Raw genomic sequence first — 68,950 nt, forward strand, 5'->3', positions numbered from 1 at the left:
GGAGGCCCTGGCAGGGACCCTCTGCATCTAGCTTTGCCCTCACAGTCCTGATGTGCCTGTCATCGCAGGATCATTGTTAACACTCACTTTTACTCTTTGATCCTCAAATGTGTCCTCATTTGGATAGTAAATCATGTGGTCACCCTATGCAATGATCAAGAGCAGGGAGGCTCAGGGTGCAAGCCTTTTTTTTTTGGCCTGTCCTTTAATTGAAAAGAGAGAAGGGGTGGACCTACAATGGGAAGGATTGAGGGGTAGAGGAGACACAGAGAGGAGGGTTGCTAGCAGCTGTCTCGATCCCACCTAACTGATTAAGAGCATAGACTCTGCAACATGTCAACTAAAGAACATAGGGTACTGGGTTAACTGGTTGCTCCCCCAACCCCCAAAAGATATGCTCACCTTCTTACCCTAGGAACTTGTGAGTGTGACCTTATTTGGGAAAAGGGTTTTTGTAGACGTAATTCAGTTAAGGATCTTGAGAAGAGATCACCTGAATTATCTTGGTGGGCTCTAAATTAGATGACAAATGTCCTTGTAGGAGAAACACAGAGGAAAGACACACAGGGAGAAGGAAGAGAAGGCTGTGTGAAGATGGATGCAGGGATTGGAGCGATGCAGCCACAAGCCAAGGAATGCCTGGAGCCCCAGAAGCTGGGAGAGCCAGGAAAAATCCTTCCCTGGAGCTTTTGGAAGAAGCCCCTGTTGACGCCTTGATTTCAGACTTCTGACCTTCATAATTGAGAGAATAAATTCCTATGGTTTTTTTTTTTTTTTTTTTTTTGCGGTACGCGGGCCTCTCACTGTTGTGGCCTCTCCCATTGCGGAGCACAGGCTCCGGACGCGCAGGCTCAGCGGCCACGGCTCACGGGCCCAGCTGCTCCGCGGCATGTGGGATCTTCCCGGACCGGGGCACGAACCCGCGTTCCCTGCATCAGGAGGCGGACTTTCAACCACTGCACCACCAGGGAAGCCCAATTCCTATTGTTTTAAGCCACCAGGTTTACAGTAATTTGTTACAGCAACCCTAGGAAACTAGTACACATAGGGTGGGTTACCTAACCACGTGAACCTCAGTTGCCTCATCTGAAAATGGGGATAAGATTGGACCTACCTTATAGGGTTGCTTGGAGGAGTAAAAGAAATTATACGTGTTAATTGCATGCCACTAAGTAGTACCTTAACAGACGGTAACTGTTACCATGGCTGATGAGCGGCAGTACTGAAATGCTGCTTTCATCCAGCAGATGGCGGAAGATGGATTTGCAAACCAGAGGCCTTCATAAAGTTTAGTGCACCCAACATAAATTAGCCTTCCTAGCTCACAGACTGAAGAGGATTAACCCTCACCACCTCAAAGCAAGCTTTCAGCTATGTAGACATTCAACTGATTCTGTTATCCTCTGACCATTGTACACAGTAGAGGCAGGCATTGGTGAATACAAAGAGTGGGTGCAAAAGAACACACCAGGGTTCTAGGCCCAGCTCTGTGACTTCACTGGGACTGTTTCCCCCGCTATAAAATAACCATAAAATGAAATAGGAAGTGCAACACACATTAGAGCGCTGTTGTGAGGCCACAATGACCCAAAGTGTGAAAGTGCTGGGAAAGCAAGATGCTGTGAAGCACAGAGGGGCCCAGCGGAGATTAATTCTGCAGAATCAAGGTCATTCATGTATTCACTCGGCAAACACTGATTTGTGCCGGGCATGGTGCTGGGTTCTGGGAAGCTCACGTTCTAGTTTGGGAGGACGAACACGCGACAAAGGTGTGCAGAGGACATCCTTCCCCTCAGATGCTGGGGTAACGTTCCAAGTCTGGGTTTTGGCTTAAGAAACAGATTTGAATAAGCAGTCACCTTGGTAAAACGTTTATACTGCCTTCTAAATTTCTTTTAAAACTTCCATCCTTGTAAAAAAAAAACACAACCTACTGTTTATGGTTAAGTGAAGAAAGAGAATTGCAGGACCGTATGCACAGAAAGCTCTTACACCTGTCTTAACAGTGGCCAATTCTGGGAAGGGGTGGAGGTGATATTCAGAAGAGTTGGGCTTTTCCCCTTTACTTTCTATACTTCTATATCATTTACACTTAAAAAATAAGCACACATTGCTCTCTCCATTAAAAAATAACAATAATGATATTTTTAATAAGCCTGTCACCCCCCAAACTCTTCTGCCCTCGCTTGGCTAATTCAAACACAGTGATGTGCACTAATGATGGAGTTAGTTGTCTCCCGTTTTGAAAGAAAATTAAAAGGAAGAGAAAAGTCCACATTTGCTTTTCTTTGTACTCTTGTAAAGAGGTCATCTAACTGGAAGTGATCCAAGCAGTTTTAAAGCCCTTCTCTTCTTTAAAGTGGTTTGCAAACATTAGCTCAGCTACCCTCAGGGCCTCCTAGTGAGAGGGGTTCATGTAAGAGGTTGGTGAGTCACTTGGAAGTACCAGGCTGTGGGTGCCCTGTGTCAGCCGGTCACAATGCCCCTAACATGACTCTGCAGCTTTACAGCATTCAAAGGGCTTTCTCCTGCATTATCGAATGTGACCCTTCTATGACCCCTCAGAGGTCTGGTTGGTACTGTTCTTCCTACATGAGAGATGGGGGAATAAAGGTTTTGGAAGGAGAAATGACAAGCCCAAGATGAGGGAGCTAGACAGCATCAGGGTATAACATCACTTATAAGTCAATTACTGCTCAGCACAGAAAAGATGATCTCTTATGTCAAATTCTCATGATATGCCTCTTCATTGGGGGATGGAGAAGGGAGAAGAAGAAGAGAAGACCGTTTTTCTGTCTTATCTTACCCTCCCTTCTTTTCTTTTTTTTAAATAATTTTTTATAGATTTATTTATTTCTATTTATTTATTTTTGGCTGCATTGGGTCTTCGTTGTTGTGCGCGGGCTTTCTCTAGTTGCCGCGAGCGGGGGCTGCTCTTCGTTGCGATGCGTGGGCTTCTCATTGGGGTGGCTTCTCTTGCTGCGGAACATGGGCTCTAGGCATGGGGGCTTTAGTAGTTGTGGCTCACGGGCTTCATAGCTCCGCGGTATGTGGGATCTTCCTGATCCAGGGATCCCCTGCATTGGCAGGCGGATTCTTAACCACTGCGTCACCAGGGAAGTCCCCCTTCCTTCTCTTGCTCCCTTCCTTCCTTCCTTCCTTCCTTCCTTCCTCTCTCCCTCCTACTCAGCTGGGAAAAAAGAGGTAAGGAAGAGAACCCTGTATTGTAGATAATTACAATTCAGGAATCAGGCAATTTTAAATTATGCCACAGATTTGAAGGGGTGTGGTAGAACTATGTTAAGTCTCATTTATGTGCAAATATTGAAGAAATGAGAAGCTTCTGAACTTGTAAATCGGTTGAGTTGCTTAAGTTGAACGCAGGTGAACCTGGTCATTTGCAGATAACGTTCACACTTTTGCCACACGGGGGCGCCACCATTGCTTGGTAGGTGGACATACGTGCCATTCTGTCAGGATTGGTCCTGAATTATGGGAGCTTAGCATTTTACAAGGTTTTCAGGGATGACTCCTCCCTTCTCCACCCCACCCAAATATAATCACTCTATTCAGCATTATAAAGGCTCAGGAAGACATAGCTCAGAGGAAGGCACCTAACACAGCTTGGAAGAGAGAAGGATGAAGTGGCTCCTGGACGTATGAACTGGGTCATGATGGAAATGATGTCCATTCAGGCATATCTTTCTCTGCACTGTCTTCTTCCACCAGTCTGTGAATTTCTCAGGGGTAGGGTCTGAATTTATTCTTCTTTCAAACCCTCTCTCCTCAACCAGTGTCTGGCAAATAGAAACTCATCAATATGACTTTTTCTTTCAAAAATAGGTTTTAATATGGAAAATTTCAAATATCAATATACACAAAAGTACAGAGAATGGTATATGAGTTCCCTTGTACACACTATGCAGCTTTAACAACTATCAACTCATGGCCCATCATCTTTCCTCTATACTCTCCATTTCCCCACTTCCTCATCCTATTATTTTCAAGTAAATCTTAGAAGTAAACACACAGATGTGAATATTAGGGTGGGTATAAGACATTGTTGAAAAAAGACAAGAGAAGAAGAAAATTTAACTGCTAGGCTTCTTCCACTGCTTTGAATTGCGCAATGGGTGGGGTTGTGCAGGGAGGGTGAAGAGAAGATTTTTGTGGAGGTCTAAAGTTTTTATGGGACACTTTCCAATAATGAGAAAAACTGAGAAAGCAAAGAGGAAGGAGCAATGCTCACTGTGTGCCAAGCACTCTGCATTATTGTTTTACTTCATCCTTCCAGGAGATACAGGTATTATTATCCCATTTTAAAGACGAGGCTCAGAGAGGTTGAGTGCTGTCTCTAAGGCAAAGCTAGGATTGGAACCCAGCTCTGTGTGGCTTCAGGGTCTGTGCTGCTAACGCTCTGATAAGATGACCCCTGTGATGCAGGCCTAGCAAAATCCATCCCTGCCCTGAAGCTACTTATGAGACTTCCCTGGGATACGAGCTCTTGTCTTCCTCTCAACTGCATGTGAAATCCAGCTCTGTGGGCTACTCCAACCCAGGAGGTGAAAAAGGGAAATTAAGTTCCTTATTAAAAAGAAGGCCATTTCCTCCTGGTGCTTGTCCCCAGGAAGGGACAGCCAGGAGTCTGAAGAGCCTGTAAATACATTTGTGAAGGGTTAAATATTGAACTACACACCCGGAAGTGGAGATAAGCCATTTGTGGGAAAAATCCAAGAGATTGTGCTTAAATGTGTTCTTGGATAGATGAGGCTGGGCTTGACTGTGACCAGGAGGGAGTAAACAAAGCCCCAAGTCCTCTGGGGGTGGGAGGGCCACGCTGTCAGAGGCGGGCACGGGCCAGCCTTGGAAGCTGAACATGGCAAGTCTCAGGGGCACACGCTGGCGAGGTCCGTCCATTCAGCGTCCAGGCAAGAAGCAAGCTTGGCAGGCAGACCTGAGCAGTGAGTTTCACTGGGCACAGCAACCCCTCTAGCGGAGGAGAGCAACGCAAGCAATTCAGCGGCGAGACGTGGCTTAACCATCACCCCTGCCCCGATTCCTTGCTCACGAAGTCTCTGCTGTATGATTTGACTGCTTCTGGATTCATTTTTCAACACGCAAAGAACAAGGTGCTCCAGCCAGTGTGAACTTCCAGTACTCTTGAAAGTTGATTTTCTCTTTATAAGTGAATCAACTGGCTTTCTCATGACAACTTGGCTTTCCCGCTAATTTGCCTTCAGGGAGGGAATGGTCTGATCTCCCTACCAGAGTGTGCTCTCTGCCCGTCATCTTTATTTCCCTTTGGACCTTGACAAATGGGATCCTGTGGCTTATACCTCGGTCTCTTGTGTGTGCCTGGTGAATGCTAGGATACTTGGGGAAGAAGACCCCGGGTGGAGAGGACCCACAGAGTCAAGTCCTGGTCTGGCGAGAGAGCCAGCCCTGCAGGTGGAGAATTCATCCACCAGGCAGTGAAGGCTACCACCTAGGGTCTCTTAGGAGAGAGCAGATGAGCCTTCCCTAAGGATAGCCCCTGGACCACAGTGACACGAGGGCCTTAGCACAGGGAATCAAAATCCTTCCTGCTCGCAAGGAACCAAGTTTGGATCCCTTCACCCCTAGGCAAGCCTGATTTTCCAGTTCCGTGGAGGAGCCTTCCTGCCTTACTCCCACGGGCATGTGACAAAGTGGTTCTGGAAAGCCAGACATTGCCATGTTACTCCCTCACTCAAAACTACTACCTATGACGTAAAGTCCAAACTCCTGGGCAAAACCAGCCCTTGTGGCAAGAGGAATAAAAAGGTTCTTGCTACACTATCTCATCAAATCAAATCCCCTTACAACTGTAAGGTGTATTGTTATTTGAAACACTGAAAATAAAAATTGTCAAATAAACTATGATACCCCATTGATGATAAGATACATATGCTTTCAGATAGGTTAAAATGTGGAAAATATTTGCGTCTTAAAATCACTGAACTATGGTATTTAATACAAAAGCTTGGAGGTATAATAGTTTTCCCTGTAAGGGGAGAGACATGATTCATTTTGGAGGAAAAGGTTGCTGTCGTGTAGGAGCACATCATGACTGACCTCATTTATTTATTATTTTGAGAAGAGCTGGCCTAATGTGCCTAGGCCTGGGTAAGTGAGAGCAAATCAGACAGACAGAGGAATTGCTCTGCATAATAAGAATAAGGTAACAGGAACCAGAGCTTTTCTTAGCTGCCAGGACAATGAGGAAGGGGAGATATGAGCCAGGTCTGTACATAGAGTGGTCTTCCCAGTGCTGTCGTCACTCTAGAAGGACCTGGGAGCTTGGAGATATATCCCTGCCTGACCCCACTCGCATGGAGGCAGATTTAAGTGGTGTGAGATGGTCTTGGGCATTGGCCCTTTCAAAGCTTCTAAAAGATTCTAACTGGTGAGACAGAGAAGGTGGGGTGACAGGAGCCTAAGAAGATACAGCTGGCTTGTAAGAACTTTCCTCTAGTGGAGGTGGCCAAGGGAAGCTGGGGCCACCATGGCCAGTGTTTCACATAAGCTGTTTCCTATTCTGTGCTGTGTCCTTTTACTCTCCCCAGCCAGCAGCGTAAGCTTGCCATGCCCACAGTCGTGAGAGAAGAGTCTGGAAAGGACTGAGGGATGCAGAAACCGATGGCAGCAGCAGAGCCTGAGAGCAGTGCCGAGCCCCAGTCACAGGTGAGTGGCAGTGCCACGTGGCCCAGGAGAGTCTCGCCTCCACCAGAATCACACTGAATCCTCAGCGATATCAGGCTTCCTGCTGTTCACGGCATAGCTATTTCAGCTTTTTCCATTTGCATATTGAACAAAAGGATCATTCTAGAAAGCTGGAGGACTTGGGGGACATTCAGGACCAACCCTTTGGTTACACTGAGCCTTTTATCATCTGGTTCCTGCCCACCTTGTCCAACCCTCTCTGCACCCCACCTCCACCCCTCATGACTTGGAAAATACTCGTTCCTTCTTCAAGATTGAGTCTGAGGTTCGTGGGCTCTGAGAAGCCTTTTCTGCACCCTTTCCTCAGCCCCCATCCCCATCTCCATGGGAGTGGATTATTTCCTCCTGCTGCCACTCTGGGTCCTGTGCAGACCTCTCTCAGAGCGGCTCTGTCCTGGGCTGAATTGTGTTCCCCCAAAGTCGTGCTGGAGTTCTAATCCTCAGTACCTCACACTGTATTTGGAGACAGCCTCTTTATAGAGGTAATCAAGTTAAAATGAAGTCATTAGGCTGGGCTCTAATCCAATATGACTGGTGTCCTTATAAAAAGGGAAAAATTTGGACACAGACATGCACAGTAATAGCGCCATGCAAAGACTGGAGTCACGCTGCCACAAGCCAAGGAACTCCCAAAGCTAGTAGACAGGCCTGAGACAGAGCTTTCCCCAGTGCTTCTAGAAGGATCATGACTCTGCTGACACCTTGATCTTGGAGTTCTAGCCTCCAGGACTGTGAGACAATAGATTCCTAAGCCACTCAGTTTACGGAACTTTGTTATGATAACCCTAGAAAACTAATACAGCTTCCAAAATATCAGTGCCTTTATCTTGTTAGTTCCGTTACCCCCACTAAATGACAATTCCCTCAAAAGCAGAGACTGTTTTAGTCATCTTTGTACCTCATCTAATGACACCTAGATATTTGTTGAATGAATCAGCGACTGCAGTGCCTCCTCCAGTTTCCTGAATTTACTCTCAGAAACAGGACCAGGTGGCAAAAAAATGCCCTGGGGCTTAGCCTGGTTGCTGTGATCCACCCTGGCAACAGCTGTCCAGGAGCATCCTTAGTAACCACAGGAATGATGATTACTCTGTTTCCAGCTCGGATTCAGTGGTCATCAAATTGTATGCATTCTTTCAGTCAGTCAGTCACTTGATAACTTTGAATGACTCCCATGGGCCCAGTTCTGTGCTATGAACTGGGGATATAGAGGTAAATAAGACCAGCCAGGCCCAGGATTCATGGAATCGCTATACTCACAGGAGAGACAGATTAAGTAATTATGTAATTACAGTGATACTAAATGCTAAGAGAAGCAGCACAGGATACCAAGAGAATCATTAACAGAAGAATCTGGTAAATTCCAGAAAGCTTCTCAGAGAGAGTGATGTTTGAGGGGTTCAGAGAAATAAGCTTGACAAAAATGGTAGTGGAAGCGTGACCTCTGTCAGAGACACAGCCCATGCGAAGGCCATTGGTTCAACAACTATTTGTGGAGCCGTTACTATGGGCCAAGCAGGTGTTCTGGGTCCTGGGCCCACAGCTGAGATAACCGCCAATACAAATCCCAGCTATCGCGAAGCTTACATTCAAGAAGCCAGAAGGAAGGGAGCAGGAAGAATGGAAGAGGAAAAGACATGGCGGGGATCTTCAAGGACATGAAATGCCACCGGTCTGACCCACGGAATCTGCTTTGATCGCTGCTGGGCTTCCCACCCGTAGAACAGTGCCTGGTACACGGTAAGAGCTTGATACGTGATTTGCTGTGGTTGGATTAGATTCAGCGAGGAGGGTGGAGTTGAGGTGTGTGTGGTGACTGATACAGCCTGAGTTAACGAGCACGAACGCCGTCAGGCCCTTTCACTTTCACTGTCCTGTTTTTCAGTGCTACTCAGTGGTAGGATTGGTCTAATAATCCCCAAACCCTTCTGGCAATAAGGCTTTCTCAGCCTGTGAGTGGTATTGTGGCCTGTCCAGTTTGCAGCCCAGACTCACAGCTGTTGGCATTCTTCACCTAAACTAGCTTGTCTAGCTCTCAAGTGCCAGGATTGACTGGCCTAGGAACCTCGGAAGGAAAATACCGTGTCCTTTCCGTTCCAGTGGCTTCCTCCCTGGTTTAGGTCACCATGACCTCGACTTTGGGCCATTAAGTGAGGGGAGAGGCCCAATCCAGCTCCAAGGTAGATGATTCTATTGTTTAGGAAAATACTTTGACAGACGTTCTGGTTGATAGAGGCAGATTCCGTCTTGCTCCTCTCTCCTCCTGTTATTTTTTTTAACACAAAATGTTTATTGTAGGAAATAATATAAAATACACAAAATCAAATACAAAATAAAAGTGATCCAATATCCCACCAACAAGAAATAACCAGTGTTTGTGTATTTGGACTTTTCCTCTGCAGTTATAGCTTGTAGGTGTAGGTATATTTATATTTGCAAAAATGAGATTATGTATATAATACATATCAACTTGCAACTGACTTAACCTTAGGACTTTATTACAAGCATCTTTCCATGTTAAGAGATATTCATAATCTCGCTATTTTAAATTCAGGCCTGGAGTGCTGTTACAACCTCCCGAATTTGCCATTTCCAATTCTCACCAACCTGTGAGCAGATTAGTCTTCCTGAAGCATAATCCTGATCATGTCACTTTCCTGTTGAAACCCTTTGAAATGCTTCCCATGCCCCATGTCCTACAGATGAAGTCCAAATTATTTCACCCAAAATTTGAGACCCTCCACGATAGGACCCTCCGCCCAACCTGCTTGTTCATTTTTACCTTCATTGTTTTTCCAGATGTACCCAATGCTCTAGTGAAAGCCTAGGGTTTCTCAAGGTCCTGACTTTCCCATCTCTGTTCAGACTGTTCCCTCGCTCCTAGAACGCCATCCCCCCACCAACTCTCCAGCTACTAGAACCCCTGGCCACCTTCTAGGCCTGGCTCAGATGCCACCTTCTTCAGAAAGCCTTGTTCCACTCCAATAAATATACTAGGAACGGAACCAAGTGTTTTTTTCCTTGCGGGGGGGCAGGGCGGGGGGATGGGAAAGTCAGTTACCACCACTTTGTCATTGCTTAAAACATACTGTGCTTCTTTGGATGTGCATGTGTGTGCACACACCAACACACACATTATGGTAAATTGTGCAAAGGAGGGTTAGTTACCGGGCAGACTTAGGATCTAGGACTTCACTCCCACGAATGCTTTTCTCATTTCCGGAAAGTATTTGTATACATCTACACATCCACATGGGTGTATACACACATACAGATGTGTATGTGTCCATGTGTGCATGCATACGTATGCAGGTGTAGACAGGTACATGAGTGGGTGGGTGGGTATCAAGAATCTCACAACTGATTTTCTGGAAGCTGCCGGTTCTAAGGTACAAGCTAATCTTCGTACAGCATTTCATTAGGGAGCTTCCAGGGGGAAAGCACCTGAGTCATAGTCTTCATAAATTTGTCTGCCTCAGTGGAGAATCTGGCTTCTCCTTGGTTTTGTGCTATTAAATGGACAAATAGCTCTTAGTAAACCCGCCGAGCTTCCGTAATTCAGTTTGGGGACCGTGAGGCTTGACGGTGGGGTGATGTTCTGATTGTGGGCGAGTTCATGTTTAACCAACTCGATGGCGTAGGTTAGCTCCTGGGCGAGCCCTGATACTTGGGAGCCAGAGTCCCTTTCATGTCTGAGAAACTGGATTTCCTCAGCTGTGGGGATCAACCCTACAGGACTCCAGCATTTCAATGCTGCAAAAATGTCAAGGACGAGAACGGGAGGGAGGTGGACACAGAGACTTTTCCCCAAGAGACGCTTAGATTTCCAGTAGTGCCTCTGTGGGGAACTGCCTTATTTCAGGGTTATCAGTGTGTAAACATGCACTTCCCTCCCTCCCCTGAGGCTGCCTTGCCAAGGGCTTGCCTGACCTTCGTCCATTGTTGATCCTGTAAGCTCCGAGACCTACATGGAAGGATCCGTGCTGGGCACATGTGAGGATCTCCTGGTCCTCCCTGAGCCTTTGTTGTTGGTGGTGAGGTGTCGTGAAGATTTTATTCTAGACTCTGGCTCCTGTCGGTTTTTTCTCTTTCCCCTCTAGTCTCGCCTCCGTGATCTCACCCACTCCCATGGCTTTTAATGCCACCTGTAAATGTGGGAGTAGTTACCATATATCTCCATTTCAGTTCTGTCTTCTGAGCTCAGACCCCTGTCTCCAACCAATGACTTGTTGGTCACCACCATCTGGATGTCGGCCTGGCATCACAAACTCGACTCCTTTAAAGTGACTTTGTTAGTGGTCTCCTAGACTTGCTCCTCCTCTTTGGTTTCCTATCCAGAGGATGACCAGCGCCAAACACCTAGATAATCAAGGAGGCAATCTGGGAGGTGTCATCACTGACACTGCCTCTCCCTTTCACCTCCCCTGCACCCCAATCCACTGCATGATCGGACAGTCATCAAGTCCTGCATCCCAACAACCTCCCGAAGAATTCTCACTTCTGTCCATTGCTCTGCATTTCACTGCCGGCACCCTGTTCCCCAACACCAGACACCAGAGCCTCTTGCCTGGACTAAGCCTCACGTCCATTCTTGCAATCTCTAATCTATTTTCCATGTCACAGCCAGAAAGATTTTTTTAAAAACACAAATCTAATTATGTTACTCCCCTGCTTAAACATGATCAGTGATGTCCCATTTCTTGTATTAAAAAACGCCAATCTGTTGCTACGGCTCAGAGCGCCCTGCCTGACCTGGCTACGCCCTCCTCATCAATGTCCTCTGGTTTCCTTATGCCTTCCTTCTCTGACCTCTCAGGGCTCTTGCCTCACAGGCACACTCCTATCCCTTAGACTCTCCCTGCTGTCATGACACTTCTTTCCTCTTTGTCTGGTTAATTCTCATTCATCTTTTCACTTCCAGCTTGAATATTCCTTCCATAGGAAAATCTGCAACCCCTGGGACCAGACTAGCACTCAGTGATGCTAATTTGCACAGCATCGTGCTGCTTCTCTGTACTGCTGATCACAATGACTGCCATCTGGTCAACCATTTGTTTTATATATATATATTTTTTCACTAGTCTGTAAGCTACGTGAAGTTAGGAACTGTATCTTCTTTTTCAGTGATGTCTTTCCAGCACCTAGCACAATGCCTGACCTTTAGCAAGTGTTGCATAATAAGTATTTGTTAAATGCACAAAAGATGTTCTAAAGCTGGATCTTTCTGATATAGTGGAACACATTAGTAATTTCTGTCAGTGTCATTCTAGTTTTGAATGGCTCTGGCCTTCCTCATTTTGTGTGTATGTGTGTTGACTGGTTTTACATTTTTTGATGAATGCGTCATGAGCATTTGCTGTAGCTGGGTAATGCACTGGGTACCAGGAATCAAAGTCGAATTAAACTGTGATCCCGCCTTGAAGGAGTTTACCAATTAGCAGCTCAAGTTCATGTTTTCATGGAAGGACACAGACAATGGGAGTCTTGGGAATTTCCATAGAAGCAAGGTCACCTATACCTGTTACACTCCATGAGCTCATTCACTTAAGAGTAGGCGGGGCATCAGAGGAAAGGTTATGGGCCCTCGTGGCTGAGCCGCTGTGGCTGTGTTCAGGTTAACTGGAGTCAGAGTACAGCCCAAGGTCGGGAGGGCTGAGCTGACTCATCCTGCAAGGAGCGCAGTCAGGGGTCAGGCCAGGTAAGGTGAGCACGTTGGGGTTCACCCACAGGGGAAGCAGACAGAGAGGACCACGGTGGCTCAGACACAGTTGGTCAAATCCTTGGCTGGTGGCATCTCCCCAACAACCGCAAGGCCCACTTGCAGCTGCAGCTTCTGTGTCCATCTGTCTGATGGCTTTGCAGCGAGGGCTGAGCCAAGGTCTTCAGCAAAGGTTGAGCAAAAGCCCTCCATTCGGGCAGAGCTGGGTCTGCCTCTGGCACCCTTTGGGGCTACGTGAGTCTAAGCAAGTTCCATGAACTTTTTGAGACTCAGTTTTCCTTTTAATGAAACGTGACAATACTGTCTGTCGCTCACGGGGGAGATGAAAGTATGTAGGGTGAGAGCTGCTCTGAGGTTGGTGCCTATCATTTACGTGCTCCTTTCCTCAAATTGTGCCACAGGTGTAGGTGTTGCTTTGGTGACCCTTCTATTGCTTTTCATTACTTTTGAAAGTAATGAAAAGGGTAATGGGGCCCCTTATTCCCCCCACGTACTTTCTCCAGTCTTAGAGAAACCTCCACTGGAGGTGTGATGAGTAGGCTCTTTCTGTGCTATGGAGAACCTCGTAGGCACTCAGCAAATATTTGTGAGGTCAGTGGTCGGATGGATGGAGGGATGGATGGAGAAATGAATAAATCGTGCATTTAAAGGCTTCTGCTGCCACCACAGTAACCATGAGGAACAATGAAATCGTTATGGAACGCCTTTTAATTTTTAACTCAGCGCCATCATAGACGGCAGACATCCTTTAACAGTCAGCCCCTTCAGGGATGGCTTTGCACCAAGTCACCCTGCCCCAGCACTCCCCTTCCTGAAGTGACCACACCCCCAGCCCTGTTCAGTGACTGACGATGCCTGAGTATAAATGCCCATCATCTCCGCCCCACTCCTTAACTCTGGAGGCCATTCTAGCTCCGGGGCAATTCCTGGCTGCAGCTGAGGCTGTCCCTGGGCCTTCTTCTGCATCTTCTGCTCCCTCCCCTCCCTTGTTCCAGGGTTCACCCCCCAGGGCACTCCGTCACAAACAGCCTGCACCCTGAACTCCGTCTCAGAGTCCACTTTGCAGGAGTGAAGCTGCAACATATGTGGACAGTCTAGGGGCGATCAGGCACAGCTGGGCAGAAAGTCAAGCTAAATGTGATCCCTGTCCTGCAGGCCTTACAATCTAGTGGAGAAGAGAGACCTTAAATAGGGCAGATTCAATAGAGGAATCCTGGTGAGATGGGAGACACTAAGGAAAAGGGTGGGATGAGGGTTTACAATAGGGACTTTGTCTCAGGGTCCAGGGGGGCCTCCCCAAGCAGAGGACCTCCCCAAGCAGGGGACCTGGAAGGTGACTTTACAGAATGAATAGGAGGGAGCCAGGTGGGGGATAGCCCACCCAGCAGAGGGGTCCACACGCTGTAGGAAGGAACTTGTGTTGGAGCAACTGAAAGGCCAGGGTGGCAGCAAAATTTTGATGTAAAGAAAGAGCTTTGTTTTGTGGGCTCCTTTCTTTCTTTGCCTCAACCCATCACTTCAAAGCCTCCAACTGCATGTGGACTGTTGGATGCCCGGGGCTTCTCTCTTTTTCTCTCTCTCTCCTTCTCTCTCCTCCTGTCTTCTCAGACCTGCTTCTTTCCTCACATCCACCTTTTCTCCTTCAGAATTAATCTATTCTGATCCCCTTGCACTTTTCTAATGAATCCAAAAAATGAATGACAATGCGTGTTCCTTCTCAGACCATCTGGCTTCTAAGGGCCTTTCATGCAGTAACTCGCTTGCAGGTGTGTGGAAGGATTATGCAGATAGGAAACGGCAGAGGCAGAGCCTGGAGCCAAGCGGCAGGGGGAAAAAAAAAACCTTTGCTTAAATGCCATGCCAAAGGGGGTGAAGTATGGGAGCCAGGTCCTGGCAGGAGGGAGATGGACCCAGACCAGGAAACAGGTCAATCAGAGGCCCAGTTATCGGAGCGCCCGAAAGTGGAGAGTGAGGCCGAGTCAGCTGGAAGATGGTTGATTTGCGGTTGAGGTGCTTTTTATAGTCCTGCCCTGTCTCCACTTGGGAGCTGCAGTCTCAGGCCCTGCCTGTCTGCAGGTGTGAGTAATGCTGAGAGTGGCAGGCCCCGGGGAGGAAGGGAGCTTTCTGGAGCCAGGAACCATACCTGTCTACATTTTTCAAAGCTTTATCAACTTTGCAATTGAAGCAGTTTCATTTCCACTGAGATTAAAAGTAAGTGTGAGCAATTAGGTAAATGATGCCTGACTTACTACTCCCTAAGGAAGTGTGAGAGACTAATCTTAAACTTCATCCCACCCATCAAATATTTTGATCATAATTGACTTCTTTGGACCTTTCTTAAGAATTTTGAATTTTTGTTTATTTGGGTATACATATTTTTTTTCTACTTAATATTTTTTTCAAGATTTTGTTTTGTTTTTATCTTGCAAACTTTCAGTTCAATGACCTGTTCTCACCATGATGTTTTAGGGAGGAAACATCATCTTCCTTCTTCTTGTACTGTAGTGGTGAGAGGCCAGGGGTCTGTTTTCTCTCTGCAGAGCCTTCTGCCTGCAATTCTTCATGCTCATCCAGGCTTCTCTCACCCTCCAGCCTCTGCAACTCATATTCAGCCTTCAGCTTTCAGCTTAAACACCACTTTCTCTGTTTCTTAAATGCCTCCAATGTCCTGGGTCTCTGCTGGGTGTCCCCCTTGGGGCTTCCATACCGTAAGTGGTACCCGTAGGTGTAGCTTCCTCAGCCCCGCCTGTACCGCACTCTGATGGAATCGCCATCCACTTGTCTGAGTTGTGATTATTGATGGTCTATGAAATCAACGTAGTGGGGTCGTGACCAGCATTTTTGGGTTTTGTATTATTTATTTTGGGATAATCTTTCTATGCTGTATTTGAATAGTAATACAATTATGTTTGCTATTTAACTTTGTTATTTGTATCTTATGCATATGCAATAAGAGGGAGTTTTTTTGTTTTTTGAATTTTTTTCTCTATTAATTTTATTCATTTATTTTGGCTGCGTTGGGTCTTCGTTGCTGCATGAGGGCTTTCTCTAGTTGCAGCGAGCGGGGACTACTCTTCATTGCGGTGCGCGGGCTTCTCATTGCGGTGGCTTCTCTTGTTGTGGAGCACGGGCTCTACGTGCAAGGGCTTCAGTAGTTGTGGCACATGGGCTCAGTAGTTGTGGCTCACAGGCTCTAGAGCGCAGGCTCAGTAGTTGTGGCGTATGGGCTTAGTTGCTCCGCGGCATGTGGGATCTTCCTGGAGCAGGGCTCGAACTCGTGTCCCCTGCATTGGCAGGCAGATTCTTAACCACTGCACTACCAGGGAAGCCCAAGAAGAGGGAGTTTTGTTTCATGAAACTTTGTTTCAGTTTGTGTGTGTGTGCGCGCACGGGTATGTGCGTGTGTGTCTGTGTGTGTGTACAATGGTGAATAAGACAGGTATAGGCCTGGAACGAGTACTTTTCTTCAAAGTTTTAAACTGTGACCTACAGAAAGAAAACATTTTATACTGTAACGTTTCTTATACAGTAAGAAAAGCATTTAATAATATAAAACATTTTATACTATATACACACATACGTATAGTTTTCAAAGCATATATGATATTTGGTTTGATATGTATGACTTATATGAGGTAAAATTTAAACTCATTTTTAACTCATATCTATATGATGAAGTGGAGACCGGGTAATTAAGTGATCAGCAAAGGTCACACGGCTTCTAAGTGTTGGTGCTTAGAACCTGAATCCAGGATTCTGGTCCAATAATCTTTTTCACGTATATAATTTTATACGCCTACACCCAGAGAGTCAAAGTAGGATGAGCTCTGATATCCAATCAATATATGTAGAGAGAATTGTCATTCATGATATGCAATATTGTTCAAAAACCTAACTGCACAACTGTGGAATGAGAAGGTACGTGGCAGTACTGGAAGTTGGGAAGGCAACTCAGGGCTTTAGGCAAATAGCACCTAATTTATTGTTAGAAGTCAATTTTTATGTCCACCAAGAAAAGCTCATTCTTTTGACCCCGGACTTCATTAATAGAAGCAGAATGTCTCAAAGGAGAGAAGTGATTATCTGGTACACTTCTAAGAGCATTGTATTTCATTCTGGGCGGCACACTGTGAAACTAAAGACAAAAGAGGTTGTTTTTAGAAGAAAATGCTCTGAGAGGTAAGAGGGCTCAGAGCCAAGCCACGCAGGAGAAGATGGGAGATGGACACTGGAGGGACAGCCTGGAGGTGGGGGGAGAACGGGGCTCTTCAAATATGCGTCCTGTGGAAGAGGGCTAGGACTTTCGTGCCACGTGACCCTGTGAGTGGGAACAGCGAGGAGATGGACTTCCTCACAGCAGAACTGTGATAGACTTTCTGGGTGTTTTCCTGTATGGCATCTGCCTTCCTTTCTTCTGGTCACAGAACCCACGTGTTGTTCATGGGACAGTCCCTCCCCTACTCTTGGCCCTTGTTTTGGCCGATGACTCCGTCCCTTCACCCAGATGATCTTATGACTCTGGCCTAAGAGAATCAGCATATCCCATCCTCTCTGGCCACAATGATTGATCCAAGAATCGGCCTGTGACTCAACTCAGTTCAATGAGAAGTACATTTTGAACTTCTATGGAGCTGTTGGTGAAAAGCCGGCTCCCCTTGGATTTGAGGCTGCATGGATGTGACTATCTGAAAGTGAAGTTGGCACAAAGCTGGGCACGGCCAAGAGAAGGGGTGACACTGTGCCCAAACTCATTCCTCCTGAGCCCCTAGAACCAGCTGTGCCTGATATCCCCTAGACCAGCGGTCCTCAACCTTTTTGGCCCTGGGGACTTGTTTCATGAAAGACAATTTTTCCACGGACAGGGGCAGAAGGGGAATGATTCTGACGGTAATGAGAGCAATGGAGAGTGGCAGATGGCCCGGGGGTTGGGGACCCCTGCCCTAGACCTTCCACTTAGGGGAGCCAGTATGCCACAATTTTGTTCCCTGGAAAGTGGATTCTGAGGCAGAGTTTAGGGTGCAGGGTGTTTATTCAGGAGTGCCAGGAGTGCCCTAAGGATGAATGCCGGAGGAAGGGAACGGAGCAGAAGCTGCAGAGGGAGGACTCAAGCCAAATGCAGTCCTGATGACAGCTTCAGCCAAGCCCGGGAGGAGCCCTAGGTGGAGATGACCCAGATAGCTACACTCTGGCGTCGATTAGTCATCAGCTGTGGGTTGCCCCAGGAAAGACGGCTGCAGGGAAGCAACCCCTGAAGGGGTTGGCAGTTAAAGGTTGTCTGCTGGCAGCTCTCCAGCAGCTAGTGCTGAAAGTCCTTCATGGGGGGGGGGGTATCTGGGGGGCACCTCAAGGGTCTACTGCAAAATGTATTCCTTACTTATTATTTATTTGTGAATTTATTTGTTGCTAATGGCAGTTTCCGTTAGTCTTTTCTTTCACTGGCAACTGAAGAATATAATGAGGAAGCATTGTCTAAAATTCAGAGCCGTCCATATATGTAAAGGGCTGCCTTGGGGGTGAGTGAGCTCCCCATTACCAGAGTTGTTCGAGCAGAGCCTGGCAGACCACTTTGAAAGGGAAGCTTCATGCACTGGAGAAATATATGAGCTGGATGACCTTTCATTCTAAGATTCCACGACTCCAGGTTCTCTGGAAAACAAGCTGAAAGAGATTCTGGTTACTTCTACTGGGCCGACACGTGGACATCACATGGACACCTCACACGGATATCCAGAGCATCTGACATCAAATCATGGCAAATCAAATTTCTCCTAGCCAATTTCCCTTCACTGGAGGCTTGGAGGAACTTGGCTTATGAAAGTTTGCTTGGTTTGCTAAGGAAAGACACTTTCTTTTTTTGTCATTAGAAGGAATCTTAAAGGAGTATCTTAACTGACTCCACCACAGACAGACTTTTCACCTGCCACACCCCAGAAGCCAGGTGCCATGCTCAATTAATACTATCTTGGAGCCTCTCATCAAGTTTCCCTCCCTCTATTTCTGTCCATTTCTGGGTTCTTCGTATTTGTCCTTGTCTCCAGCCTCTGGCCTCTCGAGTCCATGGCTCCCTGAGTCAGCCTTCACTGGCTGCTTGTTAGGCCGTCTGTCCTTTAATGCCAAGACCTCAGCCTGGCCCTCCCTGCTGTGGACACAGGGCTGAATCTCCCCACTCCTGTGTCTGGGTCCTCAAGCCCCTGAGCTCCCGGCAGCCAGCTCATGCCTGTCTGGTGGATCTTCCATTCCTTGCTTTGGCTTCCTCTGATGTGGCTGTTTCTCCAGCCCTGTGGTCTGAGCCTCAGCTGAGTGTCTGCGAATCTGGCAGGGAGGAGAGCAGGCACCCTATATGTGGAATGAGGAAAGGGCTCTAGACTCAGTGCCTGGAGAACCAGAGTTTGAGCCCCCATGGGCTGTGCCACTCACGTGGATCAGTCACGCTGTGTCTCTGAGCTCTAATTCCTTCATCTGTAAGGTGGGCCTGTCCCACCTCCTAAAGTTATGTGGGAGTAATCACAGTCCTAGCCACCCATGATTGAGCTTTTACCACATGCCAGACATTCAGCTTAGCAATTACTATGCTTCTTAATCCTCCCAAAACAACACTTTGAGGATGGCATTTGTATCTCAGTTTCACAGATGAGAAAATGGAGGCTCAGGGAGGTTAAGCAACCTACCCAAGGTCACACAGCAGGGCTAAAATTTGAAACCTAGTCTGTCAACTATAAAACTCTTGCCATTGACACACTTCACTATAAGATGAGGAACACAGAAATGCTTTATAGTAGTGAGAGGTCTTTCCTGCATATCAGCGTTTATTATTTCTAAATCATCTATGAACATCTCTGGGTCTCAAAGGTACAAGGACTGTCTGTTAGAGATGGTGCTGACACATTTGTGGGCAAATTGCAGAGAGAACCATCTCCTGGTAACAATCTTTCACAACTCTAATTTCTTCAGCCTCGGGAAATTCACACCTAGCAAATGAAGGAAAAAAAAGACTTTGTTACTGAAGATGGACTGGAACATTTGAACCCAGAGCTTGATCCCAAGATCAACTCTGAGGCAACAAAGCTTGGCTGGGATCAAAATGATTAGCATCTTTGCACTGTACAAATATGCCTCCAGAGGCCACAGCCCTCATCCTACCATAGCACCTCTGAGGGCAGCACAGCCTGCTGGTCCGTGTGTGGGGCTGGACCCTCCCACCCACTCCATGCTGGCTGCAGCACTTGCCCAGGAACAGAAGCAGATGCTGGGAGAACGTTTGATCCCACTCATCCAAACACTGCATTCAAATCTGGCTGGAAAGATGAAGGGAATGTTGCTGGGAACGGGCGACTCCCAGCTGCTGTGCGTGCTATAGTCTTCGAGTCTCTCGGCTCCCAGGCAGATGAAGCTGTGGTGGTTCTTGCACGGTCGCCGAGGCCAGAAGGTGGGTGCTGTTGCCGCTGTTACCTCTTAGACAAAAACTGATTCAAAAGCCAAATAACTCCTCTTGGGATTAATTCAGCTCAAGGTTTGAAGACTTCCCAGCTTGTCCTGTGAACCTCAAAGCCAAGAACTACAAATTTAATAGGTCATTTTGTATCAAAAGGTCAATTATAAAGTGCCTAGAATTTTTCAAATACACAAATATATTCTCTGGGTTCTGCAGTGGCCCAGACAGTGTTAACGTTTTATTTCATTGGGAGTTTTTAATTTTTCCCCTAGAAGTTGTTTTTATTTGATCTACCCAAGTCTTAAGTTTCTTAGTTAAAAAAAAAATAAAAAAAAACTTGCCAGAGTTTTGGCAGGTTCGGCCGGTTGTGAACCACCCAGCTGAGACCACAGAGTGGCGCCAGAGAGGCAGTAACCAGCAGGAGGGATCATCCTTGCAGGAGGCTCGGGACACGAAATCTTGAATCTTGTTTCCAAGGGCCACTACTTAATTTTCCCGGCGCACTGCATTCCTCGTGTGTCAGCAGCCTGGCTGCTCTTGTTCCTCGCAGTGTGACGAGGTGCCCTGGGTTTATGTCCATAGCTGGTCACCCAGCCTCAGGAAGTGAGAGCGGTTCCGTCCTGCTCCAGAGACAATGCCCATTCCCCTTGGAAAGGCAAAAGGTCGGTACAAATGGGCCCCGGAAGTACTGCTCTTGCCTTGCCCCTATCACTTCCCCAGTCTGCACTGCCCCTTGCGCTTTACAGGTCTGCCTCTTCCACGTTTATGGAGGGCTTGCACAGGCCGAGGTAGAGCCTAAGTGCTTCTACACGTGTCAACCCAGAACTTCTTAAGCTGGCACAGAAGAGCTGCAGGCGGCTCAAGCTTTGATCCCCTCATCCCTGGCTGTGAGAAGATTCATCCATGTATGCCACTAGAACTTGGGTTGTGTGCTATGTCAATACATCATACAAATACTATGTATTTTCTCTGGCTGCTCTGATATGACAAAGTTGAGAAACACTGGCCTCGTTCGCCCTTTACAACTTACGGGGTAGCTACTATTAACATTTCCATTTTACATGGGAGAAAATAGGGGCCCTACGGGATTGCTTACTGCCCAAGGCCTCATAACTATCAAGCAGCCCAGCCAGAATTTGCACCCAGACAGCCGCCTCTAGAAGTTCCATGCTTTTGACCCCAGACCAGAAGTTCGCAGCCCTGGCTGCGTAATATAATCTGAGGAATTAAAAAAATACCAAAGCCAAGAGACTGTCCCAGAAGAAAAGCCTAAGGAAATATGATGACTAAATGTAATGAGGTGTCCCAGGTGGGATCCTGGGACAGAAAAAGGACATTAGGGAAAAGCTGAGGAAATTTAAATGAAGGATGGACTTTAGTTAATAATAATGCATTAATATTGGTCCGTTAATTGTGACAAATGTACCATACTTCTGTAAGATGTTAATAATAGGGGAAACTAGGCATGGTGTTTATAGGAGTGCTCTCTATTACCTTCATAATAATTCTGTCAATCTAAAACTGCTCTAAAATAAAAAAAGTTTACTATTAAAAAAAAAAACCAAACCAACCAACAAAGCCTGGGTTCCCACCTCAGAGTAATTATATCAGAACCACTGGAGGTGAGGCCCAGGCATCTGGATTTTTTTAAAAGCTCCCCAGGAGATTAAATGTTCGTCCAGGGTTGGGAATCCCTGCACTGCCTCCCTGACATAGACATGAAGCAGCTGGAGTGCAAGGAACTTGTCTTGCTGATTTTCATTTCTCTAGCACACAGCTTAGAGTCTTGTCCTGGTAAGGCATTCAGTACATGTTTGATGAATGAATGAATAACTATTTCAGCCTTTCCTCAATTCAACCCTGAGATAATCAACTCTGAAGAGAAGAGATTAAATGAAGGTCTTTAATGTTTTCAGGCAACAAGTCTATCAGTGGGTACTGATTATTTACTATAAGCAAGCTGCGAGGTACCAGCCATGGTTGGAATTGTAATAGGCGATGCCTGTCCTCAAGTTATATTCTATAGGGAAATGTTGGCCCTGTGGAGTGGTGGTTAAGCAGGCAGGGTCTGGAACCCGATGATCTATGTTCAAATCCCAGTTTCTCCACCTGGTAGCTGTGTGATCCTGGGCATTTTCCTATGTTGGAAATGATGGGAGATATGAAAATGAAGCAGAAATGCTGGTGCTCTATGAATTGGAAACTCAAGAGAAGAAATTGGTAAAATGGAGCATATTGAAGAGTTTTGCCTTCATTGGTTTGTTCTCCACAAGACATATTTCCTGTCGTCAAAATTCCACCTGTGCCCTAGTTGCAAATCACCTGCACAAAGGATGGGAACCCATGTTGTAATGATGTGAGCAGCAGGGTCCTGGTGGGGTCCTGACCTTGGGCAAGGAGGACAAGGGAGAAGTTGGATCTGGAGTAATGAGGAAGTGGGCTCCACCTGAGTCTGCTGGATTCTGCCGGAGCCATTGCTCCAGTCATGGGGAGAGCTGGGAGAATGACCATCGCTAGTGCTGACGGAGGATGAACTCTGCACCTGGAACTTTTCTAAGTGCTTTACTTGCTAGAGATCATTCATGTCCACAACATCCACATGAAGCGATCCTTCTCTTTTTGTCACTCCCATTTTATTGATGATGAAACTGAGGCCTAGAGTGAGGTAACTCACCCAAGCTAGTAAGCGGCAGGTCAGGATTCAACACGGGCAGTCTGGCTCACAGTGTGTGCACCTAACCACCATCCCACACCTGGCAGAGGGGACACAGCCTGGTTTTGCAACAAAAGCACCCACTTCAGAATCAGGCAGAGCGAGGATCTATCTGGCTCTGCAACCTTGTGTGTGGCACTCATCCTTCCAGGCCTCACTTTCCTCATCTGCAAAGTGAAAGTCACACCAGGGTTGTTCTGAGGACTAAATGAGATCATATGTTTAGCCATTGTCTTCCCCTTTCTCCCTTCTCAAGCTTTCCCTTCCTCCTTTCCCCGGTTTCCTCTACCTCTGTTCAACATCCACATTTCTTTACCTTTGCTTTTCAAAACTAGTGAAGAAAAGCAAAGATCTTCCAGGTCTTGACCTACTTTTCTAATGGAACAAGAATTAGGGATGAATTGTTAAATATATATGCATATATATTTTATATATACATGCAAATATACCTGTGTCTACTTATATACCTATATACACATTATATATATGTGTGTGTGTGTGTGTGTGTGTGTGTGTGTATGGATAGATAAATAGATATAGGTATAGATACATAAACTCTTTGAGAGCCTGAGTTAAAGATCCAGCTTTATCTGTTATGAAAGATCCTTGATTCTGGTATGGCACGGTGGATGCCGGAAAGAAAAGGCAGTCACCTACTTAGGGACATGAGCCTAAAATACAGGAAAGTGTGGCAGGAACCATACTTTCAATAGCAATGCAAAAGTGGGAGTGCTCAGCGTGGCTGAAGGAGTCAAGGCAGGCTTCTCAGAGGAGGTGACACTGCGTTGGAGGGGCAGGTTTTGGTGAGGCGGAGGACACCAGCCTATGACATGGAGAAGCCCTCATAGAAGGGAACAGAAGGGGCATACTGTGAAATTGTTGGTCAAATGCCTCTGTGAGAGGGCCTGATGAGCTGCAGCCTGGAAATGAATGTGGGCCGGGCACACTACCTGCGTTATTTCCTTTGATCATTCGTACAACTTACATTAATATACCCATTTTACAGAGGAGGGAAGTGAGGTTCAGGGAGGTTAAGTCACTTGTCCTAAACCACACAGTTGAGAAACAGAAGCACCAAGATATGGCTGGTGCCACACAGTTTTTCACCTGAATGTGTAAAGGTGAGAGAGAGTGCTGACATGCAAAGAGGGGCCAGGAAAACAGGAGGCTGAGTTTTAGTGCTCAACGTCTTTTGTAGCCCACAGGGTTGTTAGGGGTTCAAGTGAGATTATGCATTTGTATATGCTTTACCTGGAAAGTGCATGGCAAATGCAGATGGTGTCAGAACATGGGGAATGATGTTATATCTACCTAAGTTCCAGAAGAACATCCAGTGCAGTAGTGCAAACCATCCAGTGCAGTAGTAGGCTTCCAGTCTCCTCAAAACTGGCGAGCAGTGCATGAGCTTTGGCATCAGACAGACCTGGGTTCTAGTGGTTGCTCTACTTTACCACTCACCAGCTGTGTGGCCCTGGGCACATCCCTTCTCTGGGCCTCAGTTCCCCTACCTGTGAAATGGAGAGATTGTGCCCAGTGTGCTCCAAGGTCTCTTCCAGCCCCTGCATGGTGTGGTTCTGGGTCTGCCCTCACCGTTTGACACAGCTGGACTCACATTCACCTTCAAGTTGGCCTCCAGTGGCCCCAAAGATAGCCAGACAATCTCAGGAAAGGACACATAAGTTTACCATAACTTAAAAAAAAAAACCCAAACCTTGATTGTTCTATTTGATTATAAGACTAGTCTAATGCAAAAATTCAGAAGATATTGAAAAACAAAGAAAAGTATAGAGCCTAGGAATGAAATTTAGAGGATGCAGAAAAATCAATCTAAGGATGAACATAGAGTTCATCTAGTCTGAGACACCATTAACTTTTTGGTGTGTGTCACCAAATTTTTTTAATTAAGATAAATCAATATATGTCAGTCAGTATTTAAAATCCTGAAACTCTTCTTGTGTATAATCTTCTCATTAGTTTAATATAAGGGATAATCTCTATATATAGAAACCATTTTTTTAAAAAAAATTCTAGTTGAATTCATTTAACCAATCAAAATTTTTTTTGAAAAAGTAGTTGAACATTTTTGGTGTCAGTATCAATAGTTTCAATGTTAATGTGTTTGTCAAATAGAAAATGATAAGCCTATTAGCTTATGTAACTATTCTTTTTTTTTTTTTTAACATCTTTATTGGGGTATAATTGCTTTACAATGGTGTGTTAGTTTCTGCTGTATAACAAAGTGAATCAGCTATACAGATACATACATCCCCATATCTCCTCCCTCTTGCGTCTCCCTCCCACCCTCCCTATCCCACCCCTCTAGATGGTCACAAAGCACCGAGCTGATCTCCCTGTGCTATGCGGCTGCTTCCCACTAGCTATTTTACATTTGGTAGTGTATATATGTCCATGCCACTCTCTTTACAACCTTTTAAAAAATCAGTCAAATACAAATTGGTCAGTTAAACTTGACTTTACATCTTCAGCTTTGGGAGATAGTGATGCTAATCTCAATACCTATGGATTGCTTTATGAAAAGCTCACTCTCTCTACAGCATTCTATTCACTGAGAAAAATGGACACAAGATAGCACTTTGGGGAGGGGGTTTCTGGTGCATCAAACCAGCAGAGCCAAGCTGTCAATGTCTGTCTGGAGCCTTCTGTCAGGAGCTGGAATTCTGCAGCTGTCTCCTCTTCATGCCGTAAATCAGCGGTCCCCAACTTTTTTGGCACCAGGGACTGTTTTCATGGAAGACACTTTTTCCAAGGACCAGGGTCGGGGTCGGGGGATGGTTTCGGGATGATTCAAGTGCAATTACATTTATTGTGCACTTTATTTCTATTATTATTACATCAGCTCCACCTCAGATCATCAGGCATTAGATCCCAGGGATTGGGGACCCCTGCCATAAATGATCCAGCCCACTCAGTCTGAGCTTAGCCCCTCAGGGGAAGAAGCCATTGGTGGGTAAACCCCCGAGTGTGCACTGGAGACTGGGGTTAGGTAATGCAACAGGAGGTGTATGAGCATTTGCTTACCCAAGCTCTCGTTCTTAGTTCTGCCTGTATGAGTCAGGAGAAGCCAGGTTCTGCTGTGATAACAAGCCCCCCAAATCTCCGTGGCTTAATACAAGAACAATTTATTTCTCACTTAATGCTATCATTGATAGGCAGGTGGACTCTGCTTATTTTAGTCTCTCTGTGACGCAGGCAGACAGAGGCTTCACTTCAACACGTGCTTCTAAGAAATGTGGCAAATTCTTAAAGCTTCCATCTTGGAAATGCTATAGGCAACTCTCACTTGCGTTTTACTGAATAGATCAAGTCACATGGCTACACTTCAGATGGGGGCAGGGAAGTGGTCTCCTGCCATCTGATGGCCATTTTAGCACTAAACGAACTGTGTAACCTTCGGCAATTCAGTTATGCTCTGGCAGCCTCAACTTCAGTGTCTGTAAGATAGGGGATATATTCACTCATTCACCATTCATTCATAGGAACACAAACACTGGAGCCAGCTGACCTGACTTAATTCTCAGCTAAATTATATACTACCCGTATAATCTTAGGTATTTTATTTAGTATCTCTGGACCTCAGTTTCCTTATCTGTAAAATGGGGATAATAGTACCCAGCTCATAGAGTGGTTGTATGGGTATACTGCATGTATTACATAAGTTACATAGAACAGGTTGTGCTAGGAATAGTTTCTGACATATGAGCTGTGCTTGTTAGTTTTATTATTCATGCACTGTTTATTCAATGAATGTTTATTCAGAATCTTCTCCAGTTATCTTTGAACACTCTGGTGAGGACTGAAGGAAAAAACAGATGTAAATTCACAATGCAAATGATGGGGTACCCACAGGAAAGTCTAATAGGAAGAGGTGGCATTTTTGTAGGACTTTGATTTATTTTTGCTTCCATTTATTGAGCACCTAGTATGTTCTAGGCTGTACACTAAATGCTTTCATAGCAACCCTAAGAGGTAGGCTTATAGGTGAGGAAATTGGGGCTTCCAGAGGCTAGGCAACCTGTCCCAGGTCCCACAGATGGTGAGTGGTGGGGCCTTTCCAGGAGTTGGAGCCAGGGTACATCAGCCTTGTACGATATCTTTGCTCTTTCTCCTGAGCATACTATTAAGCGTCATCTGCTCATCGTTTAACCTGCTGGTTTCTCTACTAGATTGAAAGGTTCTCAAAAGCAGAGGTGTTCCCCTTAATTCTTGGTGTTCTTATGTTGCCCAGCACCATACCAACCACACCATGAGGTGGCCATAAGAAGCAGGAGGAGAAAGAGGAGAGAGAATTAAGCCAAAGATCAGGGTGTTGGATTTAAATCCCCCCAGCCGGCTGATAATCTTCAGAATGTCACTTCTCTTGAGGCTCTCATTTCTTAACTGTTTACATTAGTTCCACAGGCCTTTCCATCCATAAAGGCTTCATGAGCCCCAGTCTTCAAACACTTAACAACTTAATAGATACTTGTTGACTTGACAAGAAGACATGACCACACTTTAAAGGCTATTATCAATTTTAGGTCATGTGTATTTCTTTAACACACTTCAAAGTCAGAGAAGAAGAGATATTATCTAAGACATCACACATCTTTCTTCACCTGAGTACAAATTTTCCACTGGCCTCAGGTTCTGCCAAAAAAGGGGGTGAGTGGTAGGGAGAGGAAAGGAACATGGCCAAGACCGTGGAGCCCATGAGCCTTCCTGCAATGTGTCCAGAAGGAATTTCTCAAAGGCAGGGCTTCGCTGAGTAAGAGTGCAGACCCAGCCTGACCTCTGGAGGAAAGGTCCCCTTGAGACAGTGTCACAGGGTCACGCACTCCCAGCTTGCCAGGGCTGCAAAACACATGTGCTGTGAACACGGTGGGCTGTGGCTACACCAGTCCTTCCTGCAGATACCAGCCTGCGGAAAACACACTTTGGGAGCCACTGGTCAGGGGCACGTGGTACGTGCCGCTCAGCCTGGGAGCAGTCACGGTGGCACAGCAAGCAGACTCTTTCAGAGGGGGAGCAGTGAGGAGTCGGCTAGACTCACGGCCACCCCAGGTGCCAGGGCCCCACTCATATTTTTGCCCTTCCTTCACTCACATATAAGAGCTACTGCTGTCAAGCAGCTACTCGCTGTGGGGACTGCTCAGCACCGTGTAGACATTAATTTTTTTAATCTCACATCAGCCCTTTAAAAGTAGGTACCATTCCCCCCATTCTGCAGAGAAGACCCCAAAGCTCAGAAAGGCTGCATCATTGGCCATTGTCACACTGGAAGGACTCTAACCGGAACCCATCCTCCAAGTCCATCCCTGAGGTTTCTTTCTTTCTTTTTTTTTTAATTAATTTTTTTTCTTATTAGTCATCCATTTCATACACATCAGTGTATACATGTCAATCCCAATCTCCCAATTCATCCCACCATCACCGCCCTCCCCACCCACCCCCCGCCACTGTCCCCGCTTGGTGTCCATACGTTTGTTCTCTATATCTGTGTCTCTATTTCTGCCCTGCAAACCGGTTCATCTGTGCCATTTTTCTAGGTTCCACATATATGCGTTAAGATATGATATTTGTTTTTCTCTTTCTGACTTACTTCACTCTGTATGACAGTCTCTAGGTCCTTCCACGTCTCTACAAATGACTCAGTTTCGTTCCTTTTTATGGCTGAGTAATATTCCATTGTATATATGTACCACATCTTCTTTATCCATTCATCTGTCGATGGGCATTTAGGTTGCTTCCATGACCTGGCTATTGTAAATAGTGCTGCAATGAACATTGGGGTGCATATGTCTTTTGGAATTATGGTTTTCTCAGGGCATATGCCCAGTAGTGGGATTGCTGGGTCATATGGTAATTCTATTTTTAGTTCTTTAAGGACCCTCCATACTGTTCTCCATAGTGGCTGTATCAATTTACATTCCCACCAACAGTGCAAGAGGGCTCCCTTTTCTCCACACCCTCTCCAGCATTTGTTGTTTGTAGATTTTCTGATGATGCCCATTCTAACTGGTGTGAGGTGATACCTCATTGTAGTTTTGATTTGCATTTCTCTAATAATTAGTGATGTTGAGCAGCTTTTCATGTGCTTCTTGGCCATCTGTATGTCTTCTTTGGAGAAATGTCTATTCAGGTCTGCCCATTTTTGGATTGGGTTGTTTGACTTTTAATATTGAGCTGCATGAGCTGTTTATATATTTTGGAGATTAATCCTTTGTCCAATGACTCATTTGCAAATATTTTCTCCCATTCTGAGGGTTGTCTTTTTGTCTTGTTTATGGTTTCCTTTACTGTGCAAAAGCTTTTAAGTTTCATTAGGTCCCATTTGTTTATTTTTGTTTTTATTTCCATTACTCTAGGAGGTGAATCAAAAAGTATCTCGCTGTGATTTATGTCAAAGAGTGTTCTGCCTATGTTTTCCTTGAAGAGTTTTATAGTGTCTGGTCTTACCTTTAGGTCTCTAATCAATTTTGAGCTTATTTTTGTGTATGGTGTTACGGAGTGTTCTAATTTCATTCTTTTACATGTAGCTGTCCAGTTTTCCCAGCACCACTTACTGAAGAGACTGCCTTTTCTCCATTGTATATCCTTGCCTCCTTTGTCATAGGTTACTTGACCATAGGTGCTTGGGTTTATCTCTGGGCTTTCTATCCTGTTCCATTGATCTATATTTCTGTTTTTGTGCCAGTACCATATTGTCTTGATTACTGTAGCTTCGTAGTATAGTCTGAAGTCAGGAAGTCTGATTCCTCCAGCTCCAATTTTTTCCCCACAAGATTACTTTGACTATTTGGGGTCTTTTGTGTCTCCATACAAATTTTAAGATTTTTTGTGAACTTCTGTAAAAAATGCCACTGGTAATTTGATAGGGATTGCACTGAATCTGTAGATTGCTTTGGGTAGTATAGTCATTTTCACAATATTGATTCTTCCAATCCAAGAACATGGTATAGCTCTCCATCTGTTGGTATCATCTTTAATTTCTTTCATCAGTGTCTTAGAGTTTTCTACATACAGGTCTTTTGTCTCCTTAGGTAGGTTTATTCCTAGGTACTTCATTCTTTTTGTTGCAATGGTAAATGCAAGTGTTTCCTTAATTTCTCTCTCAGACTTTTCATCATTAATGTATAGGAATGCAAGAGATTTCTGTGCATTAATTTTGTATCCTGCAACTTTACCAAATTCATTGATTAGCTCTAGTAGTTTCCTGGTGACATCTTTAGGATTCTTTATGTATAGTATCATGTCATCTGCAAACAGTGACAGTTTTATTCTTCTTTTCCAATTTGTATTCCTTTGATTTCTTTTTCTTCTCTGATTGCCGTGGCTAGGACTTCCAGAACTATGTTGAATAATAGTGGTGAGAGTGGACATCCTTGTCTTGTTCCTGATCTTAGAAGAAATGCTTTCAGTTTTTCACCATTGAGAATGATGTTTGCTGTTGGTTTGTCATATATGGCCTTTATTATGTTGAAGTAGGTTCCCTCTGTGCCCACTTTCTGTAGAGTTTTTATCATAAATTGGTGTTGAATTTTGTCAAAGGCTTTTTCTGCATCTATTGAGATGATCACGTTTTTTATCCTTCAGTTTTTTAATATGGTGTATCACATTGATTGATTTGTGTATATTGAAGAATCATTTCATCTCTGGGATAAATCCCACTTGATCATGGTGTATGATCCTTTTAATGTGTTGTTGGATTCTGTTTGCTAGTATTTTGTTGAGGATTTTTGCATCTATATTCATCAGTGATATTGGTCTGTAATTTTATCTTTTTGTAGTATCTTTTTCTGGTTTTGGTATCAGGGTGATGGTGGCCTCATAGAATGAGTTTTGGAGTTTTCCTTCCTCTGCAATTTTTTGGAAGAATTTGAGAAGGATCGGTGTTAGCTCTTCTCTAAATGTTTGATAGAATTCACCTGTGAAGCCATCTGGTCCTGGACTTTTGTTTGTTGGAAGATTTTTAATCACAGTTTTAATTCCATTACTTGTGATTGGTCTGTTCATATTTTCTATTTCTTCCTGGTTCAGTCTGGGAAGATTATACCTTTCCAAGAATTTGTCCGTTTCTTCCAGGTTGTCCATTTTATTGGCAGAGAGTTGCTTGTAGTAGTCTCTTAGGATGCTTCGTATTTCTGCCGTGTCTCTTGTAACTTCTCCTTTTTCATTTCTAATTTTATTGATTTCAGTCCTCTCCCTCCTTTTCTTGATGAGTCTGGCTAATGGTTTATCAATTTTGTTTATCTTCTCAAAGAACCAGCTTTTAGTTTTATATATATCTTTGCTATTGTTTTCTTTGTTTCTATTTCATTTATTTCTCCTCTGATCTTTATGATTTCTTTCCTTCTTTTAACTTTGGGTTTTGTTTCTTCTTCTTTCTCTAGTTCCTTTAGGTGTAAGGTTAGATTGTTTATTTGAGATTTTTCTTGTTTCTTGAGGTAGGCTTGTATAGCTATAAACTTCCCTCTTAGAACTGCTTTTGCTGCATCCCATAGGCTTTGGATCGTCGTGTTTACATTGTCATTTGTCTCTAGGTATTTTTTGATTTCCTCTTTGATTTCTTCGTGAACTCTTCGTTATTTAATAATGTATTGTTTAGCCTCCATGTATTTGTGTTTTTTACGTTTTTTTCCCTGTAATTGATTTCTTATCTCATAGAATTGTGGTCAGAAAAGATGCTTGATATGATTTCAGTTTTCTTAAATTTACTGAGGCTTGACTTGTGACCCAAGATATAATCTATCCTGGAGAATGTTCCATGTGCACTTGAGAAGAAAGTGTAATCTGCTGTTTTTGGATGGAATGTCCTATAAATATCAATTAAATCTATCTGGTCTATTGTGCCATTTAAAGCTTGTGTTTCCTTATTAATTTTCTGTTTAGATGATCTGTCCATTGGTGTAAGTGAGGTGTTAAAGTCCCCAACTATTATTATGTTACTGTCGATTTCCTCTTTTATGGCTCTTAGCATTTGCCTTATGTATTGAGGTGCTCCTATGTTGGGTGCATATATATTTATAATTGTTATATCTTCTTCTTGGATTGATCCCTTGATCATTACGTAGTGTCCTTCCTTGTCTCTTGTAACATTCTTTATTTTAAAGTCTATTTTATCTGATATGAGTATTCCTACTCCAGCTTTCTTTTGATTTCCATTGGCATGGAATATCTTTTTCCATCCCCTCACTTTCAGTCTGTATGTGTCTCTAGGTGTGAAGTGGGTCTCTTGTAGACAGCATATATATAGGTCTTGTTTTTGTATCCATTCAGCAAGCCTGTGTGTTTTGGTTGGAGCATTTAATCCATTCACACTTAAGGTAATTATCTATATATATGTTCCTATGACCATTAATTGTTTTGGGTTTGTTTTTGTAGGTCCTTTTCTTCTCTTGTGTTTCCCGCTTAGAGAAGTTCCTTTAGCATTTGTTGTAGAGCTGGTTTGGTGGTGCTGAATTCTCTTAGCTTTTGCTTGTCTCTAAAGCTTTTGATTTCTCCATCGAATCTGAATGAGATCCTGCCGGGTAGAGTAATCTTGGTTGTAGGTTCTTCCCTCTCATCTCTTTAAATATATCATGCCACTCCCTTCTGGCCTGTAGAGTTTCTGCTGAGAAATCAGCTGTTAACCTTATGGGAGTTCCCTTGTATGTTATTTGTCATTTTTCCCTTGCTGCTTTCAGTAATTTTTCTTTGTCTTTAATTTTTGCCAGTTTGTTTACTATGTGTCTTAGTGTGTTTCTCCCTGAGTTTATCCTGTATGGGACTCTCTGCGCTTCCTGGACTTGGGTGGCTATTTCCTTTCCCATGTTAGGGAAGTTTTTGACTATAATCTCTTCAAATATTTTCTTGGGTCCTTTCTCTCTCTCTTCTCCTTCTGGGACCCCTATTATGCGAATGTTGTTGCGTTTAATGTTGTCCCAGAGGTCTCTTAGGCTGTCCTCATTTCTTTTCATTCTTTTATCTTTATTCTGCTCTGCAGCAGTGAATTACACCATTCTGTCTTCCAAGTCACTTATCCGTTCTTCTGCCTTAGTTATTCTGCTGTTAGTTCCTTCTAGTGTATTTTGCATTTCAGTTATTGTATTGTTCATCTCTGTTTGTTTGTTCTTTAATTCTTCTAGATCTTTGTTAAACATTTTTTGCATCTTCTCGATCTTTGCCTCCATTCTTTTTCTGAGGTCCTGGATCATCTTCACTATCATTATTCTGAATTCTTTTTTCTGGAAGATTGCCTATCTTCATTTCATTTAGTTGTTTTTCTGGGGTTTTATCTTGTTCCTTCATCTAGTACATAGCCCTCTGCCTTTTCATCTTGTGTGTCTTTCTGTGAATGTGGTTTTTGTTCCACAGGCTGCAGGATCATAGTTCTTCTTGCTTCTCCCTGAGGCTTCTTATAGTTCAGAAGTTGCCTCTAGACCTAGCCTTTCTCACCTGGGCAGCAGTGCTCCTTCTTCTGTCCTTCTGCCCATCCCCCCACAGGGAGGCTGGAGGACCCTGGGCTGCCTGTGACTTCCTGCCTGGCTGGGTGAAGACATGTGTACAGCAATTTGACTTCCTGGGAGACTTTGATGGCCCTCGTTTTCCATGGGCTGATTCATTGCAGCTTATCCTGGTGTTCTTAGCTGAAACGTCAGAGGAAAGTGCCTGGAAAGTCCCCCAAGTTTTACCGGCAAAAACTTTGTTGAAGACAATTCAACTGCATTCCTTAGGTTTGTCAGCCCTCACCTTTCCCTGGGATGATGAGAAAGTCTGGGAAGGTATGAGGGTGAAAATGAGCCCTGGAATTAGGAAGGGCTTTCGGTTCCAGCCCAGGGAGCCGGCAGCTCCTGAAAACACACCCCAGCTGGCTCTGAGGGCCCAAAGACAGTGAGCCTGTGTCTGGTACTGCCTATCCCGTGGAGAGCTTGCCAGTCCCTGCACCACGCCATCCATCCACCTTGTCTGCTAGTAACTGGCGCCTCATCTATGCAAGGAACTGACTTAGGCACCAGTGACAGTAAAGAGCGTAGAGGTTAAGAGGGTGTTAGTCAGATCTGGACTCAAAGTTTGGATATGATGCTTATTGGCTGTGTGACCTAGGGCAGGTTATTTGACCTCTCTGAGCCTTGTTTTCCTATTTGTCATTTATCAGACCTCATGAGTTTGTTGTGAGGATTAAATGAGACAATATATATGCTCAGCATAATGCCTGACATATCATAAGACTCAAGTAATTGTAGCTATTTTATTATTACTAAGTATAAAACAATCATGTCAGACCTTAGTGAATTCAGTTCAGTTCCACAACATTCACAGAGCACCTGGTTTGTGTCAGGAACCGTGTTTGGCTCTGGGGAGGTGGAAAGAGAGAAACTATCCCTGCATTCCAGGGGCTCACAGGAGACAGTCTATCAGTAAGTCATTACAATACCATGAGGAAACTATAGCAGCAGAGATACACAAGGGATGTTCAGAGGGTAGAGACAGAAGAAGGGTCAGTACAGGTTTCTGGAGAAGGTGATGCCTGAGCTGGGTGCCGAGAGTAGGAGTTTGCCAGGTGAAGAAATGGAGGGCTCACAGGCCAGGGCAGTGAGCTGGGGCATTCCAGAAGAGGGGACAGCTTGAGCAAAGGCTTAGGCAGTACTCAAGCTGTAGTGTGAATGGCCTCAAGGGAGGTGGAATGATCTAGGGCAAAAGAACTCAGGGCTTAATGTAGAAGGTCTGGGTTCAAGATCCATGTCCTTCCTTTCCTATTAACACTTGGCAAGTCCTATCCCTCAGAGTCTTAATTTCCTCATCAGAAAAGTAAAGTAGAGGTTACACTAGCTACTTAACAGGGCTGGCTCCGGTCACAAATGCTGCCATGTTTACACAGTGACAGCTTTGTTTGCAGCTGTGTTTCTCGCACTCTAACAGTTACAAGAGACACAGTTGAGTACGCCAAGACCTTTGAGCACTCCAAAGGGCATCATACTGGCTTACTTAGCAGCGTGCTCGGTGTGCACCAGGCACTGTGGCAAACACTGTATGAGTCTTAGTCAGTTAGACTTCACACGGGAGAAACTAAGCACAATCATTATCCTCTGTTAAGTGTGCCCAGGGCTGACTGAGGGGGTTCCCAGAACTTGGAAAACCCAGGGCAAACCTGGATGAGTTGGTCACTCAACAAATGGGAGCAAAGGAATTTACCCAAATATAATTCTGCTGCAGGCTCGTGGCCAAGCTGGAATTTGAATCCAGGCCTGTTTGCCCTTAGTACCCAAGTTTTGAACCACTGCATTATTACTTAAACGGATAAATGATGTCCTTTCAAAAAAGAGTGATCGCTGAACTCTGACACGTTCCCAAACAGACCGATTAATCTTCCCTGTCTCTAAACTTAACTAATTCTCCTTCCGCACAATGGGCCTGGCATTCAATCTTGGGATATGATGTCCATATTTTGAATACTTCAAATATTGTCCTGCGAATAGACTGTAAACAGAGAGGCGAGTGGGGGAGGGGAAGGAGAGAAAAGTGGGGGAAGGGATGAGGCTACAGCCACCAGCACCTGTCCTCCTGGGACCACAGCCGAGTGCATCTCAGGCTCTCTACCCCTGTCACCTCGTTCCTCTCCAAAGCTGGAGGCACCAGATTCAAATACTTGGCAAGGCTCGTCCTGTGAGCCCTACAGCTGGACGGCAGCTGTGAAATGAGAGTCTGGGAGGGACACCAAGCCGAGCAGGGAGCAGAAGCCATCAGGACCTTTGCTTTCTTTTCCAAAGCACATTTGAAACCAGCAGCGCACTGGTGCAAGGCTGGCGGCCCAGAGTGCAGGATGAACTGGATGCCTGCTGGGTGACACACAGGAGTTATGACACGAGGGCAAAGTATTATTTACTCCCTGGGAACAGGTGCTGCCCGGGACTCTCAGTCCTCTCTTGCCTGACTTCTCTGCCCACGTGTCCCAGACCTCCTCAGAGGCAGCTCTTTCCAACACCCCATGCAGCCGCAGCCCTCAGTGCTGCCTGGTTCTCGGGCCCTGGCAGTGTGCAGCTCACAGGCGCCTGGAGGATGTTGGCTGTGGACCGGCTCCTGCCTGGGACATGTGCTTGCTGGAACCAGCTCATTTTACATAAGCTGTTGGTGCAGATGTCAGGGGATAACAAGTTTTAGGTTCCAGGTATCCTGCAGCCGCCCTGTCTGTGCCCACACAGAAGCATCAGAAGGCAGCAAAGGGAAAGTCGTGGAAGAACAAAGGAGAAAATAATACTTGCACCCAAGTGTCTTTGTGGACTGGCAAATTCACCTCTGGAATATGTCCTAGACTGAACCAACTTCAACTTTTTTATGAGAGGGGAAACAAATAATCATGCAGGCAAACTCCAACTACCACCAGCTGGCTTTTCCTCCCCTGATTATGTGTTATTTTCTTAAAGCTCTGGATGGTAAACATGCAAGACTCTTCTGTTGATTCACAAAACAATAGAGAAGGCGGTTAATATTTCTTTGCACAGTTTATACAGAAGGGAAGTGAGTGAACAGAAGGCCTGGAGCTCTTGTTTGGCTCATGAACTGGATCACATGCTGTGTTCACCCCATGCTCTTCTTCCCAAACCCCATGACCTTCAAAACACATCAGTGCCAACTGTGAACCAGCTCCTCGGCCCAGGGATGCAGAGAAAGAAAAGTGCTCCCAAACTGGAAGTGGCGGGAAGACAAATATACAGATAATCACAACACATGGCCCAGAGTCAGGGGGCCATGAGTGAGGGAAAACATACGCTGCGGATAGAAGAGGATAAGATTGCACGTGGTTGAGGAGCTCTAGAGAAGACGGCCACATGGTGTCCTAGTTCAGACCCTCATCCTCTCTCCTGGGCCACAGAAATGTGTCTTCAACAGCATTCTGCTTCCAGGCTTGCCCCCACTCCAACGCACCTTGCATTTTGCTGCCAGGGTGTCTTTCTAACTTAAAAATTGGACATAGTCCTTCTTTCATTTAAAACCCTTTATTAGCCCCCATCACTCTAGGATAAAGGCTAATTATCATCATTTAGCCTCCATCTACCTCCCCAGCCTCATCTCTCAAACTCATCTTTTCAAACCATTTTTACTCCAGCAGTACTGAACCTTATGTCATTTGCCCTTCCTTAGATTGCCGACCTGAATTGAACTCCTATTCATCCTTCAAAACCCACCTTCCATATGACCTCCTCATAGTATTAATCATGCTGTCTTCTGTGCTGTCTTGTTCTTATTATAATTATGTGACTTGTAATGCTTTATTTTCCTGCTAATATCTATCAAAAGACTGGAGCCTCTAAGGCTCAGACTCATATATAGTTCAAGGCTGTATCCCTGTCATCTAACATGATGCCTGGCTCAACACATGCTGGTACCTTTCCTTTCCACCAAAAGAAAGTTGATACCCTACTTGGAGCTGGCCATAACTAACGTCCTCAGTGCCTACGTTCTCCCTTACTGGGACTTTCCTCTGCAGTCCTCACCACTCCCTTTCCAAAGCCTTATGCTCTCTCATCCTCACCACCCTCCTTCCCCTGCCAGGTCTCAGGGGAAGATAACTAAAATTCTTCTAATGATTTAATTTGATTTGTTCTGTCTCCATCTTACATCTTGTCCCTCATTAGAGAGGTATTAAAGGACTCCTCAATCTGGTGGGCCAAAGAAGAAGGTCAAAAAAGAAAAAAAAAGGGATTAATCTTGATTGATCTTCTGTGTCTCTCAGGTACTAGCTCCTTTGGTCCCACAACAACCCAGTGGTCAGGGTACTTTTACCTCCGTTTTACAGGTTAAGGTACTAAAGCTCAGAAACAGCAAGTGACTGTCCCAAGGTCACTTACCTGATAAGTGACAGAGCCAGGATTTCAACTCAGATTGCCTGATCCCAAAGGGCTTGCCCCTTTCAGTTTTATGTGGAGGGTGAGTTTGTGGAGCTGGGGTGTCTGATGTTTCCCAGTCACTCTCAGACACAAAAATGGAAAGCTACTGTCCTGATTATTTCTCCACCCTGCAGATCCAAGAGGCCCCTGTCTGGTTCAGCCAGCCCATGTTGATCTTCTCATTTTCTGACCTCCTGTCTCTCACCGTGCTGTCCAGTTAGGAATGCATTCTGTATTGCACTGGTCTCCAGCTGTTTCTTGTGTAAACATCTTTTCATCCCATCCAAAGACTGGAAACATGGCTTATGTTCCCCAGCCGAAATCTAGGACAATGCGAGACACAGGGCAAGAAGCCAACCAGTATATGTTTCATTCCACAGATGTATTGATTGATAGATGCAAAGCCCTCAGTTCCACCTTCAACTCCTTTTGTGATCTTGGACAAGTCACTTGCCTTTCTTTGGACTTCAGTTTCCTCATTTCTAAAGCAAGGAGGTTGGACTAGAAAAATCTCTTATAATAATATCTAACACTTATATAGAGTTCGCTATGTACCAGGCATTGTTCTAAGTGCTTTCTATCTACTAACTCATTTAATCCTCAAAACAGCCTAGGAGACAGACACTCTCATGATCTCATTTTATAGATACAGGAAACCAAAGCACAGAGAGGTTAAGCAATTTTCCCAAGGCCACACAACCAGTAAGTGGCAAAGCCTGGACTCAAAACCAAGCAATCTGGTTCCAGAGTCCATGCTCTAACCATCACACCATACTTCCTCTCTTAGATTTCCTTTTAAAATGTAAATGTCTCTCTTATTTGTTTCACAGCCATTTACTGAGCCTCTACTCTGTAACAGTCACAGGTACACATTGTGATGGGCACCAGAATACAAAATTCAATAAGGCCTTGATACTGCCCTTGGGGTCCTCATGGTATGGTAAGGAGAGGTAGCTGAGTAACCCTGAGCCACCTAGCTGTTCTTCTGGAGGTCTGAGCTGGCTATGGTACAGGCACATCTGTCATGTGCCCCCCAAATTAGTCCTAATTTAGGACTGAAAAATACTGTGTTTTATTTTCTCACGGATTTACATTATAACTCAGAGATCTTTATCAGGAAGAGGGATTAAGCACTGCTAACATGTGGATGCCTTGTACAGTGGTTTGTTGGACCCAGGTGCTGAGGCCTCATTCAAGAGCCCCTCCTAATGGAGTTTCCAGATTCTCCTGTCACCTCATCCCCCAGTGTTCCCTTCCACAGGACTCCCCCGGTCCAGACTGAAGACTCTGTCACCCTCCTGGCCTTGGTCTTTGCCCATCGAGGTTCCACTCATCCTTCCTGGCTCATCATAGAATCTACCTCCGTAAAGCCTCTCTTGATTCCCCTAATCAGATGTAATCACTCCTTCCTCACCCTTCTGTGCAGAGTTCAAGTTCCTCACAGGCGAGAACATGTTTTATAGGCAATTTTCCAAAGCATGCAATACAACAATTCCTGGTACAGAGTAGAAACTCTGAGGCATAGTAGAAGGTACAATTAAATTGGCTGCAAAGTCCTAATTTCTAGCCTCTTCTAATACTTGTGTGACATACGGCAGGTCATTAACTTTTTTTTTTCACGTTTATTTCTTCTGATCACTTAAGAATACAGAAAAGTATAAAGAAGGTCTAAATTACCCATAGTTCCCACCATCCAATGATAACCACTATTGTTATTTTGGTATATTTCCTTCTTATTTCTTCTCTATGCATGTAACACACATGGAAATAAATATATTGTAAATATCATTTTGTAACCTTTTCACTTAATATTTTAGGAACATTGTTCTTGATAAAAATCTTTTCTACAGAAGAATTTTTTAAAAATGTATTGAGGTATAATTTACATATAATAAATGCACCCATTTTAAGTGTATGATTTGATGCATTTGGGCAACTGCGTGCACTCATGTAACTATAACCACAGTCAAGATTTAGAACATCTTCATCATTCCTGAAAGTTCCGGAATACCCCCTTTGAAGTCAGTCCCCACATTCCCCCCAAGCCCAGGCAACCACTGATCTGCTTCTACAGACTAATTTTAATGACCACATAATATTCCATCATATGGTATTCCCTAATTTGGCCATTTCCTGATTGTCGGACATAAGGATGGTGTCTAGTTTTCCTCTGCAATAGATTACAACTCAGTGAATAACCTTTGGTCACACCTCTGATTATTTCCTTGGGATAAATGCTCAGACCTGAAATCGTTGAATCAAAGAGTATGTGCAGTTTTAAGGCTTATGATAAATATTTGATCAAGTTGCTTTTAATCTTGCTGAGGCTCAGTTTCCTCATTTGTAAAATAGAGATTAAAAATTCCAACCTCAAGGAGTGTCAGGATTACATGAGGTAAGGTATAAGACACTTTGAGTAACTGGTAAACTAATCTACAAATATGTGGGGAGCTGAGTAGGAGAGAGCTAAATGGATTTCAGTCAGATGGATCTGGATTTGAATCGTGACTCTGCCTTTTTTCTAGCTGTTGACCTTGTGTTAGCTATTTAACCTCAACAACCCTCAGTGTTCTCACTTTTCAAATGGGAGTAAACGGTTACATTCTCCCAGGGTTGTTATGAAGGTTAAGTGAAGTACTCCATGTAAGAGCTTAGAATAATTCCTCGCTTGTAGCTGCTCAATAATTTTCAGTGATTAGTTCCAGTCAGGGTTCTTTGTTACAAATAAATAGGTACCAACTCTGGTTAACTTAAAGAGAATAGGAAGCTATTGAAAGGATTTGGGGTAGTTCACAGGATCAACAGGAAGGCTGGAGAACCAGGCGTGGAAAATGGGCAGGAACTAAGGTAGATTGGGCAGCTGAGAACACAGCCCAGGCCTGGACCCAGGAACTGTCTGGTTGTGAGACTCACTGTGAGACTTCCCCCTGTCTTTATATTCCTTGCTCCAGATTTCAAGTTCCAGATGGAGACATCCAAATGGCTGAGTCCAGTGTACAGACCAGAGCTCTGGCTGCCAGGGAATGGGATGAAAAGATGCCTGTTTTCTTTCAGCTTCTGTTGAAGGAGGAAGGTCTCTGCTTCTTCCCTAAACCCACAGAATGAGAGAATTCCCTAACATAAGAAGGAGGCTCAGGTGCTACATAGCTGAAAATGACAAGAATTCACTACACCATTATTTTATTTTACTTGTTTTTGCTTTTATTTGAGGTAGACCCTGAAGTTACAGCTTTTCATACTGTTTGAAAGACATGTAGACACTGAGACTGTAGTATCAGTGTCACGTTTTATAGTACAGCTATTTTGCCTTTAAATAGCACCAATTTGTGCATTATTATTTTAGGTGGGTTTACTTTCTAAAGGCATTATTTGAAATACTCTGCTAGTGTTTCTAGATTGTTATTTGCACATTTATTTATTTATTTATTCTTTAAGGATTAGATTTATTTATTTATTTATTTATTTTTGGCTGCGTTGGGTCTTCGTTGCTGCACGCAGGTTTTCTCTAGTTGCGGCGAGCGGGGAGTGCGCGGGCTTCTCATTGTGGTGGTTTCTCTTGTCGCAGAGCGTAGGCTCTAGGCGCACAGGCTTCAGTAGTTGTGGCTCGTGACCTCTAGAGTGCAGGCTCAGTAGTTGTGGCCCACAGGCTTAGTTTCTCCGTGGCATGTAGGATCATCCTGGACCAGGGCTCGAACCTGTGTGCTCTGCATTGGCAGGCGGATTCTTAACCACTGTGCCACCAGGGAAGTCCCACTATTATTTTTAATATTATGATGACTGAATAAATATCTAGTGAATTGCATTTATTCTATAAACATATGCTAAATGCTGCAGGGCAAGCATTATTTTAAAGAAACTTCTTGATGGATAGAGCAAATCTGCACATTTGGATTGTGTCATACTGGGTTTTCTTCCCATGGGAACAGTTCTGCCCAAACTTCTAGTGGTTTTGAGGTATGTGTGGGGAGGTGTGGGTGTGTGTGTCAGAGGGAGTGGGAATAGAGAGGACAGAGGGAGAAGGTAGAATCTGTTTTTACTGAAGATGAACACTCTTGATCAAATCTTCAAATCCCATTATTTACTTCCTTTTGGTTTGATATAATATAATTTTTCACTAAAACTGGAGAAGTTCAGTCACCTTAGATGAGGTAGACAGTCCAGTTGGCCACAGGTAAGTACAACCTCGGGGGTGGTCTGAATTCAGTGGGGATCAATTGAACATTGGCTGATTCCTATTATTTATCTTTTTTTAAGCTACGATTCATTGAGCCCTCAATGGGGATTGCCTTTTAAATTCATACAATCACCCTGTGATGAGAGAACTGAGGCTCAGAGGATAAAGATAATTTTTTCAAGGTCACACAGCTAGTGAGTGAAAATTTGGGGATTTGAAGCCAGTTCTGCCTGCTGTTAAATTCACAGCTCTTAGCTATAAGTCTAGCAAAGCAAACAGTGTGCACATGACTGAGGATCTGGGGACAGGGCCACCGTGTAAACGGACATGCTGGCTGGGTGGATGCAGCATGAGGAGAGAGAGCAGAGCTGAGTTGTCTGGGAGGTGAATTCTCCAGCAGTCAGCTCAGGCATCAGAGCAAGTTCCCAGGAAATACTTTTAAAATTTGTTTTTGCCTTAAAACCTTTATATTGTAAAAGATTAAATGAATATATACATATATATAAAATATGCCTGCCTCTCCTCTCCCATCCTTTCAGGTAACTAATATTACCAGTTTTTATGTATTCTTCCAGATTCTTTCCACACATTCATAAATCTGGGTAACTATTCATATATCCTTTTACTTATAACATGAATGGTATCATATTATGTACATTATTCTACCGTTTAATTTGTTCACTTAATGTCTTGGAGATCTTTCCAAGTATATATAACTTGGAAAGTATATATAAAGTATATAAAAGTATATATACTTTTCCAGTATATATAACTCTACCTCATTTTTAACAGTTGCATAATTGCTATAGGGTGGCCATTTTATGAATATAGCATAATTTACTTAACACTGTCTATTAATAAAGATTTGGGAGGCTTCCAGTTCTTTTGGCTATTATAAACAATGCTGCAATGATTCACAAATGGTTTTTCTGCTTCTGAAAACATATTCAGACTGGTAGCGTGTATTAGTGCAATCTGTTTCCCTGATTTGTAACCTCATAGAGAAGATGGCAAGTTTAACTCAGATCAGACCCTCCTCTGAGAAGCTTCTCTGACCAGCCCCTGTTCCTTGAGATACGCACTTACTCCTTGTGTCATTTTATGCATTTCAATCATTGTGCTTATCATTCTGAGGTATAGTTGTTTATACGCTTGCGCTTTTTCTACCAGACTGTGAGCTCTTTAAAAGCAGGGACTATATTTTCTGCGTTTCCAGCCCGGCATCTGGCACATGGAAGGATCAATAAATATTTGTTAAACTGAGTTGAATCTATGTGCCTAACACTCAACTAGCCCCTCCAGGAATGTAAAGGCTTGGTTACTCTCTGTCTTGTACCAAACCATAGGTATGATATCCATATAACATATATACTCTCATTGAGAAACTAAACTATCCTGTGAAATACTTGAATTTACCAGTGATTAGGAAAGACATGGATGGGGTCCTTTTTTGTCTCAGTCTGAAGAAGAATTGCTATTTACTCTCTGTATTAGTTTCCTAGGGCTGCTGTAACAGAGTACCATAGTCTGGGTGGCTGAAACACCGGAAATTTATCTCACAGTTCTAGAGGCTAGAAGTTCAAAATCAAGGTATTGCAGGCTTGACTCCTTCTGAGGACAGAAGAATCTGTTCCAGGTCTCTCTCCTTGGCTTGTAGATGACTGTCTTCTATGTCTTTTCACATTTTCTTCCCTCAAGGCCTTTCTGTGTCCAAAATTTCCCTTCTTAGAAGGACACTAGACATACTGGATTAGTACCCACCTTAATGACCTCATTTTAACTTGATTACCTCTGTAAAGATGCCATCTCCAAATAAGGTCACATTCTGAGGTACTAAGGGTTAGGACTTCAGCATATAAATTTGGCGGGGGGGGGGGGGGAGATAAAATTCAATCCATAACACTCTAATTTTGAAAATTATTTTAAAAATCATATCAAGGAACTATGATCAGCAGGAATCTTCTGGGACTATAAAAATTAATTAAAAAAATACCAAAACCGTCTTTGAGTCTGCGATTTACAGATGACGGAGGCTGGTGAAATGTTCCCTTACCAGCAGGGATTTGCGAGTCGAGTTGGGTCACTCCTCCCCCCATTCTGGGCCCACAGCATCTGGAGCCCAAGTTCTCTCCACCCTCAAAAGCGGGAAGTATTCTACTCACAGTTAATTACACTGTCTGCCCTTCCCCACGTCTTGAAAGTATTTCTTTGATGATATCAAATCTGCGCTCCTGTGACTGATAAAAGCTTTCAGTTTCACTTTGGTCCTCCAGGTATTTTTTCAGCTCAGGAGAAATCCAACAGACTAGCTGTGTGTCATCTATTCACGTGCTTTATTTAGGATGAGGCTCTATGGTCGAGCCTAGCTTTGGGTCTAAGGGGAACTCCTGCCTGGGTGTAGGTTATGGGCCCCTCCTCAGTGGCCCTGTACTCCCTGGGTTTCTCTCTGAAACAGCTTCAATGCAGATGTAATCATCTCTCCATTCATTTGCCTCTCCCATTGGACTGTCTTGTTCACTGTGTCCCCTTAACAGCTGACACTGGGCAGCTGACCTCTCTGGACTAGTCAGCAAATTCCAAACTGCTTGTGTGGGAACCCCACCACCTGAGACAGTGCATGGCTTGGGCAAATGGCCATTTGAGGGGAAAGGGACCCAGAGAGCAAGTTTGGTAGAATGGGAGTCGGAGAAAGGGCTGCACGTGAGGGTGTGTGATTGGGAGATTGAGGAGGGGAAGGACGGGAGAAATGGTCCCAGAAGTCTCCCAAAGGAGGTCAGTGGATCCATCCACCTACCCATCCATCTACCCATCCATCCATCCATCCATCCAACAACTGTTGCTAAGCACCTCCTATGTGGCAGACAGTATACTGGGCACAAGGAATGATACAGTGAATAAAACAAAGCCTCTGCCTTCATGGAGCTTACTTTTTTATGTGGACACAAACAAAACTCAAATAAAGTAATGCCCAGATGCGGTGTCTGGCACTATACTGTAAGTGCTTCATGATGAAACCCAAAGAGGGCAAGGGGTGGGCTCTTTCAGATAGAGTCCCAAAGAAAAGCTTCTGAAGCAAGAATGGGCCAGCATGTTAAAGCAACAGGAGGAGGCCAGCGAGGTGGGAATAAAGCAAGTCAGCAACGAATGATGACAGCTTAAAGAGCTGACTCTTCTAGGGTTTTTTAAAATTTTCTTAAGCTGACATTTATTAAGAGCTTACAATGTGTTAAACTATAAGGACTTTAAATATATTAACTCATTTATTTCTCACACAAAAAATTAGATAGGTATTATTATCATCCCTAGTTTATGAATGAAAAAACTGAGGCACAGAGAGATGAAACAGCCTGCCCAAGCACACAGCTAGTAAGTGATGGAGCGCAGGTTCACATTCGACGCACGCCGCTTAACCACCACGTTCTTCGTGCATCACAGCCTCAACTTCGGTTAGAGCACCAATCTCCCACCACTCCCTCAGCTGCTCCTCTCCTAGCTCTGCAAGGACAAGCTAGTATTCCTTCATTCACTCAAAATAGTGGAGGTGTCTGCTAACCTCACTACGTAGATGCAGGCGTGCTGGGAACACCACAGGAAACAGTGAAGAGGAATGGCAGGAAAGTGGAGAGGTGATGAATGAGTGGCTAGCGCCACAAAGGAGGGAAACACAGGATGTTATGAGGACACAGAGGAGGACTACATATCCACGTTTGGGCGAGTCAGGAGTTGCAGAAGCCTTCCTAGAGAAAGGAGACCTGGAGCCAGGTCATGCCGAGGGGACAGGGCATGAAAAGCCTTTCTCTCACCTTCTCTCTCCTGGAGAGAACCTTATATGCAGCAAACCCCACCGTTGACATGCCCCGTCAGTACGTACCACTTGCCAACAAATTCACCTTTAACTGTCCACTAATCACTAGTGTTCTCCTTCCCAAAACGTGTCTTCTTTCCTCCTACCCCCATACCCTTCCCCACCTCCCACCTCCTGCTGGGATCTCAAGTGTTGAAGCGGCTAAAAAGTGGCCCCTCTCCCCAAAGCAGAGGAACCCCGGGGAGCTACGGAAGTTTGACGGATGCATCATGCTTCGGTCACCCACGGAGAGAGGATTTTGGTTGTGGCAGCATCTTTTACATCCCCCAGAAGTCACAACGTGAAGGCAGCTGTGGCAGGGTGAAGAGGGGGTTGGGAAAGCCATGCCTACTCATCAGGCTGGTCCTGGACAGGAGACAAGCAGGCAGGCAGGAACCGCGAGGACTTGGAAACACAAGAAAGGGAAAACTGACAGCAGGGTCCAGGAAAACCCCCTCAGCCTGGCCAGCCCTGAGGCTTTCTCTGCCGACCATAAATCCTGGGGTGCTGCACCCCGCAAAGCCTGGCCCTTTCTTTCTTTCTCAGAGAGGGGAAAGAAAGTAAGGAAGTGGGTAGCTCTTAGAAGACTGTTATGATTTCAAAGTAAAAAGGAGTTGTTTTTGATGTCTGCCCAGAGATAGAGCCAGGTCCCAGGGGGCTGCATTTGCGGTTCCAGTAAAAGGAGCAATGTTGACACTGAATTTTTGGATTGGCCTCGTTAAAAACAAGCTGCCAGACCAAATGGGAAACGGAGTTCAGCAGAGAAGTATGTGCTGACTCCCTCCCCCCACCAAACTTGGCTTCCAGCACCAATCAGCATACAACTTAGGTCCTCTGACCAAAGTTCTAGCATCAGGGAATTTCGCTGGCCAGTCCCCGGGTTCACAGGACATGCAGTTTGCTCCTGAGGGGCTATTTTGCAGCAGGGTCAGCCTGTGCCCATGGCCTGTCACTTCTCAAACTTCCTGTTCTTTAGTGGAAGAAAAAAATGCTAGGCAGAGAGATGATTGGAACCAGACCAGCTGCCCTAAGTAGGTGTCCCAGAATCCACAGATCTCTAAAGAAGTCTCAGACTTCTAGTTCCTATTTACGATGTCCCAGGATGGGGTACCTGCCACTTTTTGCAGTCTGCTTCCATGGTTAAAAGTCAAGCCAGGTACCTATGCATCAATCATTGAAGATGGAAGATCGATTCCATTCCTACTTTACCACCTGTGAGCTCTGTGACCTTGGATAACTTGCTTAACCTCTCTGTGCCTTGGCTCCTTCAGCTGTTGAATAGAGATAAAAATCTATCTTATAAGGTTCCTGTGAAGATTAAATAAAAACATGCATGTAAAATGCTAAGGCATGGTGTTCATACATGGAAGCACTCAATAAATTGTACTGGTTGTTATTATTTCTATTAGTAATATCAGTCAAAAATATGTTCTTAATTAAGATTCTTTTGAATATAATAAGAACTAAAATCTAGCTCAAGTAAAAGGTAGTGATGGGAGAGGTAGGGTGGTAGATGCAAATTATAAGGATACAAAGGATCTCATGGAATACAGGGCAGGAGGTATATGTAGTTGAGCTTCATGTCAATTGGAATCAGGAATTGAAAACCTGGCACTAAGATCTTTTATTCTTTATCCTAGTGGATCTTACAGACCAGTGCCGTCCAATAGAGCTGTCTGCAATAATAGAAATGTTCTATATCTGTGTAGTTCAACTGAGAAACTGAATCTTTAATTTCTAACATTATTTAAAGAAATTAATTTAAATTTAAACAAATTAACTTAAATCAATTAAAATTATTATTTAACTAGAATTGAGGGACTTCCCTGGTGGCACAGTGGTTAAGAATCCGCCTGCCAGTGCAGGGGACACGGGTTCAAGTCCTGGTCTGGGAAGATCCCACATGCCACGGAGCAACTAATCCCGTGAGCCACAACTACTGAGCCCGCGTGCTACAACTACTGAAACCTGCACACCTAGAGCCCATGCTTCACAACAAGAGAAGCCCCCGCAGTGAGAAGCCCGCACACCACCACGAAGAGTAGCCCCCGATCGCCGCAGCTAGAGAAAAGCCCACAAGCAGCAGCGAAGACCCAACGCAGCCAAATAAATAAATAAACAAACAAATAAATAAAATTGAATAGCCATATGCAGCTACAGTACTGTACAGCACGGTTCTTGACTTTGCTTCCCTCCCTCTCTCCCTCTCTGTCTCTCTCTCTCTCAAATGTGCATGGGCACAAACACTCCACCCTGGCTTCCTCTTCATCCTTTACACGTGGCCAACCACGGTTACTAGCTCTACTTTTACTGCCTCACCTCTCAGCCCAGGGCCCACTTCTGACTATCAAGCCTCTGTTTTTTGGTTTTACATCCTAGGAGAGTAATTTGATTGCCTTCATTCATCTTGTCATGCCAGGTCGCAAGATAAAGGCTACTCTATGTTGGAAACTCTTTTGGGTCAAAGGTTCACTCCTGACCATCAGGTCATGGAATCTTCTCAGCAGGGGCGGGGTGGGGCTCCCCAGGAGGGGCTGTGTCGGGTAGGCGGCTCTAGTGCCCTGCGCCTTTTATGTGAGAATGGCAGTGATCCAATGGTTGGTGTTGATGCCTTGGCCTGGCCCAGGAACTGCATAGCTAGGGCAGGAAGTATGACCATGCCTTTCCCGGGCTTCTGTGGTGATTCAGGCCCTTGTTTGCGAGGAAAGCCCCAAGATTCTGTGTTAACTAGTGAATCTGGGAGGAAGCAGATAAAGTGTGAGCCACGCTCTGCCCGGTGTGTGCTACTTCACACCCGAACCTGGGGTGCTCCTAGGATGGCTAGAGAATGACACACCACTGGAGACTTGAAAACACCAGGTTTAGGAAGAATGTTTTTGTTTTCCTGCAGATTCCTGGAGGCACAGAGACACAGCTCAACACTGGGGAGAGAGAACAATGGCAGACTTGGGAACCCTGTGTCATTGTGAACTCTTGCCTTCACCCTGTTGATTGAGCTTGACAGGGCTTCTCGGTCAAGCAACTGACCAGGGCCAGCAAACAGCTGCTATGTCTGGCCTTTGTTTTTAGGCCTTTTAATTGCTTTGTCTGATTCTTTGAATAAATGGAATCAATGGGTTGTTTAACTTATTAATCAGACATCCAATATTATTAAAGAGACAGCTACATGCCCCAAACTGAACTTGGCTTTGTGGAAGGATATAAAGCTAAAATCCTCATTGAAAACTGGGGTATAACTCCCACCTCTCCCAGTCATCGTGAGGAACTGAAGATTGTGATGACAGACAGCATAGAAGTGGAGCTAGAACAGGAGCGGGCTATGGCTTTTCATCCCTGTTCTCACTCCTGCCAAGGTCTGCCCTACACACAGCAGCCAGGACCATTGGTCATGTAGGTTCATTGAGGTCACTCTGCTGCTAAAACCCTCTGATGACTCCCCATTGTACTTAGAATAAAATCCAAACTCTAACTTGCAAGCCCCCTGCTCTGGCCCCCACCCACCTCCCTGACCCCATCTCCTGTGACTCTTCCCTGGGCTCACCACACCCTGGCCACACGGGCCTCTAACTGCACCTTCACACTAAGCCCCTTCTCACCTTAGGGCCTTTGCACGGGCAGGTCCCTTTTTTCCTAGAATTTTTTTGCATGGCTGGCTCATTTTGTTATTCACAACACATCCTCAGAGAGGTCTTTATGATCTCCCAGTTTAAAGTATCTCCCATCACTCTTCATCATACTTGTCTTGCTTTTTTTTTTTTTTTTTTTTTTTTTTTGCGATACACGGTCCTCTCACTGTTGTGGCCTCTCCCGTTGCGGAGCACAGGCTCCGGACATGCAGGCTCAGCGGCCATGGCTCACGGGCCCAGCCGCTCAGTGGCATGTGGGATCTTCCCGGACTGGGGCACGAACCCGTGTCCCTTGCATCGGCAGGCGGACTCTCAACCACTGCGCCACCAGGGAAGCCCGTCTTGCTTTCTTTTCATCGTAGTATTCACCATTCGCTACCTGACATTCTCCGGTTGTTGTTGGCTGAATTTCTGTCTTCCCCAGTCAGAATAGCCTCTTCAATAAAAGAAGTCATTCAAGTGGGACTTTGTCTCGTTCGCCTTATATATTTGCGACTCCTAGTTCTGCGCAAAGCACAGCTGGGTCCTCAGTTATTGTTTGGTGAATAAATAATTGACTTAGTGAGAGAAGTGATTGGTAGTACCAAGTAGAAGTTTTGCAAAGATCCAGGGTTGTATGTTGTATTTAATTGTACGGTCTAGGTTTCTTCCCTCCCTCCCTCCCTCCTTCCCTCCCTTCCTTCTTCCCTCCCTCCCTCCCTCCCTCCCTCCCTTCCTTCCTTTCAGCAAAACTAGGGGATTAACTTTCTTGGCTGCAGGTTTTGGATGTTTCTGGGCTTCAGTTTCCTCTGCTGGTGGTGGTGATTACCCTATCACCTTCCTAATTCACTTTTCAAAAATGCTTGAAAAGACTAATTCTGGATTACGTCCAAATCCGTGGGTAGCCCCAGACTCTCTCTTGAATATCTAGTAGCCCCTGGAACTTCAGCATTTGGATGTTTGCAGGTTCCTGCAACCAAGATCAGCATCTTCTGTATTCCTCCTCAAAACCACTCCTCCTCCTTTGTTCCCTGTCTCCATGAACGGCCCAGTCATCCTTCCAGGGAAATAGACAGAAATCTGGTCCTAATTCTCAATACCCATTTCCCCCTCTACCTTCGTGTTGAGTCAGATTCTACCTCCTGTCATTTGAATCTGTCCAAATCTGCCTTCATGTCTCCACCCCCGGTACCCCACCACAGTTCAGGCCCCTTTTATTTCTTGCTTTAATTACTGAAACAGTCTCCTTGCCTCCATCCTGTCTGACTCCAATCCATTCTCCATACTGCAAACACATCAACTAAAATTTGAATCACAGGGACTTCCCTGGTGGTGCAGTGGTTAAGAATCTGCCTGCTAATGCAGGGGACATGAGTTTGACCCCTGGTCCGGGAAGATCCCACATGCTGCAGAGCAACTAAGCCTGTGCGCCACAATTACTGAGCCTGAGCTCTAGAGCCCGTGAGCCACAACTACTGAGCCCACGAGCCGCAACTACTGAGCCCACACACCTAGAGCCCATGCTCCGCAACAAGAGAAGCCACTGCAATGAGAAGCCCGTGCACCGCAATGAAGAGTAGCCCCCGCTCGCCGCAGCTAGAGAAAGCCCGCACGCAGCAATGAAGACCCAGCGCAACCAAAAATAAATACATAAAATAAATAAAATTTTCAAAAAAAAAAAAATAAGATCAGTGAGTGCTAGTCCACAGGGGGAAAAAAAAATCGAATCACATCAACTTTCCTTCCGTGGCTCCCTGTTGTCCCTGATTGATAACTGAAACTCCTCAGTAAGACCTATGAGGGCATAACGTTGTTACTTCATTGGCCTTGCTTCTTGCATCCTCCCTCTCCCACTCCAACCTCAACCACTTTCTGTTCCCCAAACACTATGTGTCTCTCATCTTCAGTGCTGTGTCTATGTTGTTTCTTCTGCCCAGAATATTCTTGCCTTTCTTTTTGCCTGATTGCTTAATAGTTTGTTCAGTTTTGTATACATATCAGCACTTCAGGTCTCCAGGTCTGAGCTAGGTGTCCCTCCTTAGAACACCATAAGTAACTGCTACTACTAGAACTCCTACTGTTAATATGAATGAAATTAAGATGAGTATTAGTTAGAATATGACAGCTGCCTGGAGCTTAAACAAGATAGAAGTGTATCTCTTTCTCATTATTAGACTGGAGGTTGGGGACTGGGCAACAGATCATGTCTCCTTCTATTTTGTTGTTTCACCATCCTCGGGGTGGTGACCCTTGTTGGCATGGTCCCAGTTGGCTCACCACCACACCTGACATTCCAGCTATCCAGCCAGTATGGTGGTTGCTATAGACTGAATCTTTGTGTCCTCCCAAATTTGTATGTTGAAACCCTAATCCACAATGTGATGGCATTTGGAGATGGGGCTTTTGGGAGGTGATTAGGTCATGAAAGTAGAGCCCTCATGATGGGATTAGTGCCTTTATAAGAAAAAAAATGAGAGTGCTTTCTCTCTACCACCACCCCTCCCACTCTCTCCTATCCCCACTTACCTTGCTATGTAAGGATACAATGAGAAGATGGTTGACCACCAGTAAACCAGGAAGAGGGTCTTCACCAAGAACCTGACCATGCTGGCCTCCTGATTTCATGCTTCCAGGCTCCAGAGCTGTGAGAAATAAAGACACTGTTAACCCACCCAGCCCTTGGCATTCTCTTATGGCAGCCAGAGCTGAGTACAAGGGGGAGAGAGCAAGCCCCTTCTCCCCCTGGCTCTAAGGGCATCACCTGCGGATAATTATATAATTAGGACAGAGAGGAGGAGGACAGATAGGATAACTTGCCAATATTTACAGAGTGCTGGGCTAAGTCACTGCCTTTTCTCATTTGACCCTGTCAGCTACCTTATGAGGGTAAATAATGTTATTATCCTCCCTCCTGTTTTTAAGCAAATGATGTTTTATCAACACGCCGACTTTGCAAATCTGAGAAATAATATGAAGGCCCAGTCAGCCTGGTACACCATGTGATGACAGTTCTTTCTCAGAAAAGTTTTCATGAGATGTGCACATGACTTTTATGATTGTCAACAAACACAGCAAGGAATTCCAGCACTTCCTGTTCTTGTGTAGCTATAATTTAAAATTCAGTTTATAATTTAAATTTTAGTTTTTGGATAACTTAGTTATATGTGCAGGTAGTTAATGAGTCAAAAAGTTCTGCATGCTTTGATACAAGAGATGGTAATTACCTCCTGTTCCCCTCTCTCCCCAAACCCACACAGTGCAGTTTCCCATGGTTCAGAGGCAACCACTTTGAACACCTCAGCTGGCTTTTTTGTTATTCAACTCCATATCTCTCTATAACATGCTTATGTTGCTACTTGGTGATTTCTCTGTTTTAGGCATTATTTATTGGCTTTCCACCATGGGAAGATGAGGATTTATCTGACATCAACCCACCACCCCACGTGCAACACACATACACACACTTTTCCCAGTTTTCCTATATTCCCAGTATAAGTATAATTTAATCTGAGCCAGATCAGCATTTTCACAACTGTGTCATCTAGCACACTAGATGTTTTACTTTTCCTGCACAATTTTTAATTTCCCATGGAGTCATTTTCCTGTTTATTTAAGCTTGCTTAATTTTCTGTGTACTTAGCTCTAATTCAACCTCAAACTTGTCTGCAGTTGCATAAATCTTTTCTGAAAAATTTCAAATACATTTGGGATTCTATCAGTGTTATCTTTTTGAAGCAATCCCTCTGGGCGCCTTCTGACCGGCTCTGACCTGGACAGGTAGCCCCTGGGCCTAGTATACAGCTGTCATCCCAGGATCCTTCACTGTCATCCTGGGCCTTCCTTGTGCCTCTCTCTTAGGTTAAAACTCCTTATTTCTGTGTCCTGTGCTTACCTCTTTCTTAATGTTTCATTTTGTGGTGTGGGAAAGAGGACACGGGCGTTTTTTTGTTTGCTTTAACCACATACGCACAAACTTTCCGTCTTTCACAGGAATTCTTAGCCTCATGTCAGAGATGAAGCAATTGAAATTCAGGAATATTAAGCAACTTGGAAATGGTCCAGTCAGTCTAGCAGGGTATCTCCCCTGTGAGAGCACCTGTCACGCCGTTTTCTTATCTATAATATTTTCCCTTCTGAACTGCGGGCTCCCTTAAGGCAAGAACCGAATCTGGCTTGTTCTTTTTTTTTTTTTTTTTTTTTGTGGTACGCGGGCCTCTCACTGTTGTGGCCTCTTCTGTTGCGGAGCACAGGCTCCGGATGCACAGGCTCAGCGGCCATGGCTCACGGGCCCAGCCGCTCCGCGGCATGTGGGATCTTCCCGGACCGGGGCACGAACCCGTGTCCCCTGCATCGGCAGGCAGACTCCCAACCACTGTGCCACCAGGGAAGCCCTGTCTTGTTCTTTTTTGCATCTCGCGCGGCATGCCCATCCCAGGCACTCAGCTAATGTTTCTTAAGTGAATTCGTGATGTCTGATTTTGGAGGACATCATTTATTATACCCCAGCAATATGCATTTTGTTTCTAGTATCTCAAACCCAAATTATCTGTACTTGATGTAATTATTTCCCACCTCCCCCACTTTGTGCTGGTTCTCATCTCAGGAGAAGGATAGATGTGTTGTCTGTACCTGAAAGAGCTCAAGAAAATTCCAAGGGAAGGTCTTGCTCGTGCTTTGTTCCTGAATCACAGAACCCTCTTCCAAAGTTTATTTGTGTGAGATATACAATAGTATAATTACAAAATATTTTTTTACTGAGAGAACAACTTACTCAAATGAAGACAATGCTGTGTTTATGACATATTTCTTTTTCCTGTTTTTAGGATACCTCATGGAAACTTGATAGAACAAAGGATTTATTTTTGTTAGGTTAAATCTGTGTATCAGGCACTGTTTGCTTGCTGCCCATTAAGTCTGAACATCTCAACTCGGGGTGGGGGGGGAACCACTCTTTGATTAATAAAAACAACTCGTAACAGATCCCTTCAGCCTGGTGACTCTGTATTATGTTAAAAGGTAATGTAACAAACACGGCCCCAGTGCCCTCCCCAGAACCCACACCTACCACAGCTAAAAATAGCCCTTGGTCTTTCCCTGCAGCTCAAAAACAGGAACAGCAAAACTTGTTTGCCTTATTATGTGTTCTGTACAGGGATCCAAGCCCTTTCACGTCCTGGCTTTTACACATGTGAGCAAATGCTAAATCAGCCGGTTACAAGTCGGACAGGTCCAACAATAGGAAGTGAATTTTGCAAAACATGGCTTCCCGGGTCCTTAAACAATGCCCTGCTCACCCTCGGTTCCCGGATGAGAATAATAAACAGAGCCACCAGCTAGAGGAGGCCGCTCTGAACTTTAGCCAGGTTCTGTGGGCATGGAGACAGGTGCTCTACGTGTATTAACCCTTTTAATCCTTACCATCCATGAGGCTAACTCCTATTGTTATCCCCATTTTATAGATAAAAGAACCAAGGCCTTAGGTGACAAGGGAACTTGCCTGCTCACCCAATTTGATATAGGAGTAGTATCCACACCCAGCTGGGTTTGACTAATGAGATGAAGCCAAGGGACCTCACCTGTGCTCCCATAATGCCATGGCCACTTGGAAGTAGGGAAGGATGAAGGAATGTCTTTCCTACCCAGCCTAACTCTAACTGCTATTGCCCATGAAAATAAAGGCAGAAACTATACACTCTTGGAATCAGGTGGGACTATGTAGATCATCTATCCTTGAATACCTTTCATTCTATAGCAGATCTGACTAGTTCCCACCCAACTCCATGGGAAAATCACAGGCTTTGGAATTAGCTAGGACTGGTTTCACCTCTTAGCTCTCCCATCCACTAATTCTGTAATATTAGACAACACTGATACTGATAATAACGAATAGGGAATGAGTGTACTTCATGGGCCAGACACTGACTAAACTCTTCTCAATGCATTATCTTCTGTAATACTCATGACAACCTGTGAAGCATGTCATTGTCATCATTTTGCACTTGAGGACCCTGAGACTTGAGGAGATAAAGTAAGGGGGCCAGGTTAGTGTGGTAGTCGAAAGCATAAGCTATGGAATTAAACATCCGTGGTTCAGCTCTTGCTTCCTTCTGTGTGACTTTGGGCCAGTTAACCTCTCTGAACCTGTTTTTCCATAAGTAAATGGGGTACATAATGATATGTACCTCAAGGCATTCTTGTGAGAATGAGAGAAACTTTTGTGATAGGTACTAAATAATTGTTCCTTGAAACTTTTCCACTTTCTAGAAGAGCCCAATCCTTTTAGCTCTAATTATTTGAAAAGGCTTTTTTTTAACATTCAAAAAATACCATTTTTCCCTTATTACACTGAGAATCTAAGTTTGATGCAGGAACACAGGAAAACAATAAACTAAATTTTTTTTTTTTTTTTCGGTATGCAGGCCTCTCACTGTTGTGGCCTCTCCCGTTGCGGAGCACAGGCTCTGGACGCACAGGCTCAGCAGCCATGGCTCACGGGCCTAGCCGCTCCACGGCATGTGGGATCTTCCCGGAACGGGGCACGAACCCGTGTCCCCTGCATTGGCAGGCGGACTCTCAAGCACTGTGCCACCAGGGAAGCCCTAAAAATATTTTAAAATCTGAAACATAGTAACAATTGACAATATTTTCTTACATATTGTTTTTCTTACAAAATGATAGTTACCATACCATTGTGCCATTATTTGCACTGCCATTATATGCACTGATTTTTAATTATATTATAAGTAGTCTATTTTCTTATTGCAATAAATATTCTTCTATGTATTTTTATTGAGGTATAATTGACATACAACATTATATTAGTTTCAGGTGTACAATATAATGATTCTATATTTGTATATATTGTGGAATGATCACCACAATAAATGTCTAGTTAATGTCTGTCACCATACATAGTTACAGAATTTATTTTCCTTGTAATGAGAACTTTTAGGATTTACTTTCTTAGCCACTTTCAAACATGCAATACAGTATTATTAACTGTAGTCACCAGGCTATACATTATATCCCCATGACATTTATATCATAATTAGAAGTGGTACCATTTGACTCTCATTTTACCAACCCCTGACCCCCACCTCTGGCAACCACCTATCTGTTCTCTGTATCTATGAGCTTGCATTTTGGGTTTTTGTTCTTAGATTCCACATATAAGGAAGATAATATAATATTTGTCTTTCTGTCTGACTTATTTCACTTAACATAATGCCCTCCAAGTCCATCCATGTTGTCACAAATGGCAAGATTTTATTCTTTTTAATGGCTGAATTATATATATATATATATATATATATATATATATATATATATATATACATGCCACATTTTCCTTATCCATGCATCCATCAATGTACACTTAGGATATCTTGACTATTGTAAATAATGCTGCAATGAACATGGGGGTGCATATATCTTTCCAAGTTACTGTTTTCATTTTCTTTAGATAAATACCCAGAAGTGGATTTACAGTATCGTATAGTAGTTCTATTTTTAATAATTTGAGGAAACTCCATACCATTTTCCATAGAGGCTGCACCAATTTACATTCCCACTAACAGTGTACAAGCCTTCTCTTTTCTCCACATCCTCATAGACACTTGTTATTCCGTATCTTTTTGATGATAGCCATTCTAACAGGTGTGAGGTGATATATCTCTGTGTTTTTTATTTGCATTTCCCTGATGATTACTAGTGTTGAACACTTTTTTCACATAACTGTTGACCATCTGTACCTCTTTGGAAAAATGTCTATTTAGATCCTCTGCCCATTTTTAATTGGACTGTTTGGTTTTCTTGCTATTGAATTGTATGAGTTCTTTATATATTTTGGATATTAACACCTTATCAGACATATGCTCTGCAATTTTTTTCTCCCATTCAGTAGGTGTACTTTTCATTTTGTTCATGGTTTCCTTTGATATGCAGAAGCTTTTCAGTTTTATGTGTCCCACTTGTTTATTTTTGCTTTTAATGCCTTTGCTTTGGATGTCAAACCCCAAATATCATTGCCAAGACCAATGTCAAAGGGCTTACCTATTTTGTTTTCTTTCAGGAGTTTTATGGTTTCAGGTCTTACATTCCAGCCTTTAATCCATTTTGAGTTAATTTTTGTATATGGTGTAAGATAGTGGTCTGGTTTCATCTGGTTGCATATAGCTGCCCAGTTTTCCCAACACCATTTATTGAGGAAACTGCCCTTTCCCCATTGTATGTTCTTAGCTTCTTTGTTGTAAATTAATTGACCATATATGCATGGATTTACTTCTGGGCTTGTTTCTGTTTCATTGACCTAAGTGTCTATTTTTATGCCAACACCATACTTTTTTGATTACTATAGCTTTGTAATATAGTTTGAACTCAGGGCACATGATACCTCCAGCTTTGTTCTTCTTTCTCAAGATTACTTTGGCAATTCAGGGTCTTTTGTGGTACCATGCAAATTTTAGAATTGTTTGTTCTGTCTCTGGAAAATGCCATTGGAATTTTGATAGGGATTGCAATGAATTGTAGATTGCTTTGGGTAGTATGGACATTTTAACATATTAATTCTTTCAATCCATGAGCATGGAATATCTTTTCATTTATTTGTGTCTTTTTCAATTTATTTCAAAATGTCATAGTTTTTAGTGTACAGGTCTTTCACTTCATTGTTTAAATTTATACTTAGGTGTTTCATTCTTTTTGATGCAATTGTAAATTGGATTGTTTTCTTAATTTCTCCTTCTGATAGTTCTCCTTCTGAAGTGGTGTACAGAAACACAACAAATTTCCATATATTGATTTTATTAGTTTTAACAAGTTTTTGGTGGAGTCTTTGTGGTTTTCTACATAGTATCATGTCATCTGCAAATAGTGACAGTTTTACTTCTTCCTTTCCAATTTGAATGCCTTTTATTTCTTTTTCTTGCCAAATTGCTCTGGCTAGGACTTCTAGTACTATGTTGAATAAAAGTGGTGAGAGTGAGCATCCTTGTCTTGTTCCTGATCTTAGAGGAAAAGCTTTCAGCTTTTCACTGTTGAGTATGATGTTAGCTGTGGGCTTATCATATATGGTCTTTATTATATTGAGGTACATTCCCTCAGTACCCACTTTGTTGAGAGTTTTTAATCATGAACGAATGGTGAGTTTTGTCAAATGCTTTTTTTGCATCTATTGAGATGGTCATATGATTTTTATCCTTCATTTTGTTAATGTGGTATATCAAGTTGATTAATTTATCTATTTTGAACCATATTTTCATCCCTGGCATAAATCCCACTTAGTCATGGTTATGATTTTTTTAATGTACTGTTGAATTTGTTTTGCTAATATTTTGTTGAGGATTTTTGTGTCTGTGTTCATCTGGAATACTGGCCCGTAATTTTCTTTTCTTGTGGTGTCCTTAATTGGTTTTGTTATCAGGGTAATACTGGCCTCATAAAATGAGTTTGGAAGTGTTCCCTCCTCTTCTATTTTTTGCAGTAGTTTTAGGATTGGTATTAAGGTGAATGTTTGGTAGAATTCACCAGTAAAGCTGTCTAGTCCCGGACTTTTGTTTGTTGGGAGGTTTTAAATTACTTATTTGCAGGCCTTTTCATATTTTACCTGAAAATTTTTCTCTTGATTGCTCATGCTTCCTTCTCACAGTACATCTAGCTACAGGTGCAGATTCTGGACTTTGGAATGTAAAACACATAGTTTATAACTCATTCATTCAACCAGTGCAGGTACTCTTCTAGGTTAGTGAACAGGAAAAGGTGTAGATTACAGTCTAGAGTGTGTGTGTGACAGGGGTGAGGAGAGGGAAGTAGACAGACACTAGATAAGCAAACAAATAAATATAAAAATGTCAAGTGGTGTTATTTTTTCCTTCACCAGCTATGATAAATATATAACAAGATAGCGTGAGAGAAATGACATGTATATGGTGGTGGGGTGATTCTTTAGGTTGGATGATGCGGAAATCCTCTCTGAGGATGCTACACTTCAGCTGAGACTTGAGAAGGATCCGTGCATACAGAGATCTAGAGGAAGAACATTCTAGGCAGAGTAGAGCTAGAGCTAAGATCCTAAGACTGGAACAACCTTCCAAGTCCAGAGCACAAAGGTCACCAAGTAGTGCAGAGTGAGCAAAGGGGAGAGTGGGTGGGGAACAGGTCATGGAGGACTCTGTGAGCTGGAACAGAAGTATTGCTTTTATTCTAAGTCAGATGGGAAGACATTGAAAGATTTAAGGAGCAAAGAGACATATTATGCTTTACTTTTCAGAAAGATAATTTGGCAGAAGTGTGGAGAATAGGTTATAGGGGAGGGGCAAGAGAAGAGGCAGAGAGCATAATTAGGAATGTTTTTGCTGTAGTCAAGTTCAAAGATAACTGCAGACTTGGTTGGGGATGGTAATAGTAGAGGGAACAAGAAGTGAATGGATACTGGAAATATTTTGGAGAAGAGGGTGAAGAGCACTGGCTCATGAGAATGAAGGAGGGGGAGGAAATCAAGATAACTCCTAGGTTTCTGGTTTGAGTAACTAAGTGGGTGGCGGTGTCATTTACCATGGTTGAGAAGCCTGGTGAAGCTCAGGGTGGCAGGCGATAAAGAGTCGTGCTCTGACCACATCAAATTTGAAAGGTCTATTTGTTATCCACATGGAGGTGTCAAAAAAGCAGCTGGATATGAATCTCAGAATCAGCTGAGAGGTTGGTTCTAGAGAGAGAGATTCAGGAAACATAGTCTTAAATTTGTATTTGAACTATGGGGTTGAATTAGGTCACCAAAGGGGAGAATGAATATAGAAAAGAGCTCCAGTATTTAAAATCAAAGAGAAGAAAGCCAGCAAAGGAAATGAAGAAGGAGCTGCCAGTGAAGTGGGGGTAAAACCAGGAAAATCTGGTGTCACAGAAACCAAAAGAAAAAGCATTTCCAGGAAGGAGGGCCTGGTAAACTGTGAAATGTTGCTGCAGAGTTCTAGTAAGAATGGCAAAGGGACCATTGGGTTGGTCATCCAGAGGTCACCAGCCACTTTGAGAGCCATCTCAACCAAGGTGGAGAGATAGAACCTCAGAAGGAATGGGTGGCGTAGAACATTTGAAGTAGGAGAGAGGAGCCAGCAGCTGTAGAGAACCACGTCTAAGATGTTTTGCAGTAAAGGAGAATAGAGCTTTAGACCATAGTTGGAGGGGAATGGGGAGCTCAGAAAAGTTTGTTGTTGTTGTTGTGCTTTTCCTTTTATTTTTTGAGAACCTTGATTTTTGACCCTCTGTGGAGGGGAGGAAGGGCAAGTAGAGTGAGTCAGTAGAAAGGGAGAAAGTGATGCAGGAAAGAGAGGAGATACTTACAGAAGTGCTGTCCAAGAGAAGGCGAGAGGAGATTCCACATGGGCATGAGGGGAGGGATTGCCTGACCTGAGATGGGAGTTCCAAGTTGGAACTTGGCAGGTAAGGCTGTGGGAGGGAGTTTGCAGGGAAGTGAAAGAACCATGAATCTAAGCTGAGCGAGGTGAGAGTGAGGTGACTGATGAGAAAGTTCTGAAGTGAATAATCATTGAAGGTCATTATGACCTTCAGGACCTACAGGACTGGAGGATCAGAGAAAGTGAGCTAGAAGCACAGAGACTAGGATATTTGAGGTTGAAATTTCAGAGGTGGTACAGTGAGTGGGGTTTGCAACATGAAAGGATAGGACCAAGGAAGAGGATAGCTAGGTAGGATGGAGGAAAGGGTCATTAGCATGAGTTGGCTGAAGAACAAGCAGCCAAGGTATTAGATGGATAAGCCATTGGAATTCTGAAGTAACCAAGGATGGCTGCAATTGAAGGAAATGAGAAGATGCTAAAAGTCATTAGTAGAAAGGGTGAAACAGGATGGACCGGAGAGGGTGGCAGTCTAGAAGAGGTGGGGCAAAGTCTAATGAAATAAGCTTCCAGGGAAGAAGGGTTGAAGGAGAAGGGGATAAAATGATTTGGAAGTGGCCACGGGAAGCAAGGCACATACCCATCCCATCTCCGGGTTGTGTGGCATGGGCAGGGTGTGAGAGAAAGAAAAAAGCCAACTACTTTCAAGTAGCAGCAATGGAAGCCAAGTTTTCAGGCAAATTCAGGCACTAGACAGGGCCAGAGGTGAGAGAAGCCTTCTGAGAAGGGATTAAGGATATAGGAGGGGAGGCTGCTGAAAGGACGGGCAGGGTGGCAACTGGTCAGATTAATAGATGTGCAGAGCGCCGTGGAGGTAAGGGTTAGGGTGTTGGTGGTTGACGTAGAAGGGGCCTTGACCTTCTGGAAGTGACTGAGGTGAACAAGGAGGTGGGAGATTGTGGGAGCAGTGTTGATGATCTTATAAGAATCTGGTTTTGTAGCAGGAAATTTAGTGAAATCTATTCATTTCACTTCTCTGATTAGAACCCTTTAAGGGCTCTCATCGCCCTTAGGATCAAGTTCTGGCTCCTCAGCACTAAAAGCAAAGTCCTGCCTCCCCAGCCTTACCTCTGAGTCTGCTGCAGCACTGGACTGAACCTGACTGAACCCGACTGACTTGTTTTTTCTGCTCTTCTGAACTCTTAGGCAGCACAATACAGTGGTTCTGCACAAAGACTCTAGTTCTAGACAATCTGGGCTCAAATCCTGGCTCCACCTCCTCCTAGCTCTGTGACCTTGGACAAGTTATTTAACTGCTCTGTGCCTTCATTTTCTCATCTGCAAGATGGAGCAAATAATAGTACCTACCTTAGTGGGTTGTATACATGCAAAAGCACTTAGATCTCTGTCACATGGATTAGTTGTAATAACTATTTCCTCTGCATGTGATTCCCTTGGCCTGGAGAGCTCACACCATCCTTGCTGCCCCCATCCCCACTCTTTCCTCTCCCTTCATCCACCTTCCAGGGTCACCTAAGAAATCCTTTCTTTTCCTTGCCTCCCTTGAGGGGTCACAGGCTCTGTCGTTGTACTCCTATGGCTGCCTGTTCCACCATGACACCACTGTGCCCTTGTCTGATGAACCTTGCTGACTTGTACGCCAGTCTCTTCTTGGGGCCCACCATTCTGCCTGGCACACACAGGGTGCTCATGAATGTTGGTGGAGTGATGGAATGAACGATGGCTCCTCCAGAGCGATAGGTAGCGGACCTCATGTTGAAGGGGTGCAGGGTTCGCAGACATTTGTGGTGCATGAGTGACAGGACATCTCAGCTCAGATCTGCAAGGGTACATCTGGGGTAAGCCCGTCCCCTATATACCTGCTTGTGTAGGAGATTTCTGGGACTTTCATTGCTCTCTTTCTCTTTTTAAAATTGTATTTTAGTTTTTTTATAAAAGATGCTGCCTCCCTCCCACCCCCACGCCCCCCGCCCCCCAGTTTTGAAAATCACTGACTTTTTCGCTCTTTAAACTCTCCTCCAGCTCAAAAGTTTATCATTAGTTCAGTAGCACCCAGCCTTTGAGTACTGGGGACCCTGAGGGATAGCATTTGTTCCTTTAGGATCTATGGATTAGATATTGATGAGAAATTTTTATGAAGTCAGTAACACAATCAAAAGGAAACGTATTTATCTATATGCATACAAAATATGGTAAATGCTTGGGAGAAACATATTGTTTTCTTTAGCCCCTGGACAATGCTGTGTGTGTGTGTGTGTGTGTGTGTGTGTGTGTGTGTGTATTCACAGCCCACCTGCAACACCCTGAGATGGGCTGGGAACCTGGAGCCAGGCCTACCCCGAGTTAATACAGATTGAAGCTGTGTTCACCAAAGGGGGAATAAAGGCCCACAGCTAATTCCAGAGGCCTGGCCGTGTGAATGTCGGCTGCCTTTAAACACTTAGCTCAGATTGAGCAACTCACCCTGACCTCTGATGCTGTGGACGTGCTGCCTGCCACCCTGGCAGCAGCTTGTTGCAACAGGCATGGAAGAGACCAGAAGCACTGCAGCCAAAGTGCAGATAGGCATGGTCTGAGCTAGGGTCAGGGCTCTGTTACTCAGAGGGAGAGCTTGAAGATGAAGCATCTGGGATGAGGGCTAACAGTCTCTGACTACCAGGCCCAAGCCAGTCTGTTGGTTTAACGACCGTCAGTTTCTTTTCATAAATGTCAGCTGCCCCCAGGGATCAGAGGTAGACGGGGTGGGATTGGGGGCATACTCTTGATCCCCCTTACCTTGCTACCAAGGGGTATGCTATTATGAAAGCAGGTCTGAGACCAAATTCTGCCAGACTTGTATTTATTAGCAAGTTAGGCACAATCAATTCTTCTGAGAGGTAGGAGGGGTGAATCCCACAAGCACGCTGCATGGTACAATGCTGCCAAACTTGCTGATTCTTCTACTTTGTTCTGCAAGCAAGTTGGACTGTATAGTCTTTCTAGATAAGCTACTTGGAGCCCTGCTCTTTCTCCAACAATGAATAATTATCTTTGACATTCCTGATGCTAATTAAGAAACCCCTGATACAGATTTCTGTATTTGAAAAGCTTAAGCAGTCTCCACTAGAGTGTGGATTTCTAAGTAGGACACTGAATATTATCTAACCACTTGGAGGGTATAGATTAAAGTTAGAATACACACATGGATTCCACTTTTTACAAAAACATATTTTTAAGCAATTGTCAGACATACAAATGATACAATCACAAAGATGAAAGGGCCCGAGAGACTCTCTAGTCTAGTTGGTTTTGTTCATTTCTCATCCATTCATATAACAGATCTGGAGTAACTGTTCTGCACCAGGCACTGTTCTGGGTACTGGGGTTAGAGTGATGAACAGGAAATAAGGTCACTGACATCACGGAGCTTACATCCCAGTGGGAGAGACTAACAATAAACGAAGTAGAAATACGTCATCTAACGTCTGGTGGTAATAACGCCTATGAAGGGAAATAAAGCAGCATGGGGCTAGAACAGCTCCGTCCAATAGAAATATAATGAAAGCCACATGTTTACAATTTGCAATTTCAAATTTCCTAGTAGTCACATTTAAAAGAGTAAAGAGAAACAGGTGATATTCATTTTTTTTTTTTTTTTTTTTTTTTGCGTTACATGGGCCTCTCACTGCTGTGGCCTCTCCCATTGCAGAGCACAGGCTCCGGATGCGCAGGCTCAGCGGCCATGGCTCACGGGCCCAGCCGCTCCACGGCATGTGGGATCCTCCCGGACCGGGGCACGAACCCGTGTCCCCTGCATCGGCAGGTGAACTCTCAACCACTGCGCCCCCAGGGAAGCCCTGATATTCATTTTTAATGACATATTTTATTTAACCTAGTACAGTATGTTCAAAATATTATAATTTCAGCATGTAGTAAACATGAAAGTTATTAATGAGATTCTTAAATTCTATTTTTTAAACAGCCTTTGAATCCGGTGTGTATTTTACACTTCCAGCTCATCTCAGTTTGGACCAACCACATTTCAAGTGCTCACTAGGCACAGGTGGTTATGGTATTGGACAGCACAGAGCTAGGGAGTGAATGGACAGTGGCCTTATTTTAGACAGGTCGGCCAGAGACAGCCTCTTCTCTTAGGAGGTGACATTCAAATGCAGATGGGAAATGAAGTGAAGGAGCAAGCCATGTGGATATCTGGAGAGGAGAAATACGAAGAACAAAGGCCATGAGTTAGGGAATAAATTTGGCCTGACAGACAAACGATAAGGAGCCATGTGACTTAGCTGGCATGTGCCTTTTCCCTTTCTCTTTCCTTTCTCTTCCTTGGAATGCAGATACAGAGCCTGGAGGCGCGGCAGCCATCTTTCAACCCTGAGGACAAGCATAGGCTATGAAGTTAGACTGCACAAGTCAAATCCCACGTCTGCTACTGCTTAACTGTTTCATTGCTTCTCCAGCTACCTCTGGCAAAGGAGCAGTTGTTTTTCCTCAGTCCATAGTAGATCAGTGCTTTTGTAAAATAGAATGAAATGAAGTACAGTTGGCTCTCTGTATTTGTGGGTTCTGCATCTGTAGTTTCAACCAACTGTGAATCAAATATATTTGAAAAAAAATTCCAGAAATTTCCGAAAAGCAAAACTTGAATTTACAACATGCCAGCAAGTATTTACATAGCATTTACATTGTATTTACAACTACTTACATAGCATTTACATGTATTAGGTGTCTAGAAATGATTTATGGGAGGATGTGTGTAGGTTATATGCAAATACTACACCATTTTATATAAGGCACTTGAGCAACTGTGGATTTTGGTATCTTTGGGGGTCATAGAGCCAATTCTCCTCAAATACTGAGGGGAATTCATTACAAATGAGATGAAATAAAAAGAAATGAATATATGAAATACAAGACCAACTTTTAAAAAGTATTTTATTCAGCAGACATAAAATTGCTCTATTAGATTGATACAATACACTAATACTCTATTTCTGTACTAATTTTGTAGCTGATCACTGATAAGCAGTTAGGGCCAAGGACAATCGTTTGAGTAGCCTTGAGTTATAGGACCAGAAATAAGTTTATTAGCCCATCAAAGCCTCAGTCTCCTCATCTGAAAAATGGAGTTATAACAGTTCCTCCTTCATAGGCTATTTTTGGTATGAATTGAATAAAATAACCCCTGTGAAAGCTAGCCCAGCAATGTCAATAAATATTAGCTATTACTAGTTATCACACGTTTGTCTCTCTAGCTGGCTGCAAGCTCCCTGAGGACAAGCACAACCATGGCCTGACTTTATAAATCCAGTGCTCTGAGGTGCCTGCAGAGTAGATATTCAACAAATCACTGTTGAATTCTTGAGAAGTGCTTTGAAATCCTCAGCTGAAAGACATTTGGAAATAACCCCTACAGTTTTCTTTCATTCATTTATTCATTCACTCATTCATCCATTCATTCACACTGTTCCAATGTAGCATAATGAAATGGATGGCAGCTTTGGACAGACCTAAGTTTATTTTTTTTAATTAATTATTTAATTTATTTATCTTTTTTGGATATATATTTTAAAAAATGAGTAATTACTAATTTCTGGTAACAAAACAAGGTGAAATAAAATATTGGTAACAATATCAAGATGGAAGGGGAGTGATTAAATATAAGCATTTTAAGTTTTTTTAATATTGAGAAGTTAAAAATATTAATAAACTTTAGACACTGTTAAGTAAGCATGTTAAAATTTTAAAGATAACCATTAAAACAAAAAGTGCATAATTTCCTATCTAGTAAAGAGATAAAAATAATTTTTAAAACTATTTAATCAATCTAAAAGAATAGATTTGTAGGTGTTGTTGTGGAGAGGACTTAGACTGAAAGCAGGGAAACTGGTTAGGATTCTTTTTTTTTTTGGCCATTTCTTTAGCTTTTTAAAAATTTATTTATTTATTTATTTTTGGCTGTGTTGGGTCATTATTGCTGCACGTGGGCTTTCTCTAGTTGCGGCAAGCGGGGGCTACTCTTCGTTGTGGTGCACGGGCTTCTCATTGCAGTGGCTTCTTTTGTTGTGGAGCACGGGCTCTAGGCGCACGGGCTTCAGTAGTTGCGGCACGTGAGCTCAGTAGTGGTGCTCACGGGCTCTACAGTGCAGGCTCAGTAGTTGTGGCGCACGGGCTTATTTGCTCCACTGCATGTGGGATCTTCCCGGACCAGGCTTCGAACTCATGTTCCCTGCATTGGCAGGCGGATTCTTAACCACTGCGCTACCAGGGAAGTCCCCAGACCTAAGTTTAAGTCTAGTTTCTTCCACCTACTAGTTTGGGCAAGTCACTTTACCTCTCTGAACTTCAGTTTGCACACCTAAAAAGTGAATATAATAACACCCTATTGAGTTGCTATAAAGATTAAATGAGATCATATATGCAAAACACCAGGGCTCTGTAAATGGAATCTATTGTTCCTGCTCTGCAGAGAGAGACAGTGCAGCGTCAGTGCAGACGGCTGTGCTGGGTGCTGACCGGGGCACTAGGCCTGGCAGTTCTGGCTCGGTGAGTGTTGCTGAAACTTTTATTGGCAGCACTGAAAGATGCCGGCAGCTGGTAGCAACCTGGCACCAGTGTCTGGCAGAGACATAAAAATGGGACCTCACCCCGTCAGGCCCTGTGCTTGCCCTACCCTGTCTGGAGGCTAGTTCCAAACCCTCCCTAGGCCTGTGGGCTGCGGATGGTGAGAGGTGTCTGCTTTGTAATTGGCAGTTGCCCCCAAAGTCCTCTCTGCTTTAAAAAAAACAACCAAACAACCACCAACAATAAACCTCTCTGTGTGGCCCGCCACACCGGATGAAAGTCTTGCAGTGCTTGTCACTTCTTTAGGGCTAAAAGTATAGAAACTCTCTCTTAAAATGCAGTCTGAGGGAGATCCTAAGGTATCTGGGCCCTTAACCTCTTCATTCCAGATAGTTGATGTGCTAGACTCATCTACTCCTCCCAGGTAGATTTCCAGGCTTGTTTCTGTTTTCGTTCTTTCTTTTTAAAATTGTGGTAAGATACACATAAAATAAAATGTACCATCTTGACCATTTTTACGTGTACAGACCAGTAGTGTTAAGGACCCTCACACTGTAGATGTCCAGGACTCTTTTCATCTTGCAAAACGGAACCTCTGTACCCACTAAACAATGCCCCATCCTCTGTCCCCTGCCCCTGGCAACCACTCTTCTACTTTCTGTCTCTATGAATTTGACTACTTTATGTACCTTATATAAATGGGATTATATGGTATTAGTTTTTTGTGACTGGCTTATTTCAATTAGCATAGTGTACTGAGTTTTCATCCATGTTGTAGTGTGTGTCAGAATTTCTTTCCTTTTTAAGGCTGAATAATATTCCATTGTATGTATAGACCACATTTTGTTTATCCACTCATCTTTGATGGACGCTTGGGTTGCTTTTACCTCTTGGCTCTTGTGAATAATGCTGCTATGAACATAGGTGTACAGATATCTTTTTGAGAGCCTGCTTTCAGTTCTTTTGTGTATATACTCAGAAGTGGAAATGCTGGATCATATGGTCATTCTATTTTTAATTTATTGAGGAAATGCCAAAACTGTTTTCCATAGTGGCTGCACCATTCCCACTGGCAGTGCACAAAATTTCCAAGTTCTCCACATCCTTGCCAATACTTGTTTTTTTCTTTTTCTTTTTCCTTTTCTTTTTTTAATAGTAGTCATCCCAAAGAATGTGAGGTAGTATCTCATTTGCTTGTGATTTGCTGGGGGTTTTTTTGTTTTTTAAAAAAATTATTTATTTATTTATTTTTGGCTGTGTTGGGTCTTCGTTTCTGTGCGAGGGTTTTCTCTAGTTGTGGCAAGCGGGGGCCACTCTTCATCGCGGTGCGCGGGCCTCTCACTGTCGTGGCCTCTCTTGTTGCGGAGCACAGGCTCTAGACGTGCAGGCTCAGTAATTGTGGCTCACGGGCCTAGTTGCTCTGCGACATGTGGAATCTTCCCAGACCAGGGCTCGAACCCGTGTCCCCTGCATTAGCAGGCAGATTCTCAACAACTGCGCCACCAGGGAAGCCCCTGGTTTGTTTTTTTAAATTGCCATTATGCAAACAGGAAACTGAGGCTTCGAAATACGAGGTAACTTTCCTAAGGTCGTTCAGCTAATGGGTAGAGACTAGCCTGCACCACATAATGTTCTTGGGTCCTGCTGCACCTGAGCACCCAGCGCTCCAGACAGCCCTCACACCCCTCCTCCCATCCTACACATGCCCACCTAATATCTGTCAGCATGGTGGAGTGGGTGAGCGTGCCTGTATGCTCTGATTCGTGGCTCTGCCCCTCCCTAGCTGTAGAATTGCTAGCAAGTCAGCAATCCTCCTATGCCACATTACTCTATATGTGCAAAAAGTACCTGATAAGAGTACCAGTTCATAAGGATCCTGCAGGAGAACTTCAGGGAATACTGCCTGCCCCGAGCCCAGGTGTAGAAGGTAG

At 44.1% G+C, this 68,950-nt stretch overlaps 1 long non-coding RNA gene across 1 annotated transcript; it reads left to right on the top strand.

Annotated features, from left to right (window-relative positions):
* The first annotated feature begins 6,348 nt into the window (after positions 1-6,348).
* On the top strand, positions 6,349-48,577 carry LOC137210702 (uncharacterized). The gene is made up of 3 exons (XR_010936671.1): positions 6,349-6,702; positions 8,313-8,481; positions 48,378-48,577. It is a non-coding gene; the product is annotated as an uncharacterized lncRNA (long non-coding RNA).
* Positions 48,578-68,950: the final 20,373 nt, after the last annotated feature.

The sequence above is a fragment of the Pseudorca crassidens genome, chromosome 2, assembly GCF_039906515.1.
Source record: "Pseudorca crassidens isolate mPseCra1 chromosome 2, mPseCra1.hap1, whole genome shotgun sequence".
Lineage (NCBI taxonomy): Eukaryota > Metazoa > Chordata > Mammalia > Artiodactyla > Delphinidae > Pseudorca > Pseudorca crassidens.